At 42.0% G+C, this 72,089-nt stretch overlaps 1 pseudogene; it reads right to left on the reverse strand.

Annotated features, from left to right (window-relative positions):
- Positions 1-5,642: 5,642 nt before the first annotated feature.
- LOC112322148 (ribosomal L1 domain-containing protein 1-like) lies at positions 5,643-43,956 on the reverse strand (annotated as a pseudogene).
- Positions 43,957-72,089: the final 28,133 nt, after the last annotated feature.

The following is a 72,089-nucleotide window of genomic DNA, read 5'->3' on the forward strand; positions in this document are numbered from 1 at the left end:
TTCTTTTATTGTTTGTATAAACTAGTTATATGGATAATATACATTTTCTTTTGTATATGCTGTGTGTGTGTGTGAGTGTGTAAGTGAGGAAAACACTTCTTCGAGTTTTTACTTTTTTTAACTTTTGTGTCGTGTTATTCCTTTCTTTTATTTTGTGTAGTAAAAACTTTCAGGCTTTCTTTTCTTATTTTTTGTCTAAAAAGGCTACTCACAATCCAATATTATTTTTTTTAAACTCTAGATTTCCTAATGTGTTTAAGTTTTCACATTTAAATATTTAATCTTTCTGAAACTATTTTAGTATCGTGCAAGGTAAGTAGATACTTGTTTTCCATTAACCTACACAACACAAATATTTAACTTACCATAGCACACTTCCATTTTTAGATATTTTAGATTATAAATGTTTGTATAGTCTGATCATATAAAATTACCCAAGCTGATTTTAAGGATATTAAATCATGAAATATGGATCATTTTAGCTATTTTACTGTGACATTCAGGGAAAACCATTTAAATAAGAAAGGAATTTTAAAAAGTCCCCTCACTCTAAAATGTGTTCATTATATCTGGAACTTTGACACACACATAGTTTAGAGATCATTTAAATCCTCCAGATTTGGATTTTAGGGTTGCAAAATCAGAAGTATTACACTCTGCAGCCATCAATTCTTTGTAGTGCTAATGTGATTATTAATTTATTGTGATCCAGTTATGTTAATAAACTCTAAAAACAAGACATATGTGAACTGTTGCTGTAATTAAAAAGCAAAAACATATAGAAAATAATATACCCAATAATTATTTTGCTCCTTTAATTCTTTAGGTTAGACCAATGCTGCAAATCCTTTGCTTGTGATAAGGCAATGCAACCTTAGCAAGTCACTTAATTCTCTAGGTCTCAATTTCCTTCTCTCTAAATTAGGATAATAATATAGCTTTCAAAGTGTTGTTGCAAACAATTAGTAAAATAATACATGAAAAGTGCTTAGCAAAATGCCATATGCGAAGCCAGCACTCTCTGAATGATAGGTGTTTTCATTTTGTTACTATTGTCATCACCTAATATGTATTCTGGGATCTTCTCATTGTTTTCATAGGGAGGCTCAGCCTAGTCAGACTTTGTGCCCACCACTCCACTGATATTGCTTATGTCAACGCCACCAATGACATCCATGAAACCACACCCCATGTACCCCTTCCTAGCCTTGTCCTAAACTATGCTTCTGTCCTTTCACTACGTTTACTTCGTTCTTCAGCCTTATCTCATTTTTACCTCTTATCTCATTCTCTCCCCTGTCCTCTCACCACACTGTCTGTCTTTTTTGTGATTCTCCTCTGCTGAACCTCTAAGTCTTGAGGTGCTTCAAGGCTCTGTTTCATCACCTTCTCAATATTCTCACAAAGTAACATTTCTAGTTAATGTTATACAATCCATGGCTTTGCATCCCAACTAAATACCAATGGCCCCCAAATCCCTATCTTCAACCCTTTCTCTTTGGATCTCTAGAAATCAACTTTCTTCTACATCATATCTCTGCATGCATGTCAGACAAATATTTCAGACTTGTCCAAGAAAAATCAGAACTTCTGATACAGCGGTCTAACCACATCTCAGCCGCATCCTGGACAAATCCTCTCCACTCCATAATCTAGTATTACTACTTTTTTAAATGCAAATCGGATCTTGCTCCATCCTTTCTTAATACCTTCCAATTGTACTTTTTTAAAAATCCAAATCCTTTACCTTAGTTTGCAAAGGACATTCCATGGCCTGACTTCCTTCTCTCTTTGCCATTCTTTAATAATCCCCTTCTCTTACCACCTACGCTTCAGCAACATCGGTTTTCTTGGTATCTTTACATTCAACATACTTCTAAATTTTCCCAGACTGTCATCTGTCTTAGAGGATGATTCCAAAGTAGCCACAGAGTCTCTGTATTATGAGCTTCTTTTTATTCATTGGAATTATACATTGTTGGCTTAATTGCCTATCTGTTCATTTCCTTCCACTAATGTAAGTTTCATAAAAGTAAGGATCTTCTAACCTTGGTTCATATTTCAAAGAACAGAGCTTAGCATTCAATAAGAGTTTGTTGAATGTATAAGCAAACATTAATCCTTTTAAGGCAGAAAAATCAAAACTTAAAGAAGAGCTAGTGTAAAATATTTCTGGGGAAAAATTATGAGTAATCACTTTCCCTGAAACTTTGCATACTTTCTATAAATCAATTCTAAATAAATTTGTCAATCAATCAATGCTTATGAATTTGCTAATTAAGTGCTGTCCAGAAACAAACAACAAAACAGGAAGCATGATCCCTAACCTCATGAAGTTTTCCACTTAAATGCGGAAATAACTGTACACATGAAAAGTTTTAATACCAGACAGCAAATATTAAATGCTAGAAGAATGATACAAATATGAATAAGGAGAAATAGCCTAAGATTCAAATGTATTTATTTCCCAGGATTATTACCAGGAATAGTTATTTTTGTTTTTTTCTTCATTGTTGAAGTGTAATTATGTTTTTTGAAGATTTTGATGCCCAAATGAATATGTAATCTGATAACAAAATGTTGAGAAATCCTAAAAAACTATTTCAGACCATTCAATAAAAATAAAAACAAAATGTAAATGATGCTTACTAAGAAAATAAAATTAAATTGAAGCCATTTTCAGGAGAATTTTTCCTCTGAGACGGAAGGAAAAATACTTGCATTGTTTTCAACAGAAATTGACACGTTTTGGTAAAAGGCGAAAAATTTATACAATCTGAAGAGAAACCAGAGTATAGAAATTGACACATTTTGGGACTTATTTGAAAGCTAATTGCATGTTTTATATTTTTAAATCTAAAATAAAGAGCTCATTGTGTATTTCTAACTGCTGAGATTTCTATCACATGTGGGTGTTTCCAAAAATATATTTTTTTCTTCTATAGTAACTCTCTCCACAGTTTTAACTTGCGAGGTGAGTCTAAATAATGCAACTGAAATACAGTGATGTCATTTTTAAAAAAAATATCACAGTGTGGATAAGTTCATCAGAGGAGTTTACTTCCTGTTTGGAAGGCCTGAGATAACATAAGGTCCAGTGCCTAGATGGGAAAAAAAGGATGCTGTTTGGAAGGCAAAGGTCACAGAAGAGGAAGCTGCAAAGATAAATGCTACCAACTTCATGCTTTGGAAAACACAGAGTTTGGATATCCACCAGCAACAAACTTCTTTAATTACTCTGGGAAGAAATGGCAGGGAGGGTCAAGTTTAAGTAGAGCCTATCAGTAAAAGACAACAGTCTTCAATTCTCCCTGAAAACAACTCAGCAAGATGTAGTCTTGAAGTTATCCTGTATGACCACATCACCATGGTAACCTCCAGCTCAGGCTAGATGATATCTGCAGAGCAGTGAGAACATTCCTTTCACTCGAGAAGAATGTATGTAGGTCACACGCATGCACAAAAACCCAGTGCAAGAGAGTAAAAGATTCATTAACAGGGTAGTGCAACCATGCTGGAGGCATGCGACATTTGGACAGTGAAAACTATTTGTCTTTTCTTCCAGGAGACATGCAAAGACTTAACCCCAGTTACTGAAACTGGGAGCACCTTTGATCTGTAAAGAAGGAAAAAGCCATAAGATAAAATGTGCATAATAAGGGGATATTTTCCTGGTTATGTAATCCAGAAAATTAGTCTCCCCACCTAAAACCTCATTTCTCCTCCTCTGGAGATACCAAGTACCTCTTCAGAAGCTGTGCGCATCGACTCCCAGGTGGTATTGTGTAGGGCATGACTGAACCGCGCTCACACATAAGGAGGGCTACACCTCGCTCATTGTTAACAATAAGACGTGCATCTGTGTAAGAAGTAAGCAGAGACAAAAGTAGAAATAACAACATTTTTAATGCTTATTATTTGATAGACTTTAAATATATTCACTTTCTTAATTCTTCCATCAACCCTGTAGTATAGGTGCTATTATTTTCCTTCTTTTATGGATAAAGAACTAAAACACAAACAGGTTGAGTAATTTCCCCAAGGCGACACAGCTAACAAATGACTGATGCGGAATTGAAATTGCGATAGTCTTACCCCAGAATCTGTGTTTTTAACCACTATGATAAGACTATCTTATCAACACAGAATCCCTTTTTTTAAGGTACAAAGATAAAATTCCTCAAATCTACTGTTGTGTTAGTTATTACTGTATAACAAATGGCTTAAAACAATAACCATTTATTACTTCAAAGTTTCTGAGTCAGGAATTTGGGAGTAGCTGATTGCCAGCGGGGGACTGGCAATCATAGCTGTAATTTGGATTTCTTGGATTAATGTAAAGCAGGGCTGGGACTAAAGCGAGACAAGCGAGGCACCTAGGGAGCAAAACTTGAGGTGACACTGGTTCTAGGGTGCCAACACTGCATCCCTGACCCAGAGACTGAGTATCTTTTTATAGTTTGTTCCCTAGGTGTCTTGCTTGCTTTATCCTAGTACCAGCTTTGGTACAGAGGATAAACACTCTTCCATGTTTTAATTACTATCCTTCCTATTATTTATTACTATAGGTTTGCACCCTCAAGAGCTTCCCAGGGGAAATTCAAAACTGTCGCCCATACACAGAGGGCAAGGGCAGATGGAAGAGAGAGGCAGGCCACTCCATAGTAGTAGGTGGCAGGTTTAATAAACAGAGAACTTACACACCAGGCTTGTGTTGTGTGACCACAGGTGAGTAGATCTCCACACCACCTGCCAGAATCTTAAAGGTTTATAGAGGGGCTGTGACAGGATTCGGTTCTACACACCACCTACACGGTCTCAACAACGCACTGCTCCCTCAGGACTACATTCTTGAATATGACTGCTCCTGTGGGAACGGTGGGTGGTGAGGAACCACCACTTGCCATGTCCAGCTCATGGGCCACTGGGCGGTCACATCCTTTTGATTACTTTCTCCAACAATTACCAGTTCAAAGTCATCATTTATTCAACTAGTAGAGGTTTTGTCTTGTCATTTTGCTTATTTTAAATTTAAAAAATATTAAGCTCACTATGTTTTTGTCACAATTTGTTAGTGGTGCAGTTTGCCTCTAACACAAGAGGTTTCTGATTGTCATAGTTGTGTAACCTGACTTAGAGGGCTAGAACGGAAACGCTTTGTAAAAAGCACAGGTCCGTGAACATGTTCCATAAACACTCTAATACTGTGATATTTGAGTTATATTTATGCCAGTTTTTCTGGGGTAGTGGTTCACAATCTTAAAAAAAAAGAAAAAAGCTGAAATTCCTTCATCGTGAATTACAGCATCATTTTTTTCATATTTTGGGGTGTTTATTCTCATCTGTCCTACTAAAAAACTCAGTCGTCATTTTATTTCCTCAAAAGCAAATTATACACTTCAATAAAAGCACTGTATTTTCTATTACAATAGCAAATACACAGAAGAGCAATTTTAAAAAATGGATTCAAACTACTGGTTCTTCCACCCACAAACATGTATCAGAATTACTCGTGGAGGTTGTGAACATACTCAAGTCCAGGCCTCTCTCTTGGAGAAGGATGCCACAGGGTTCAGGACCCAGGTATTTTTCAAAAGGTCTCTGGGCAGCTCTGGTGTTGCCCCCTGGTTGAGTCACTGATTTTAGGTCAACTGGGACACTTTGGGGTTTGAGGGCCTTTGTCTGAAGGTGTGGGGAGCTTTATTTTGCAGCTTCATTAGCTGTAGTAAAGAACTTGGCCTCTGGCTTTGGGACATCTGTCTTGGGTCTTTTTTCCCCAGAGGAGAGTTTATTTCCTTCTCCACCTCTTGTTTGACTCCTGGCTTCTTCCCTGGGCACTTAACCTGGGATCCTGAGCTCTGCTGCTTTCGAGGTGTCCACAGTGGGAAGGCCTCCTTCCCGCAAGGTGTGTGGAGGCCAGGGCTCTTTTTTGGAGACTTCTTTCCTGTGGTATGTTTTTGCATCTCTACGTTTTCTTTGGCAGGAGTCTTTCCTATCGGGACCAGTAAAGGAATTCCATCTCCTGGTTCATCTTGCACTTTCTTTTTGGCTTTTACTCTGCAAGCCTCTTTCTTCTCAGGCTTGGGGGTGTCTGTCTTCTGGGGTCCAGGGTCCCTCACTGGAGGACCATTAGTTTTATGTGCTGCCTCCTCTGTAGTTAGAGCTGATGCAGCCTTTCTATCCTGTTTCATAAGTCTTCTATTTCTTTTCATCTCCTTTTGTGTTTCATCATATTCTTTTTGTCTTTGTATTTTCTTTGCTTTCTTTTCCCTTTGCTTCTTTTTTCCTCTGACGAGGAGTACACAGCTCTTTGACTTCATCCTGACTACTGTCAAATGAACAGAAGAGGGAAGGGTGACTGATCTCTCAGTTTTCACTCACAAGACTTTCACGCTCTCCCACTCCGGCAATTTCTGGGACAGCAAGAATGTTTCCGATGGAGTAGGGACCCTGCATTCCAGTGTGACCATGCCCACAGTGCTGCGGGAGCAACTTACAGAACGTTTAAGACAGTTCTGCCTACCGATCCATTGATCTCTCTGGAAAGATTCTTGGCTTGAAGGTCTACAGGTACTGGAACTTTCTCTCTCTTAACAGAAGTATCTCCCTGAGGTGTGAGGGTAATAGCTGCCTAAGTCTTGCATCAGTAAGAAAGAAATCGAAAATACCCAGAAGGCAGAGCTTGGCCTCATAGGCTTTGTACTCCTTTCTTTAAAGTTCAGAGGGGAATAATCTGAGAAATGGTTTTGGTTCCATGTTTGTTCAAAAGCTTCTTTTAAAAATGTTCTGTCTTTTCAGGAGTTACATTGTGTTCATCCTCAGTAAATAAACAGATATCTGCTAAGTCTGATTGAATACTGTGAATAATGGCATTTTCCATAATACCACCATTTAAAATTTTTTTCATTTTCATTCAAAAGCAAGCCATTCATCTTTCCCCTGGACCTGGAATGTGCCAGCAGCGCTTCCATGGCCTTCTGGCCTGCCCTTCACCCAGCTCTTTCAGGGGCAGCCCGGGTCGCTGAGATCCGAGCTGAGGCTGCGGCTGCGGGCGAGGCCTGCTCACTTGAGCAGACTCGTGTGCGGAGCCCCACTCAGTCTTCATTTTTAAATGCATGAGTGTGATTTTATTACTAGATGTTGTTTAGCAGTAAGAATGAGCACTGTTTTATTTCTTTAATTTTATACCATTAAGCAACATAAAAAAGAGACTTACATAAAATTTTTAAGTACACTTAAAATTAGTAATTATGATGTCTAAACAAAGAAAATACCAGTGAAAATAATTTATTTCTGCTCTAACATATCATCTTTTCTCCCCTATTTTTTCCTAGTCATGGCCTATTTGCACACAATAAATCCCAGTAGACATATACTTAATTATTTTTCACTTATATCCTAAAAGTTTCTCTATGTATTATACACTAAACCCCTCTTGATGCACCTCACCTTGCCACACAATCCTTATAAGTATCATTTCATACACTATTTCTAAAAGCTCTTTACTTCAGAAAGTTATAATCATATGCAAATATAGGGAGACTGTTACATTGTAGTAAGCCCTCTGTACCATCACCAGCTCTGACAAGTATTAATCCCCAATCAATTCTAAGTCAGAAATGATTTTGAAGAGATGACTTATTTCATGTTGTCAAATATCACTAAATTATAAGATTATATCTCTAGTTTGCCACCTAAGTTTTTAGGCTATGTCACAACTCCATAACAAACTTTTACTAGGTTCCTGGTACATAATGAGGTAGGTGGCGAAGGATAATTTTCATGGACAAGAGCTGACAGCAGAGACAGGAATGAACCAAATTTCTTTGAGCTGCCCAACAGACTAGACTGAACTAGAAAATTCCAGACTGTTATATATTTTTAATTGGATTTAAAACAAATTAGAAGAGATTGAAAATTATCTTAAATTGTTTTAAAATAGCAAAGCCTCAAGAATAATCAATTCATGGTGATTTATTTTTTCAATTGCTTCAATCATTGTAAAAAAAAAAGTAATTTTTAAAGAAAAAAGTTATAAGTTTGAAAAACAAGAATTCTGGAGAAAGTAATAAAAATTCAAAATGTATTTTGTTATCTGAAAACTAGAGAGAGGAGCTGTTGACCACTGAGTTCAATTACATTTCAGATAAGAAAATCAGAATTAGCCCTGGCTGGTATGGCTGAGTAGATTGAGTGCTGGCCTGTGACCCAAAGGGTCACTGGTTTGATTCCCAGTCAGAGCACATGCCTGGGTTGCAGGCCAGGTCCCCAGAAGGGACAGTGGGAGAGGCAACCACACACTGATATTTCTCTCCCTCTCTTCCCCTCTCTCTATAAATAAAATCTTTTTTAAAAAAGTCAGAATTAACAAATCCTTAACAAGCCACTCTGGCAGGAAGCTAACTTTTGATTAAATATAACAACACAATTATACAGTAAGGGAGTTTAATTCGTACAGAGGTACTGGATAACATCCAAATATATTTATTTCTAAGAATCAAAGAACAACTTAAATTGCATGAGATAATATTTTAAACAGCATAAAAATAGCAACTTGAAAACTGGTAGCAAATAGTGACCTTTGGTTGACGCTGAAGTATTAAATATCAGCATGAGCACGGCAATGTAATTCATTCTAATGTATTTTAAAATTTTGTTGGACGTATAGCAAAAATTTTCCACTGCTGATTTGAGTGCACAGAAATATAAGATAAGTAACATGAAACCCACAGTCCGGAGAGAGTTGATAGCAGTAACGACAAGAAAGCTAGACCAGGTATCAAAAGATTTAGATACCGGCTTCAACTTTTTCTGTAAGGGCGTATATCTTTGGACCTTAAAATCTTTCATGTAAACACTACTGAGCCAAACTAAGTTAAGAGATGATTAAGCTAAAATTTAAAGTAAGATTCTCTAATATATGTAGTATTAAAAGGTAATTATTAAATTTAAGTGGTAGTTCTTTTTAAGCCTCTATTTTAAAAACAGAATGTATAGAAAAGCTCCATAGTGACAAAAGCATTACCTCTCTGTCCTGAAGTGATATTCAGATTGGGGTCAGGGAGTGTGGTGGGGGAAGGTATATGTTAATGTATGATAATGTCACTATGTGGCATCATCCAAACAAGTTTATCCCAAAGAATAAAAATAAAAATATATACTCAACATAAGTCACTCTAGCATATTTTGCCAATTATTAAATTTGTATTAACATGTTACTATATATTTTTTTTGTAAATCCAATTAATATTCTCCATTTTGGAATCATCACTATATAATGAGTTCAATTAGTGAAATTTTGTGAAACAATTGTGACTGGCCTGAATTATTTGATATATTTGGGGACAAGGCCTACTTCATCACAGATGCTGATCAACGGTTCTCAAAGTACTTTCTCTGGTTCAGCTATCTGTGAACTTCTAGTTTTTTTAATTTAATCTTTATTGCATTTTTCTTTCATCACCATTTAGTCTCCGTATACCTCCCTCCCCTCAGTAGTCCCCACACTGTTGTCCATGTCCATGAGTCCTTTTTCCTTTTTGCTCAATCCCACTACTCCCTCCCCTCCTCCCCCCACCACTAGCTGTCACCTGCTCTCCATCTATGAGTCTGTCCCCGTTTTCCTTGTTAATTCAGTTCATCCATTAGATTCCACACATGAGTGAAATTATATGGCATTTGTCTTTCTCTGACTGGCTTATTTCACTTAGCATAATGTTCTCCATGTCCATTCATACTGTCACAAAGGGTAAATTTTTCTTCTTTTTTATGGACAAGTAGTGTTCCATTGTGTAAATGTCCCATAGTTGTTTTATCCACTCATCTACTGATGGACACTTGGGCTGCTTCCATAAATTGTCAATTGTAAATAATGCTGCAATGAACATAGGAGTGCTTATGTTCTTTTGAATTAGTATTGTGGGTTCTTTCAGATATATTCCCAGAAGTGAGACTGCTGGATCAAAATTATATATCAATATTCTTAGATCTTACTCCCATATCTAATAAATCAGAAATTCTGGTAATGGAACCGGTTATCTGTACTTTAACAAGTTCACTGGGTCATTCTGGGGCGCACAAAAGCTTGATAACCACTGCTGTAGATATTTTATGTAAGAATAAATTAAATACAGTTTAGGTGCTTAGAGAATCATTGAGAAGGCTGCAAGAGCAACCTCTGAACTGGGCCTCCAGAAATAAAGAACAGGATAGAAACAACCCACTAAGGAATTACTACCTCAGAGTCCACTACTGGAACAACAGATTTCTAGGTCCATCTTCTGTAACCGCAGAGGTTATCAGGATGGTGAAATTAAGACACTATTACTGCTGCTACGTATGTGCTTCTCAAAGCCAGGAGCTGGAGAGCAGATCCTGAGAAGCAGTTTCAGAAGTACCTCCATCTCCATGACATTGTTTCTTGCAGAATAATACCCAAAGGAGACAGAAAGATTGCTTCTGCCTCCCAATCTCACACCAGTGCACATGACTAATAAATCCCACTGTTTAATCAGAAACATAGCTGCACAGGTATAACCTAGTGCTAGCCTTGGCATTTAATGAACAACACAGTTAAATCACTACCTGGACATTATCCATAGTGTTCTGAAGTATGGACCTAAACTTATCATTTCCTTTAATCACTATATTGAAGCATAATGTAAGAAATACTGAGAAGGGACTTCCAGTCAAGATGGAGGTGCAGGTAGACATGCTTCGCCTCCCTGCACAACCACAAGAAGAATTACAACTAACCTCAAAACAAATAGCACTCAGAACCGCCAAAAAATCAAACTGTGTGGGAGTCCAACAACCAAGGATTTAAAGAAGCCACATTCATGCAGACAGTACAAGGGGCATAGATGCAGAGTTGGTATGGAGAGGGGAGGAGACCTGATGTAACACAGAGAGGCAGCAGCAGCAGTGGAATGGGTGGTCCCACATTCACATGTGGTGGCTAAAAATCAGGAGGGATACCCTGGAAGGGAGCAACCCCAGCCCCAGGCCAGGCCAGACCACACAGCCCAGGGTCCCAGTACCTGGAAGATAAAGCCCCATAATTTCTGGATATAAAAAACAGTGGGAGTTGGGACAATGGAAAAAACTGCTGGTTTCTCAGGAAACTCCATTTAAAGGGCCCACACAGAATGTATGCAAACACACCCACTCTGGGATTTACCACCAGGGCAACAGCTAGAAAGGTACCAGTCACATACGGCAAGTGGGTGAAGTGACTGGAAATGGAGCGAATGCAGAGCAAACCTCCAGAAGTCAGGCAGCATCACTGTCCAGTATCTGAGCCCTCCCCCCACACAGAGCCACAAAGCAGTAAAGCAGGTGCCCTTCCCTGACAATTATCTAAGGTTCCACCCCATACAACTTAACAGGTGTACTAAGACAGGGAGTCAAAGCAACTTTACCTAATACACAGAAACAAACACAGGGAGGCTGCCAAATTGATGAAACAAAGAAATATGGCTCAAATGAAAGAAGACAACAAAACCCCAGAAAAAGAACTAAACAAAAGAGAGATAGCCAACCTATCAGATGCAGAGTTCAAAACACTGGTGATCAGGATACTCAGAGAATTCATTGAATGTGGAAACAATATAAAGGAAGACATGAAGTTTACACTAAGTGAAATAAAGAAAAATCCACAGGGAAACAGTGAAGGAAAGGATGCTGGAATTCAAATAAACTATTTGGAAGTTAAGGAAGAAATAAACATTCAATCAGAACAGAAATAAAAAACAATAGTTCAAAAAAGTAAGGGTAGTATAAAACTTGGGGATATCTACAAAATACCCACATCTGAATTATAGGGTTGTCAGAAGAAGAAGAGCAAGAGCAAGCAATTGAAAACTTACTTGAAACAATAATGAAAGAAAACTTCCCTAACTTAGTGAAGGAAACATACATTCACGTCCAAGAAGCACAGAGAGTCAAAGAGGATCACACCAAGACACATCAGATAAAATGCCAAAGGTTAAAGATAAAAAGAGAATCTTAAAAGTAGAAGAGAAAAGCAGAGAATTACATACAAAGTCCTAGTTCCCATAGGACTATCAGCTGATTTCTCAAAAGAAGCTTTGCAGGTAAAAAGGGGCTGGAAGGATGTATTCCAAGTCATGAAAGGCAAGGACCTATGTCCAAGATTACTCTATCCAGCAAAGTTATCATTTAGAATGGAAGGAGAGATAAAGTGCTTCCCAGACCAGGTAAAGTTAAAGGAGTTCATCATCACCAAGCCATTATTACATTAAATGTTAAAGGTACTTATTTAAGAAAAAGAAGATCAAAACTATGAACAGTAAAATAGCAACAAACTCACAACTATCAACAATGGAATCTAAACAAAAACAAAAACAAAAACAAAAACCTAAGCAAACAACCAGAACAGGAACAGAATCATAAGTATGGAGATCACATGGAGGGTTATCAGCTGAGGTGGAGAAGGGGGAGAATGGGGAAAAAGGTGCAGAGATTAAGAAGCATAATTGGTAGGTACAAAATAGACAGGGGGATGTTATGAATAGTATAGGAAATGGAGAAGCCGAAGAAGTTATGTGCATGATCCTTGGACATGAACTAAGCTGGGGTGGGGGGTGGCAGATTGCTGGAGGGAAGAGGGCTACTGGGCAGAAGTGGGCAAAGGATAAAAACTGGGACAACTGTAATAGCATAATCAATAAAATATACACTTAAAAAAGAAATACTGAGGAAACAAATGTTTAGAGCAATTCAAATTTTTAAAAGAGATATTTATTAATTTTCACATGTCAATCATTGTTTTTGAATTTATACACTTGCGTATTTATTAGTTAAACTAAGCAAGTAAAACAATCCCCAGCTAAACCTTGGGAAAATATGCCTAAGCAATTTATATGAAGATGACAGATAGAGATAATAGATGAATAGATAGGTAGCAATAACTTAAATACGCATACTATAGTGCTTTAGTTTTTATACACTATAATTGAAATAGGTAGAGTGTAATATTGTAATGGGGTGCAGCCAGGACCCCCAAAGAGGGATTTGTAATGGGTTCCAGAACTTGAGGTGTCCAGGAACTATAAAAATACAGGATATCCCCACCCCCACAAGTCTAGACTTCAGGATGGGACACATTGAGCAGGGCCATTGAGAGTTATTTTGCATATCAACAGTTGGCCAGCTTCATACCTGATATGCAAAAATGGTTATTTTACATATCTATAACAGCTGACTAACTTCATGGATGTGTTAAGTAGCTGTGGCCATGCTTTGAGCCAGGGAGATGGGAATGACTTCAACCCATGATGTAACTGGGAGGCGGCTCCCCCTGGTTACAGGGCCTGTGTGAGAGCTTGGAGATGGTTCACTCCACACCACAGGGCCAAACCTGTCTGGACTAACTATGGCAGCAAAGAAAGGCTGGAAAAATACGGGAGTGCTGGCAGGTGTATCCGATTCTGGGATGAGTCAGAAATGGGATTGCAGAAGATTCATGCAGGGATTTAAACCCATCTGTGGCAGCCATGCAGGTCAAATCATGTGGTTTAGGGAGGCTAACCACATGGTTGAGGGTGTGGAGAGGCGTTCCCTTAACCACATGGCTTAGGAAGCAGAAAGCAAGATGTAGCAGCCATGCAGAGCTCTCTCTTAGCAGTTTAGAAGAATGCAGGAGAGAAGTTGAGAGAAGGAAAGGGGCGAAAGAATTCTTGCTAGTGTGCCATGAGAAGATCCCAGAGACATAGCTGATGGTGCTGGGAACCGCAGCAGGCCTGCCAGCCAAGCACAGATTACTGGGAAGAACCGGGAGCTAGCCGATCCACAGACTTCCTGAGATATGGTACCACTGACTGGTCGGACTGGGCAAAGAGGGGAAGGAAGGACTGTGTGTGTTGGTGGATGCTTTAAGGAACTTTGAGTATTTAACGGCAACATTCTGCCATTACCATAAACCTGTATGACTTTTGAATAAATAGTTCCTTTCCTTTTCACCAAACTCTGGCATTGAGAGCCGTAATTCCTAAGGGTGGCGGGCAAGGTGAACATGGTACAGAGGGACCCCAGGAGAGTGGGGGTCCCTTTGGTAACAGTATCTTGTCCCCCTCATGGGTCCTTTCTGGAACAATACGTTCATTTTCATGTGAAGAGATTGAGTTTCAAAATGATAAAGTGCTATAGATCCTAGCTGAATTAAGGGAAAGAATGCATGGATGTCTTCTAACTCTTAGCTAATGTTTATTCCCACACATTTTAGTGCACTGTCTATATGTTCTCTGCGAATTCTTACAACAGCAACACAGCATGTAGAAGAAAATGCGTACAGAGCTGGAAACAGGAAAATGGTGTGAGTGCAGGGCAGACAGGAACAAAGCAGTGGCCTCGAGCGGAGTTTTAAATGACAGATCAAATTCAAAGGAAAATGTGCAAATATAATACAATCCCAGGTATACTTATGTATTAGTCAAAATAAGCTTGGCTATGTGCTGAGATAACAAACAACCTTAACATCTCAGGTTTATTTCTTGCTCCATGGAGGAATGCCTGGGGACCCTAATCTGGCATACTTTCATTTAGGAATTCAAGCTGATGTAGTAGCCATTAACTGTAACATTGTTCCTCATCAAAGCAGAGGAAAAGTACACTCTAGAGAGTGTCTTACTGGTAGTCAAATGACACATCACAACTGCTCACACCTCATTGACCAGAATAAATCACATGGTCTCACGCGACTACAATGGGGCTAGGAAGTACAATCCTATCACATGCATGCAAGATGGAAAGAAAAAATGTTTGGTGAATAACATTAATAAACAGCATATTTTTGTCAAGGCCAAATTAATAAAGAAATCTTTATTAAAAACTTAAAATTGAAGGTCATAGACAGCCAATTAGGGTAGATGAAGCAATGTTGATATAAACTTGGTATTTTTGAGTAACCATTTTTCCATCATAGTCATGGAGAAGCAGAAAGAAAACAGTTTACAAAGAGAGACATAGTGAGACAGATACTCAGAGCAAAACAGAGAAAAGTGACAGATTATGGCTAGGAGTTCTGATGGCTTTCTTGACATTGGCTGTAGTCATCGGAGAGCCCTACCTGCCCTTGTGTTTCATTGGATAATTTTCTAGTTTTCGTAAACTCACTCTAGTTGGTTTCTGTAGTTTGCAATCAACAGAATTTTAATTAAAGCAATGATACTAATTATTTCCTTAATGTCATCTATCGAGTAAAATACAATGTACAGTCTCATACAATACAGTACTGAAATAGTTCCTCACATTAATGGGCCTTACTTATTCTCCCTGTACAAAACATGCCAATGCAAAAAATTATTTTGAATTTAGACTTATTAATACAATTTAGAGAAATAAATATATGGTATTAATTTGGATATTTTTCTCAATGTTAAAAAACTGAATCATATTCATCTAAGTGAATACCAATGAAAATAAATTGTCAATTTAAAGTGTTTTTCCAAGATAGAAACATATAAAAATATTGTAACAGATTTTTTAAGTGAGAAAGTGCCAAATGATCAAGCACCTCCATCTAATACTTAAAATATTAAAACAGAGTTCACATCAGCCAGAAAACAAATTATTAGAATGTATAATGATATTCAGACAGAGAAATGGAAGAAGAAAGCATTTTAAAGTGTTCACATCAAACAAAAAAAGTTCAAATTCAGAAAGAAATGTGTTATTTATAGAAAAATATAGAATATAAAACAAAAAGTTCCTCAAGTTCTTAACATAATTCATCCAGAACCACGTCATATTGACTATTCACGTCCTCGAGCGCAACTATAATGCTTCCATGCAGTCTCAAGTGCAAAGTGACAATCGCGGTGGACAACCCTTTCTCATTGTTCTTAACTTTATATGCAAGAAAATCCTTTGGTTCGCGTTGTGGAAAAGATAGACAATCATGGTAGTCCAAACTGTCAGTCTGGTTTAAACATTTCTGAAAAGATGAAGTAATTTGCTAAGACCTGCCAACAATATGCCAACTACTTCAGTGTATGCTTGAATAAACATGAAACAATATTTGGATATACTGATTAGTGGTAAGATTTTGTTGTATATTTATAAGATTCCATTCAAAAATGTTTCTGTTTGTATGAGAGCCAATAATGCTTTCAAATATCTAATGGATTCTGAAGTCTGTTTCTTAGTAAATGGAACATAAGAATATGATATGAATCACACAAAGGTTAAGTTTAATGATCTGAGGTAAAATATATTGCCTACCATAAAATTGTAATTTAATAATCAAATCTTGCTACATAATCCTCTAATTTTAATAGCAAAACATATTTGCTCACTCATAGTATTTAAAAATATTTTTATTTTCTATTTACATAGGATATGAAAACTGTGATTTTCTTATCATTCATATCTCTAGTCTCGAGTAGGTTAAAAAACACGGATCGGCATCAACACCGGCAGACAGAGACCGGTGGTGAGTGCACTCCGCCGTGTGGTGGCATTGATTTACTGTAAAAATAGCTGAGTGTCCACTGGGTGCCAGATGCCAGTTTAAGTGCTCAGGGTTCAGCTGGGTACATGACGAGCAAGGCATTTATTTTAATAAATGCTATTAATTGGTTATAAAAATATCTTAAAACAAACAAAAATATGTGATGTAAGTGCTATAAAGAAATTTAGCTCAGGTAAAATGACAGAAATATAATGTACCAGTATCCCTTGTTGGGGATCCCTCGTTGGGACCCCAATTGGATGTTCCAACAACCTCTTTTAACCTCTCCTCATAACCTCAAGGTTACAGTGTGCTGTTATCTATAAATACAGTTACCATGTGTACACAGTAATAACTTTTTCACATGAAACCACAGCTTAAAAATATATTTATGAACATTAGCCTGTTTTTTCCTCAAAATGGCAGATAGCAACTTTCTCACTTTACAAAATGGTGAAAATAAGCCCCAGGGACCTTACACGGCTGGCCCAGGTCTATGCAACCCAGGTAGGAATTGAACATAAGTGTACTGAAGAAAATTGTACTGAAATTCTTTGATATGCCAAGCCCATGATGAATATTATAAAAACAAACAAGGCATAGCCCTGACTTCAATGTCTTTCATCTAGGATATGTTTCACTGTTCTTAACCCCTGGGTAGAAGCAATCATGCTTCTAACTAAAATTAACCTAGAAAAAAAATCAAACCTTTTGGAAACACATGAGCCTGGAAATAAGTCAGAGGCTTAGTCCCAGTCATGCTTGCTTTTAGTAAATGACTGTCTCACTTCTACAAGCCACCAGATATTGCATGCAAAAAAATTAAATTATCTATCTTAAAATCTCACTTTCCCTTTTATAATTTACAAACATTATCTAAGATGAATGAAAAAAACAGAAGGAGCTCAAAAGAGCACATTAGCAGAGACTTCCTTGTGTCCTGCACATGGCTGACTGACATTTGAACACTAAGGCGTGGGTTCCATAGCCCCGGTGGTCACCAACAGGGACAGTATGAGGAAGTGGCTCTTTTTACCAGTTTAAATGTGATTTGCTACAAGTAGTTTCTTGGGATCATTGGTGTGTTAAATGGCTTCTGGAGAATTGGACTTATTGAAAGGTAATCAAATAGCTTTCCCTAGAGCTACACTAGATAGATGTTCAGAGTGACGAAAAGGGTTGCTAAATTCCTAGAGGTATCATCTTTTGAGTGAGATCCAAATGGAAGTGCTCATGTTGGTGCTAAAAAGCCTAATACTGGCTAATGTCCACAGCAGGACAGAACAATGAGCAAATTTAGGAAACTGCTTTCATTTATGCTTCCAAAAATATAGGTAAGGTCTGCAAGTCGAGTTCTTCCTCGCTTCAGTGAATTCATGTTTATTAATACATTCAAAAGCATCTTTTTAAAAGTTAATTTGACTTTACTGTACTTTATACCTCAGGGAAATCTCTGATGTATCACTAGTCAAAACATTATAAATTACATGAAACAGCATTTAACTATTAGAATTAAAATATTAAAGTGGAATAATTCCCTAATTATTTATTTTAATTCTCTATTTTACTTTCCTCCCAGAGTTATCTAATGGATATGATCAATTACTTTGGGAAATAAGTTTTTTTGCACATAGGTCCTCAGTTGTTGGAGGAGGTCATCAAGAGGATGTGACCACTGGTTGATTCTTCAGCTGGACACAGGAAATCGGAGGCTCCTTACCCCTCCCCTTTCTTTAGAATGTACATTTGCCAACTGTTTCCATAGTACGAGCCATATTCAACTGTATAGCCTTGAGAGAACAACGTGTAGTTAAGACGAGCTGGATGGTGTTTGTACCTAGTTAAGACCTTTATATAAACATTTAAGACTCTGGCAGGTGGGCGTGGGGATCTACTCGTTTTGTGATAAGCCTGGTACGTAAGTTCCTTGCTCATTAAACTTGTCACCTACCAATATGGAGTGGCCTGCCTCTTTCTTTGGTCTTTCCTGGACATCTATGCATGGGGGCCAGTCTCAGATTTCATCTGGGAAATTCCTGACATTGCAAACCTGAACCAACACCAGTCAATCAAGGGGCAAGTAAATAGGGAGAAGACACCAGAATCTCAGTAACAGTTAATTTCACAATTCCCTCCAAGGCTCCTGTCCAAACCTGGCAGAGTCTGGTCCCTGGCATGGAGCCAAGCTCAGAGGAAGTGGCCAAGTATGCGACATGGAGCTGGTATTCTGTACATAGGAGATACTGGTTCTTCAAGTAGCCCCAACACAAGTCCCCTGTGAAAGCATTTACTCCTAAATTCAGAACTGATATTCTCCCAAATTCAAACTCACTGGTTATAGTGCTTGGCACATAAGAAGCTCTCAATGAATACCCGTTTAATTAAATTAATCAATTATAAGGTAAAAATGGCAGGATTCCAAAAAGTGAGCATAAAAGCAAGCAAAACAGGAAGAGTCAAGAAAAGATAAGAACTTCCTATTAATTTGCCTTAGATAAATCAAAATGTTCGGTATGCTAAAACTGACAAAATTATAAGACTACAAGGGAGTCAAGGGTGCTTCAGTTCACTCTATTGTTCTCAGAAAGGTGGGTTTCTAACTTTCCCAGCAGAGGGACTCATCTTTTCTAGAACATCTCTAGGGACAAAGGTCTCCACACTCTCCTGAGCAAATTGACATATGAATTCCATGAGAATAAGCCAACCGGTGTAGATTAAAAAGGATGATTAACCACCGTGTCATTCTGAAACTTAATTTTTCCTGCCTTCCCATAAACCATTTATAGGGACTGTTTGAATTTAATTTTTATTATTTTCTCATAATATGAGAATTGTAAATATATAAATTAAAATCTATTTTCTTTGTATAAATTTTGGAAAACTCTGGAAATTTTGAAAATAAAGATAAAGCACTTGTATTCCTATCAACCAGTATCCCAGCATTAGATTTTTTTTAATATTTTTGTTTATTTTCCTCTGGTCACTTTGAACTTACAAATCTAAATAATATTGGGGTTATTTACTCTGTGTGTTGCACCATCATTTCTTAATTAGACATTACATCATGAACATTTCTCAAGACTTTAAACAATAACCAGACTAAGATTCTTGATAGCACTGTTGCAATATAACCTATTGCAGTGTGTTTAACGGCAATCCCTCTCCTCAGAGATATGTTTTTGAACCTGGGAAAAGCTTCTTTAAAAGACACAGTGAAGGGTTCTGAGATGAGAATCATCCTGGATCAGGGTGGGTCTTAAGTCCAGTGCTAAGTGTCTTTATGAGAGATTAGAAGGAGAGAAGACACAGAAAGCTAATATGAAGACAGAGGAATAGTGAGTGATGCACCAAGGATTGCCAGAAGGAAGCATGGAACGCACTCTCCCTCAAAGTCTGCAGGAGCCAGTCCCGACAACGCCTTGATTTCAGACTCCTGGCCTCTAGAACTGTAAGAGAATACATTTCCATCATTTTAAACCACCCAACTGCTGTCATTTGTCTCAACAGCCTGGGTAATTAATACATATGTGAAAGGACCATGGTTTATATAACAATTCCCAGAGACAAAAGAATTTTTACCATTTTTTTCTTTTGCTTTCATAAATAATGCTGGAATGAATATTCTTTTTATTTATTTTTGTATTGTTTATGCTATTATAGTTGTTCCCACTTTTTCTCCCTTTTCCCACTTCTACATAACCTCCTTCCCCTCCTTCAGGCAGTCACGAATGAATATTCTTGACATTCACTCAGTCATTCAACAAATATTAATCACCTCCTATACGCCAGATACTCCTTCATATAATTGAAGGAACAGGACACCAGAAAACAAGACAATGATTTCAGTCCTCATTGAGCTTCCAATGAACAATATATGTGATGAACACAGAAGTTGTAGAGTATGTTGGAAGATGTCTTGTGCTATGGAATAAAGAAAAAAGCAGAATAAAGGGGTTTGGGTTGAAATGGTGGAATTTGCAGTTTAAATAGGAAAGGCCTTATTGAGAAGCTGATGCTTGATTGAAGATGGATGCAGTAAGGGGGTTTACCTACGTAATTAACTCGGAAAGACCTTCCAGGCAAAGGGAAAAGTCAATGTAAAGTGCCAGTTTTCGAATATGTCTTCAGGACAAACTGCTAGAAATGGAAATACCAAGTCGAAATGCAGAGACATTTTTAACCCTTTTGATAAATATCTGCCTGAAAGACTGTATCAGATTACACACCACTGGAAAGGCATATGAGTCATAAATGACTTCCCCAAAGTTTAACACCCTGCATTACTGTTTTAATTGCAAATTTGGAAGGCAATTTGGAAAAACAAAACAAAAAATCCTTCATTGTTCAAATTTGCATTTCTGGTGAAAATGTATTTTTCTCGTGAATCTAGTAATGATTTGTATTTTTTCTTTTAAGAAATATCTATACTTTGAAATGTATGCTTTTAAAAGATATATTAAATGCAGAAAGTTTATTCTGTAATCTGTAACCTTTAATATATGGTACAAATGTGCTTTCCCCTTTGGAGCTTGCCTTTTAAGTTTGCATTTATTTTGACAAGCAGAAATATTTTTAAGTTCATGTAGTAAAATACATCTATTTCTTTCTTTGATGTAGTACTAATTCACTTTGAAGTAGTACTCAATTATTTTTATCTCCAGGAAAAGATGGATAACCCAGTATATTTTTCTTGTTTTATAAATCTATGTTCAATTGAGTATATTTTATAAGAATACTTATAACTTTTCATGAAAGATAACTAGAAACTTAATTAAAAGTACTTAAATTTGCATTTCTTGCAAAATTCAAAGCTCAAATGAAATGCTAACTAACCTTAGGCTAAAAATGAAAGCATGGAAAATTCAGCAGTAATAGTTAAAATATATCTCTCTGGATATTTATTTCAAAATTTAACTCTGGCTATACTAAAAAGTGCATATGTTTAAAAAATACTAGTCTTAAATTTTAAAATTATTCTAACATGTACTTCATAATATTTAATCTTATTTACAATTTATTGCTTTGTGTAAATACACACACACACACACACACATATATTACCACCAGATAATATATACTGAAAACAAACAGAACACAATGTGGAACAAAAATGAAATGGATATATCAAACTCAGAGTAATAGAATTACTTTGATGGAGTACTAAATTTAACACTACACTTCTCAGCTTAAAAATATTTGATACAATACAATCAGGTCTACCTCTGCTATCACATAACAGTGGCCCACAGGGCTTTTGTAACCTTTGCGTGATTGAATTACTGCTACTGAGAGGTTCAGGGAAGCATTTGCTACTTCACGGCAGTCTCCGTCATTCTGATATTTATAAATACCCGACAACAGCAGGCTGCAGAAAAAAACTGCCACTGGCATAATGTGGTTTTTTCAAAATATCCAATATAAATTAGCACATTTATAAGTTTCTACTAAATCGTCAACCACCTTTTAGCTTTTCATAGTTTCATTTTTTCCTAATTCCTTACATTTTAAACACATAAGTACTTCAAAGATGTTTAAAAGTGTTATATGTTAAATACCTTCATCTGTGTATATGTACTTCCCACCATTAGAACACTGTTCATATAATCAAAAATAAGTAACAAAATAATAAACATTTATTAATTATTCTACAGTCATTATTCTGAGTATTTCCTGAATTTGATTTTCAAAATAGGTCAGAATCACATTTATAATACACCATACATTACTTCAAGTTTATGTTATCTGCCTTCTATACATAAATTTATGTCAAAATTTTTCCTCATTAAAAAGGAAGTTTAGGTTATCTAAATTATGTTACTTACGAGGACCTACAAATATTTAGGCAATGTTTTTATTATGTAGCTACAAAATTTGATCAGCAAATATATTTGATGGAATAAATGTTTTGAATTCTTAATTTTGTTCCATATTACTAAAAGAACACATTTTTATTATAGATGGTTTTTAAGTCCTCACAAGTAAAACAGTGCCTTGCACTCCCTCTGCTGGCTTCCAAGAGAAGTTTAACTTTAAAAAGTTTCACTTATTTGTGTACTAATCCACACAGAAAAACAGAATTTAGAAACATTTTAAATGTCACATAATTATTTCAATTATAACAGTAATTGAATGAAGCATATTTATCTTCATTCACAATTAAAAATTATACTTCAGTGTTATAACAAGTGAATATTGAAAACCATTAACACAAAATCACATTAATCAAAACAGTTTTGAGATTTAAACACATTCAAAAAGATCAGTGTAGGAAATCATCTGGGACTTCTGGCCAAGACAGGGGTGTCAGTGGGTACATTGTGCCTCCTCGCACAACCAAAAGAAGGACAACAACAATTTAAAAACAAAAAACAACCAGAACTGACAGAAAATCAAACTGTATGGAAGTCCGACAACCAAGGAGATAAAGAGGAAACATTCATCCAGACCGGTGGGAGAGATGGTGATGGGCAGCAGGGCGGAGAGGACTCGCAGCAAGGTGGCAAGGTGGTGGCTGGTGGACCCAGCAAGGTAGCGGATTGTGGAGCGGGGTGGGCAAAGCTGCAGTGTCTGGTGAGGCAGCAGCTGGTGGACCAGGCAACAGACCGCACAACCCAGGGCTCCAGAGAACAGGAGAGTTTGTTGGAGAGACCCACGGGGTCCTGGAATGTACACAAACCCACCCACCTGGGAATTAGCACTGGACTGGCCCAGTTTGCTTATGGGTAGTAGAGAACATGACTGAAAGCTGACGGGGAGCCTAGGAAGTGGCATTGGTCCCTCTTGGACCCCTCCCCCACGTACAGCACCACATCACAGGGACATGGGTCACCCTGCCCTGGTGAATACCTAAGGCTCCACCCCTTTACAATATATTGGTGCACTAAGACAAAGAAATATGGCCCAAATGAAAGAACATATCAAAATTTCAGAAAAAAAGCTAAGCAACAAGGAGATAAACAACCTATCTGATGCAGAGTTCAAAACACTGGTAATCAGGATGCTCGCAGAACTGATTGAGCTCAGTCACAATATGAGGGAAGAAATGAAGGCTACCCAAAGTGAAATAAAGCAAAATATACAGGGAGTCAACAGTGAAGGGAAGGAAACTGGGATTCACGTCAACAATTTGGGACAAAAGGAAGAAATAAGCATCCATCCAGAACAGAATGAAGAAACAAGAATTCAAAAAAATGAGGAGAGTCTTAGGAACCTCTGGGACAACTTTTAGCACTCTAACATGCAAACCATAAGGGTGCCAGAAGAAGAAGACCAAGAGGAAGAAATTGAAAGCTTATTTGAACAAATAATGGGGGAATACTTCCCCAATCTGGTGAAAGATATAGACTCCCAGGAAGTCCAGAGAGTCCTAAAGAAATTGCACCAAAGGAGGAACACACCAAGGCACATCATAATTACATTACCCAAGATGAAAGATAAGGAGAGAATCTTAAAAGCAGCAAGAGGAAAGGAGACAGTTACCTACAAAGGAGTGCCCATAAGACTGTCAGCTGATTTCTCGAAAGAAACCTTACAGGGAAGAAGGGGCTGGAAAGAAGTATGTGAAGTCCTGAAAAGAAAGGACCTACACTGAAGATTACTCTATCCAGCAAAGCTCTCATTTGGAATGGAAGGGCAGATAAAGCGCTTCCCAGATAAGGTCAAGTTAAAGGAGTTCCTCATCACCAAGCCCTTATTATATGAAATGATAAAGGGACTTATCTAAGAAATAGATCAAAAACTATGAACAGTGAAATGACAACAAACTCACAATTATCAGCAACTGAACTTAAAAAACAAAAACTAAGCAAACAACTAGAATAGGAACAGAACCAGGGAAATGGACATCACATGGAGGGTTTTCAGTGGGAAGGGGGAGGGGAAGAACGGGGGGAGAAGTACAGGGAATAAGAAGTATAATTGGTAAGCACAAAATAGATGGGGGGAGGTTAAGAATGGTATAAGAAACAGAGAAGCCAAAGTTCGATGTACAATCCATGGACATGAACTAAGAGGGTGGAATGCTGGAGGCGGGGTAGTGCAGGGTGGTGTGGAGATAAAGGGGAGAAAAAAATTGAGACAACTACAATAGCATAATCAATAAAATATGCTTAAAAATAAAATGAAGTAAAAAATGATACTAGAAAAATAACTGTCCCTTGTTGCTTTTGGAGAATACTGGGAAATAATTCATTACTGTGAAAACTGATAAAGAAAAAGGATCCAGCATTTATCTTGCTTTTTCTATATGAGCTGTACCTCAACAGCAACCAAATAGTCTTTAAAGGTAACTTCTTTTTAGAGAAGAATTCCAGCTAAATACGAATAAAGAATGCTAGAATCACAATGTCATGGTTTCACAAAAAGAAACAGAGGTACATTCATTCCATAGGATACTATGTAGCAATAAAAAAGGAATGATTCAGTGCTGCATGTAACAACATAGATGAAGCTCAAAACTATATTGTTGAAGTAATACAGACACACAAAAAAATACATACGGTACACTTACATTTATGTGACATTGCCAGAACAAGCCACACTAATCTATGGCGATACCAGTCATAAGGGCAGTTATTGGCAGGGTTATGCACTGGGAGAGGGCACAGGGGGAACCTTTTGGGGAACTGGAAATATTCTATACGCTTACCTGACTGGTATTTTACACAAATGTATACATAAGTAAAAATGTATCTAAGTACACTCACCATTTATACACTTTATTGTAGCAAGTGATATTTTAAAAATAGGGTCTTTTAAAAGAGTATCACCAATTTTCTTTTTGTGTCCAGAGAGGGAAAAAAGCCTTCAGAAATAAAAATGAGATAAAGTCACTCTCAGGTGAAGGAAAACTAAGAGAATTCCTTGTCGACATATTTGCCCTAAAGAAGAAAGAGAAAAGAAATGATAACAAAAGTAAAGTTGGAACGTAAGGACTGAACACAAATGGTAAATATCTCAGTAAATATAAAAGACTACTCTTTTTTTTATCATCACCCTAGGACATGCTTATTGATTTTGGAGACAAGGGAAAGGAGAGGGAGAGAGAGGGAGAGAAACATCAATCAATTGCCTTTCCTACATGCCCCTAACCAGAGAGCTCTGGTTCACGTCCGGACCAGGGACCGAACCCCTACCTAGGCAGGTACCCTGACCGGAATCAAACCCACAACCTTTCAGTTTACAGGATGATGCTCCAACCAAGTGAGCCACACTGGCCAGGGCAACAGACCATTCTTCTGTTGAGATCTGAAACAGATGTTGGATGGCTGAAACCAGATACAAAATTGTCTCATGGGGTTTTTAATATATGTAAACATCATGTGAAGACAACTATAACACAAAGAGGGTGGAGAATAAAGAGGTCTATGTGATGATAAAGTGTCTACATTCCACCTGGATGGTAACATGATTCTAAGTATAATGGGCTGTGAACAGTGTATACATTGTAGTCCCTACAGCAACTGCTATAAAAACTATGCAAAGAGATATTTTCAAACCACGCTACATAAACTGAAACATACTATTAAAATGTGGAAATAAACCAGAGGAGGTAAAAAAAAAAAAAAAAGAGGAAACTGGGAAACAGAAATGAGAGGGAACAAACAGTACACACATAATAAAGTGGTAAACCTTTATTACTTTATTATATCAGTAATTGCATTAAATGTCAATGACCTAACAAAAACATGTTAGTGAGCCACCTCCTAATCTCAGTTGCTGGGGTGAGATGACCTGTGAAGTGAAATCCATAAACAAGCATTTGAGAGAAAAAGTAGAAACATCTAAAAATATAGACGTGTTGCAACTGACTCGGAAAGAGTTCAACTGCTGAATGTCTTGGTTCTAAAAGATGGAGGAGGAGAAAGAGGCTCTCATGGATGGTTCCCCTTTGATTTCTATCCCAAACTGCAAAAGATAATCAATGTGTTCGGCTGCCTACAGGAGCACCCACCCGCTGATAGCGGTTTCACAATAAGCAGTGTTTACACTCTCCTTTGGACACACTGTGAAAATGATGCCACAAGTGAAGCACTTCTGGTCAGCTACAAGCTCTCCTCAATCAGCTAGTGAGCCCTCCCCACACCTGTTTCTTCACCCTGGATTTTCAGAGCATTTCAAACACCCACTGTACACATCCATCCAATCTACTTTTTATATAGAAGAACAGTAACACATTACGTCCATCTCTCTGTGCTGTAACTCTGTAATAAAGTGCAAAGGCATGATACAAAGGTGCCTGGCAGCAGCTCCTAATAATTACTTATGCTATTGGAATGTTTTTCAGCTCATTAAACCTCTGTCCATTTCAGTTTGGTTTTCTCAGTTTGTATAATAGAAGCACATTCTCTTCCTCCCTTTCGTCGTCATCCCCCCTTTTGTGTTTCAACATCCTCTAGTTCTATATGAGAGGAGACTTAGCCTTGGTTGGGTACTTCTTGCTGAAGCTTTAATGCTTTGTAAATGAAATCAATGTTCATTTAGAAAACATGACTTGAACACACCAATTAAAAGACGAATCATCAGAAGGCATTTTTTTAAATGAGCCTACCAGTTAGATTTCTTAAATGACCAACTGTCTGCCAACTGCAAGAAATTCACTTCAAAAACCACAATATTGGTATGTCAAAGTAAAAGGGGGGTTAAAGAAATGTCATGCAAACACTAATTTTAAAAAGCTATGGTGAGTATAATAGAAAAATAAGACTTCAAAGCAAATTACTAGAGATAAACAGGGTATTTCACAAGGACAAAAAGAACAGTTTACGAAGAAGATATAAAAGTCTTAGCATGTATGCACTTAACAAAGCTTCAAAACATATGAAGGAAAAGCTGACAGAGTAAAAGGAAAAATAGGTAAATCCTTGGTAGACTTGGAGATCTCAACATTCCTCTCTCAGTGATCAATATAACCAGTAACTAGAAAATCAGCAGAGGATGCAGAACTGAACAACACCATCAGGTGGCATTTTAGCACCATGCATCCAGCAAAAGCAAATCGGCCATATCTTGCCTCATTGAATAAAAGCTTAACAAATTTAAAAAATTGAAATCATAAAAGGTGAGATAAAGGTACTCCCAGGTGAAGGAAAACTGACCATAATGGAATTGGAATAGAAATCAAAAACTAAAACAGAACTGAAAGAAAATTCTTCAAACTTCTAGAAATTAAACCACACACTTCTAAATAATTTATTGGCCAAAGAGAAAATTCAAGAGAAATTGAAATATATTTGGAACTGACTAAGGAAAATGCAGCATATCAACATGTATGGGATCAGCAAATGTGGTGCCTAAAGGGGAATTTATGGCACTAAATATTTATATTAGAAAAGGAGAAAGGTCTCAAGTCAATAATCTAAGTTTCCACTTAAGAAAAACTGGAAAAAGTAAAGTAAGTCCAAAGAAAGCAGAAGGAAGAAAATACTACAAATAATAGCAAAAATTGATAGAAGTTGAAAACAAAAACATAGAGAAAAATATGATGAGAATAAATAGAGAAAACAAACAAAAAGTTGGTTCTTTTAAAAGATCAATAAAATTAATACTTCTACGGCTCACTTCTACCTCTGTCATTTTCGAAGTAAACTTTCTCTTATAGTTTGAACAAAAAGACAAACTACAGATTGGATGAAAACGTGCAAATTATAGATCTGTAAAAGGACCTTTGACCATTAAGCTTAGTGAAAGAAGTCAGTCTCATAAAAGGTAACATAGTAGATGATTCCATGTATGTAACATCCTCGAAAGGACACAATTATAGAGACAGAGAACAGGTGGTGGCTGCCAGGGAATAGAGGCAAAGTGGGGAAGAACATGTGACTATAAAGCAGTAGCACAAGAGAATTCTCTTGGTGAGGGAACGTCCAAATCATAATGGTGGTGGGGGTGTGTACATAATTCTATTATATATATATATATATATATATAATTCTATTATATATATATATATATAATAGAATTATGCATGGGACACATACAAATGAGTGCATGTAAACATTGGTGGAAACTGAACAAAGCCTGTATTCTTACAATAGCAGGCCAACGTCAGTGCCCTGGTTTTGAGAGTGTACTATTCAAAGGCTCTATGTACTATAGTGTTTTTGCAACTCCCTGTGAATCTACAATCCTTTCAAATTTAAAAGTTCAGAAGAAAACTAGCAGCAAAATGATTGGAAACAGTCCGGTGTCCATCTATAGGGGACTGATGAAGAAACTATAAGACAAGTACACAATGTGTGAAACCATAAAAAAAAAGGAATATATTTGTGATCTGATACAGACAAATGAAAAAAGCAAGGTCTAGGGTACTAGAGAGAATGTGCTACCCGCAGCATAGAAAAGAAGGGAGATAAGAATATACCATAAACAGAGATTTGTTCATTTTTACTAAGTAAAACAGGAAGCACAAACCAGAACTGAATGAAAAGCTTATCTACACAGGGTGAGTGGTAACAAGGTTAAGAAGATGGATATGGGAGCAAGAATTCGCTGAGCAAAATGTTACATAGTTTTAAGTTTTTAATGATGTAAATCTCTACATAATCAAGCTCTTCAATTAAATAAAAGGAAGACACAAACAAATTAACACAAACAAATAAGTCTAAATTATATCAATTTGATCATATGACCACACAGAACAGAATTATTTTAAGTACGTAACTTTTGAATGCAATTCTCTGACTATAGTCCTCAGTGATCTACATTCTAACAGCAACAGGAACTGCAAAGAAATCTTAAACTTCCCACAGGAATCAGGGAATAGAATTTTCAGGAGAAGGCCAAAGTATCGTAATGACATTAATATAGAGTAAGTTGTCAATAAAAAAGCACACAATTTTCAAATGGGCAAATTATTTGAACCTGCACCTCAATTCTTTAAGCCAAGCACTGTATAAACATCTCATTCAATTATCAAAATGACGGTATTAACTAGATACTGTCATTCCATTTCCAGGGGAAAACTGAGGCAAAGACAAATGAAATAACTCCCCGAGACCACACAGCAAACAGCAGGGCCAGAATCTGGAACTGTAGTGGGTGGAAGTCCAGGGCCCCTGCTTTTAACTTGTAACTGCTATGAAGCAGCAGAAGGGCGCTGAGAGAGGAGGTGGTCACGGCGATGGCTGACAGGGAAGAAGCAAAGAGGACGTTTTCTTCTCTGAAGGCAAGACCTACGTTATTTGGATCCCAGCCCTTATTAATCTTTCCCTAAAAGCTCTGCACCCCACCTGCATCAGCAGTTCTTCTTCTTAGTTTGTCCCAGGACTGTTCTCCTCATCTGTTTCAAACTGTACTGAGTTGGTAGTGTCCCCCCAAATTTATGTCCACCCAGAACCTCAAACTGTGACCTTGTCTGGATATATAAGGTCTTTGTAGGTGATTCACGTTAAGGTGAGTGCATACTGGGTTCAGCTGGGTCCTGACCCAATGACCACTGTCCTAATTAAGAAGAGAAAACACACACACACACACACACACACACACACACACTCAGGATTGGGTAGCTAATCAGAGAGGAGATGGAAGAGAGGGAAGACACAGACGATACTCATATTTCTAGTTTATGAGGACAGAAGACAGCAGTAACTCTGACGGAAATAGGCAGGTGAAATGGGGAGCCTGTCTAGGTTGGAGAGGGAGGAAGAAGTGAGTCCCTGGATGTGTTGTATGGGAGGTGTGGCACAACAACCAAGTGGAAATGTTTTGCATGCCAGTGGATTTAAAAGTTGGAGCTAGAAGTGGATCTGGGAATCAACAACCTAGAGAGAGCCAAAAGCACTAGGGCTTGGGGACTATCTGGTTCCCACCAGGAAAAGCCATTAACTTGAATCCCTCTGTCTCATAACAGGCCCCTTTGACTGCAGTGTCAGCTGAGCTTCTCCCGAGAGCTTATTCAACCAGGATGCCTGGGCACAGAGCCAAAGAAACGCTCAACACAGACATGCAGGTGCCAGCTGTTTGCCAACTGGCTCATTCATACTGCAAGGGCCACCATTAAGTCTCTGCAGCAAAAGAAGGCAGAGTAGAGGACTTCGGGACACTGACAGGCTCCTGGATACAGATCCTCAAGAAGGGGTGAGATTTTAGTAGGACTTGTAGACTTTTGGACTCAAAGTGGATGAATGAAAATTTTTACCTCATTAGAAAGGAGGGACTAGTGGATTATCAGAAAGGGGTTCTACACATAGGCCTCGCAAAGCAACAGTGATCCTGAGACAGAAGAACAAAGTTGGAGGAATCACCCTACCTAATACTTAATACTTAAGGATGTCGTAGTAATCAAAACAGCATGGTACTGGCTTAAAAAGAGACACATAGATCAATGGAACAGAATACAGAGCCCAGAAATAAACCATACCTTTATAGTCAATTAATATTTGACAGAGGAAGTAAGCACATAGAATGGGCTAAAGGTAGTTCATGTAATAAATGGTGTTGGGAGAATTGGAAGATAAGTGCAGAAAAATGAAACTAGACCACCTTCTCACACCACACACAAGAAGAAATTGAAAATGGATTAAAGACTTTAACGTTAGACATCAAACCATAAAAATCCTAGAAGAAAACATAGGTAGCAAAATCTCAGATATAGCTTGTAGCAATGTTTTGTCATGTATATTCCCTCAGGCAAAGGACACAAAAGAAAAAATAAACAAATAGGACTACATCAAACTAACAAGTTTTTTTGCACACCAAAGGAAAACATCAACAAAATAAAAAGACAACTACAGAATTGGAGAATATATTTACCAATACGATAAGAGGTTATTATCCAAAATTTATAAAGAACTCAAAAAACTCCCAGCCAAGATGGAAGCATAGGCAGAAATACTTTGCTTCCTCGCACATCCAAAGGAAGGACAATAACCAATTTAAAAACAAAAAACAACCAGAACTACCAGAAAAGTAAACTGTATGGAATTCCAACAACCAAGGAGGTGAAGAACTATTCATCCAGACTGGTAGGAGGGGTGGAGGTGGGCAGCCTGGGTGGAGAGAACGCGCAGTAAGGCAACACACAGACCATGCAGGGTGGTCCCACATCACGTGCACGAGTAAGCCAGGAGGAACAACAGGGGGAGGGGTCAGGGAGACAGACCTTGAAACCCAGGGTTTCAGTGCAGGAAACTAAAGACTCAAAACCCCTGGCTGTACAAATCAGTGGGGGTTGCAGTGGTGGAAGAAACTCCCAGCCTCACAGGAGAGTTTGTTGGAGAGGCCCACAGGGTCTTAAAACATACACAAACTCACCCACCTGCGAATCAGTACCTGAAAGGGCCAAATCTACTTGCAGAAAGTGAAGGAAGTGACAGCAAGTGGCACGTGAGTGGAGCAAGGGGCATTGCTCCCTCTCAGAGCCCTCCCCCACAGAAAGCACCACAACAAAGCAAAAAAGATTGACCCACCCTGGCGAATACCTAAAACTCCACACCTTACCATGGAACAGATGCGCTAAGACAAAGAAATATGGCACAGATGAAAGAATAGATCAAAACTCCAGAAAAACAACCAAGTGACAAGGAGATAGACAACATATCTGATGCAGAGTTCAAAACACTAGTAATCAGAATGCTCACAGAATTAATTGAGTTTGATTGAAAAATGAAGTAAGAAATGAAGGCTACACAAAGTGAAATAAAGGAAAATATATAGGGAACCAACAGTGAAAGGAAGGAAATCGAGACTCACATGAACAATTTGGAACAAAAGGAAGAAATAAACATCCAACCAGAACAGAATAAAGAAACAAGAATGAAAAAAAATGAAAAGAGGCTTAGAAACCTCTGGGCAACTTAAATGTTCTAAAATCTGCAATATGGGGGTGCTGGAAAGAGAAGAACAGCAATATATTGAAAACTTATTTGAACAAATAACGAAGGAAAACTTCACCAGTATGGTGCAGAAAATAGACTTCCAGGAAGTCCAAGAACCCCAGAAAGTCCCAAAGAAAATGGACCAAGGATAAACACACCAAGACACATCATAATTAAGCTACCCAAGATTCAAGATAAGAGAATCTTAAAAGCAGCAAGAGAAAAGGAGACAGTTACCTACAAAGGAGTTCCCATAAAAACTGTCAGCTGATTTCTCAAAAGAAACCTGACAGGCAAGAAGGGACTGGCAAGAAGTATTCAAAGTCATGAAAGGCAAGGACCTACATCCAAGGTTACTCTATCCAGAAAAATTATCATTTAGAATGGAAGGGCAAATAAAGTGCTCCCCAGATAAGGTAAAGCTAAAGGAGTTCATCATCACCAAGCCCTTATTATATGAAATGTTAAAGAGACTTATCTAAGAAATAGAAGATCAAAAACTATTAACAGTAAAATGACAACAAACTCACAACTATCGATAACTGAACCTAAAAGAGAAAAACAAAAACTAAGAAAACAACTAGAATAGGAACAGAATCCAGAAGTGGAAATCACATGGAGGGTTACCAGTGGGGAGGAAGAGAGGGCAAATGGGGGAGAAAAGGTACATGAAACAAGAAGCATAATAGCTAGGCACAAAATAGACAGAGGAAGGTTAAGAATAGCATAGGAAATGGAGAAGCCAAAGAACTTATATGTATGAGCCATGGATGTGAACTAAATGAGGGGGATGCTGGAGCACCAGGGTGTGGTACAGTGCAGGGAGAAGGGGGATAAAGGGGAGAAAAAAATTGGGACAACTGTAATAGCATGTTCACTAAAATATACTTTAAAAAAACTGACAAAACTTAACACCAAAAAAATAAACAACCCAATTAAAAAATGGGCAAAGGACGTGAATAGATACTCTCCAAAGAGGACCTACAGATGGCCAATATACGTATGAAAAATGTTCAAGGTCACTAATCACCAGAAAAGTGTAAATTAAAATCACAATGAGATATCGTCTCACACCTGTCAGAATGGCTGTCATCAATAACCAAAAAACAACAAGTGCTGGTGAGGATTCGGAGAAAGGGGAACCCTTTTGCACTGTTGGTGGGAATGCAGACTGGTGCAGCCACTGTAGAAAGCAGTATGGAGATAACTCAAAAAATTAAAAATGAATCTGCCATTTGTCCAGTGATCCCATTCTGGGAATATATCCAAAGAAACACAAAACATTAATTCAATAGAATATAAGCACCCCTATGTTCATTGCAGCATTATTTACAATTGCCAAGATATGGGAGCAGACCATGTTCATCAGTAGATGAGTGGATAAAACAACTAGGGGACATTTACACAATGGAATACTACTCAGCTGTAAATAAGAAAAAAATTTTACCCTTTGAGGCAGTATGGATGGATCTTGAGAACATTATGCTAAGTGAAATAAGCCAGAGAAACACAAATACTATATGATTTCACTCATGTGGAATCTAATGAACAAAGTAAACTAACAAGCAAAATAGAGACAGACTCATAGATGGAAGCAGGCTGACAGCTATGGTGGGGGAAGGTTAATGGGTAGAGGGATGAGGAAAAAGGAAAAAGGACTCATGGACATTGACAAAAGTATGGTAATTGCAGGGCATGGTCTAAGGACACTAAATGGTAAAGGAAAAAATACAATAAAATAAATTAATTTTTAAAAATGAAGGCAGTTCTATTCTGTCCCTCTTCCTACATCCCCCCTTAGCCATGGCTTCCACTCATCCTGGTCATCATCATCATCATCATCATCCTAACTGACATCATCAGAGTATTAGTTTGCACCAGCCTTATACATGTCATTTCATTGATCCTCACACTAACGCTTTGAGGCACACCATTTTGCAGAGAGGTAAAACATGTTTCCCAAATCTAGACACCCAGCCCAGATCAGAGTTCCAAATCTACATGGCTACTGGACATCTCCACCTGGCACTCCCAACCCCCCCTGGTCAAAAACTGAATGCATCATCTTCCTTCCCCTTTTGTCCTGGGTTCCCAGTCTCAATGAAAGATACTCTTCTTTTCCCACCAAGAAGCCAGAAAACCAGGAACCATCCTGGATGTCCTCTCCCCTCTTGTCTTTCTCTTCTGTGTTCAGTCTGTCTCCAGGTGCTAGCGGAGTTCACTTTTACTTCCTTGTCAAAGAACTCCGCATTCCAGTACTGCTAGACCGTTGACTGTTCTCTAGATGGGCCCCCAAAAGCTCCTGATCTGCAGTCTTGACTCAGAATGTTATATTAAGTGGGGATGACTGTCTCCCTCCTTCTTTTAAATTGGCCTCAAGCAGCCCAAGTCCCAGGCAGCCCACATGGCCCATATGGCTCAGCGACAGTTCACGTAGCCTTTAGTAGGCCATTCTGTGTAGTTAGCTATCTCCTTCCTATACATGTCTTTCTCCCCATTGATACTGTTTGCACCTTGGGCTTGGTGAGTCACTGCTGCTGACCCTCATCGTGATGGGTGCTCTGAGAATCTGGCAGGGGAAGGGCCTTGGAAAGGGGAGGCCTCAGAGCATGGACACCAATGCACAACTCATCAACATGTGGACAGTGCTTGGGTGCCAGGCGTTCTTCCCAGTGCTTTTACATTTTATCCTCACAACCATCCTATAACACATATCACTTCTGTGGGATCCACCAAAAATGCACAATCTGAATCCAATCATGAGGAAATTAGAAACAAACCCAAACCTAGGCACATTCTGCAAAATTAATGGTCTGTACACTTTTAAAATGTCAAGATCATGGCCGTGACTGGTGTGGCTCCATGGGTTGGGTGTGTCCCACCAAGCTAAAGGTCCCAGGTTCGATTCCAATCAGGGTACATGACTGGGTGGCAGGTTCACTCCCCTGTCAGGACTCGTGCAAGAGGCAACCGATCAATGTTTCTCTCACACGTCAATGTTTCTCTCCCTTTCTTTCTCCCTCCCTTCCCCTCTCTCTCCCTGAAAATAAATAAAAAGATCTTTAAAATATCAAGGTCATGAAAGATAAAGATGAGGAACTTATTCCAGATTAAAGAACAATAAAGGAAATGACAACTGAATGCACTGTTTGATTCTGAATTAGACTCTGGACCACACAGAAAAGAATGTTTTTCTTTTGCTCTAAAACACGTTGTTGGGACAATTGATGATTTTCAAATTGGTCTATAAATTAGATGGCAGTGCTGTAGCAACATTAATTTCCTGATATTAGTAATTGTACCATGTTTATGTAAGAGAATATCTTTATTTTTAGATAATACACACTAAAGTATTTAGGGGTAAATGAGCATCATGCCTGCAGCAGCCATTTCAGGTTCAGAAAATACAATAATAATAATTTAATAAATAAATAAATAAATTATATACTTCACATGGGAGATGATGAAGCAAACATGGAAAAACATGAAGATTTTGCAGAGAGAATTTCTTGGGAGAAGAATACACAGAAGTCCCTTGGGATATTTTTGTTTGCAACTTTTCTTTAGGCATAAACTCATTTCAAAATTTAAAAAAAAAACATTTTAGGAAATATGCTGTAAGTACCATAACCTCATCCTACAGAGGAGGAAAGTGAGGCACAGAGAGGTTCAGTAACATGCTCAAGGGCACACAGCTAATAGGTGACAGAGCTGGGATTCCAACCCAGGTGGTATGGTTTGCCAGGTTCGGACATCTAGCCACCTTGCCAGCCTGCTTCTCAAACTGAAAATGCTCCCCCTTTGCCAGTGCGCGCTGCTTCACCTCCCTCTCCTGCAGCTCCTCATGGGAAGTTTGGAGGATGGAGGAGAGCATCATCTCGATCAGTTTGATCACTTCATGAAGGTGGTGTCCATCAGCTCTTTCCATGCAAAAGCACCTTTGTTTTCCTTTTGCAGTTAATAAGTCATATGTATAGTGATAGGTATGGTGAGGCCATGTGAATCTCTTGTTTCATTGATGCTTCTTGCCGGCATCAGTTATTTCATTTGTAGTTGTAATTCTGTCATTTCTTCTACATTTATTAGCTGACATTTTTTGAAGTGGAATCCCCCACCTCAACCATCATGCATTTTTTTATATAATTTGGACTCATAGGTGGGTTTTTAATTCAATTGTCCTTCATCCATTACCCTCATTATTGTTTTTGATGTTCAAATTGTTCCCCACTTGGCCAGTGAGAGAACGTTTTGAGCTGGACCCTCTGTTCCTTTAATGTATACCCATTAGTTTGTGAGCACTTCCTGTTTCTGGCATAAAAAGATGCTCACATTGAACTTTTCCTACACCCAACCTGTAATCAGCTCCAAGGAGCCCTTTCTTTTTAAAGACTGTGGCATGAATGATACACTGAAGAAAGTGGGATTTGGGTAGTAGGTGTGCTCTTTGCTACTGGAGTGTCATTGCTTCCAGGCCTTTTCTTTGAACCTTAAATGATGAATTCTTATTTATACTTAAAATTAAAATTGGAACATCATAGGGCTCCCATTACATATTTGCATTCCCCATCTTCCAAAGTAAGAATCTTCTTTCTTGAAAAGCATTGCTGTATTTAGGACAATATACACAATAGTTGTAGTATTCCTACTCCAATAATACTTCTAATAACCAACTCATTAAGTAAAGTCCAGGGCTTCTTGGCAGGTATTTTTACCCTTAGAAACATCACTCTGACTTCTGTTCACGATGGCGGCATAGGTCAATGCAGCTCAGGGCCTTGCCCAACTACATCAAAATTACAACTAAAATATAGAACAACCATCACTCAGAACCATCAGAAGTCAAGTTGGCTGGAACTCTGACAACTATGGAAATCAAGAAACCAATTCCATCCAGACTGGTAGGAGGGACAGAGACACAAAAGGGGGTGGCCCCACATCCACATGTGGTGGATAAAACTTGGGAGGGATACCTCGGAAGTGTGGAGTCCCAGTCCCACACCAGGCTACCCAGGCCAGGGTTCCAGTGCCAGGAAGATAAGTCTCCATAACTTCCAGCTGCAAAAGACAGTGGGCATTGAGTTGGTGGAAGAAACTTCTTGAGTCCCAAGTGATTCACTTTAAAGAACCCATATACAGGCTTCCTGAGACTTACTCCCTCTGAGCTCCAGCACCAGGGTAGCAGCTTGAAAGGCATGAGTAGCATACAGGGAGAGACTGAAGGGTCTGGCATCAAGGTGAGCACTAGGGGACAGCTTTCTCCCAGACAGAGAGGCGGGCAGAGGCCATTTCTCCTTTTCTGATCCCTCCCCCAACAGAGCCACAGAGGCAGCAGGCAGGTCCTATATCTGAGACTCCCTCAACTTGGCTCACACTGTTGGCCCCACCCTGATATCACTGTCTCTCACCCAACTTATGGACCCAACCATACTGTTAACTGTGACTTTTCCATACAAATGGCTGGTCTTGGCTCCTAATTCATAATTTCCTAAATCCTATCAAACAAGCAAAAGCTGGCTTCAGTAAGCCCCCGGCCCCTGTACCACTTGCTCAGTGGCCTCAGGCCTGGTACTACCAGCAGCCAGCCTAGATTCATAGCTTGGCTTCATGTGGCATCTCCAAGACCAGCACAAGTAGCAGCCATCTTAGATTGCTTTATACCTCAGGCAGGGTGACTCCAGGCAGAACACAGATCGGGGCTGACCTTGGCCTGCACCACCCAGGAAACCACAGAGCCCATGCACCCAGTGGACAGCAACAGACCATGTCAGAGCACAATCACCCTGCCTCTGCACTGCTCATCCGCCACAGAGGGCAGAGGTTTGTGGTCAGTGGTCACAGCCAGTCCTTGCTGCAGACTGGCCTGAGTAAATCCCTCCCATTGACCTGCCAACAGCAATCAAGGCTCAACTACAAGAGGAGAGTGTACCCAGCCCACATGGAAGGCACACCCCAAGTACTCAGCTTGGGTGATAGCTGAGGCTGTACCACTGGGCCCTACAGGACACCTACTGCATTAGGCCATGCTACAAAGACAGGGAGGCTGCCAAAATGAGCACACAAGGAAACATGGCCTAAATGAAAGAACAGATCAAAACTCCAGAAAAACAACTAAACAAAATGCAGATAAGCAATCTATCAGATGCAGACTTAAAAAATACAGGTTATAAGGATGCTCAAGGAACTTAGTGAGCACCTCAACAGCATAAAAAAGATCCAGTCAGAAATGAAGGGTACACTAACTGAAATAAAGAACAACTTACAGGGAAACATAAGTAGATTGGATGAAACCGAGAATAAAGTCAATGATTTGGAACATAAGGGAACAAAAAGCAACCAGATCAGAACAAGAAATAGAAGAATCCGAAAAATGAGGGTAGTGGAAACAGCCTCTGGGACAACTTAAGAGGCCCAACATTTGCATCATAAGGATGCCAGAAGGAAAAGAGAAAGAGCAAGAAATTGTAAATCTCTTTGAAAAAATAATGAAAGAAAACTTCCTTGATTTGGTGAAAGAAATAGACATGCAAGTCCAAGAAGCACAGAGATTCCCAAAAAGGACAGATGCAAAGAGGCCCACACCAAGACACATCATAATTAAATTACCGGAGGTTAAAGATAAAGAGAGAATCTTCAAAGCAGCAAGAGAAAAGCAGTTAGTTACCTACAGGGAGGTCCCAGAGGACTGTCAGCTGATTTCTGAAAAGAAACTTTGCAGACTAGAAGGGATTAACAAGAAATATACAAAGTCATGAAAAGCAGGGACCTCCCACCAAGATTGCTCCATCCAGCAAAGCTATCCTTTAGAATAGAAAGTCAGATAAAGAGCTTCCCAGACAAGAAAAAACTAAAGGAGTTCATCATGACTGAACCATTATTACATGGAATGTTAAAGGGACTCTTTTAAGAAAAAGAAGATCAAAACTATGAGCAATAAAATGGCAAAAATATATATCTATCAACAATTGAATCTAAAAAACAAGCTAAGGAAACTAGAAGAACAGAGACACAATCATGGATATGGAGAGGGTATTGATGGTTGCCAGATGAGAGAGGGGTGTAAGGGAATGGATGAAAGTGTGAGGGAATTAAGAAGGACAAGTAGGCAGTAACAGAATTGCCAGGGGGATGTAAAGTACAGTATAGGAAATGGAGTAGCCAAAGAAGTTTTACTCGTGACCCATGGACGTGAGCAATGGTGTGCTGATTGCCTGAGGGAGTGGGGGGTGCTGTGTGGAGGGCGCTAAGGGGGAGATATTGTGACAACTGTAATAGAATACTCAATCAAATAGAATTAAAATTTCTTAAAGAATACATTACAGTAATGGTATATGGTTAGAATGTCCTGTTTTAAATTACTTGAATTAATTTTTTCTACCTAGCTATATAATCAGGTTTGTTTGCAGTAAGATTCATTTATATGTGTTGTATTTAGTTTTAGGGTTTACTCTTTTTAATCCTCTTGGATTTTGTTTATATTTGAATATGTGAAGCATTTTTGTGGTTGAAAAGTCAAAACTTTATGATGAGGTAAAGCCAGAGGAGTCTTAATCCTATCATTTATCTCTTCTTTTTTCTTCCCCCACACCACAATATTAATCATTTTCATTAGTTTCTGGGTTATCCTTTCTATGTTTTTTTTTCTCCAAAATTAAACAAAACTATACATCTCAAAAGGAATATATATGTACACCCAAATGTACACTTATTTTTGTTTTATGTATTGCTCAAAAGGTAGCATAATTCCTTGTCTTTTCATAGTTATCTTTCCTATACTTTAGCTGCATAATACCCCACTGGGGATTGTCCCATCGCTCATTCATGCAGGCTCCAATTCATAGGCATTAAGTTGTTTCTAGTATTTTGCTGTTACAAATAATATTATGAGTAACTTCTTTGTCCACGTATCATTTCATATTTGTGGAGGAGAATTTTCAGGGTAAATTCTAGAAGTGAAAGTTTGCTAAAGAAAGAGTGAGTGTACATGTGACGCTGTTAGATGTTAGGACACTTCACTCCAGGGGGTCATGCCTTTCTGCACTCTTACCAAGCATGCGTAGCACAGCTGCTTTTCCCCAGGCTTTCACGCTTTTTAAATTTCGTCAGTCAGGAAAGTAGACCTGGAATCTTCGTGTGGTTAAATAGTTTTTTTTTTGTAGAACTTGTAATGAATTATTATTTTTTGTTGCTGGATTTAGGTTTGTTTGTGTGGTTGGTTTTTAGAGGGGAAGGGAGGAAAAAAGAGAGGGAGAAACAACGATGTGAGAGAGAAACATTGGTCCATGGCCTCTTGAACATGACCGACCAGGGACCCAATTTACAACCAGGCACGTGCCATGACCAGGAATTGAATCAGCCACCTTTTGCTTCGTGGGATGAAGCCCAACCAACTGAGCCTCACCAGTCAGGGCTTTAGTTTTTTATTTTTTAAAAAGATTTTCACATCTACAGTCATAAGAAAGATTGGCCTTAACTTCCTTTCTTGAACTATCTTTTTAAAGTTTTAGTATAAAGATTATGCTAAGTGTGGGGGAGCTCCACCAGCAGACCCCTCTTCAGGCCTCTCCCCCACCCCACTGGCCACTGTGGATGAGAATAATTCTACCAAGACATGATCTGCTTGGGAAGGAAAGCTGACCAGTCTACCAGAGCAGAAAGGTGTTTAGCCCCTCTCTATATGGGCTTTTATTGGGTTTAGCTTGCATAGGGATGCATAGCAAAGAAAGGAGGTATGGTTCACAGATAACATTTCTGGGATCACAGGGGTCCTTTTACTCAGGGTCTGATAGACAGGGTGATGCCGATTGGCTGCAAAATCTTGGCAAACAAACCTATTTTGAGCTTGGACCCTTAACATTTAAATCGAGGACATTCTTAGCAAAGCAGATTTCACAGGACTTTATGCATTCTTCTTAGGCCTGATCACCCCCTTCCAGGAACCGCTAGTCCAGCACAGGGCTGCACCCCCTTTGGCATTGTTTCAGGCCTGAATCAGGCAGGGGAAGCAAGGCAAAAAAGAGATTAGGAGACTTTTTACAGATAGAATAAGGACTCAGGCTGTGATAAAGACAAAGGGTGAGGGTTTTTTGTCCCTTCTCCATAGTCCCCTAAGTCCTTCCCTGATGGCTCCTTTGTGACTGTGTCTGTCTTAGGTTGTTCCTTTCTTACAGAACCTTAGTAAGCTGAGTACTTGGGGTGCGATGAGTTACCACTTCACACCAGTCAGAATGGTCATCATAAACAAAGCAACAAACAACAAGTGTTGGTGAAGCTGTGGAGAAAAGGGAACCCTAGTACAGTGTTGGTGGGAATGCAGACTGGTGCAGTCACTGTGGAAAACAGTATGGAATTTCCTCAAAAATTAAAAATGGAACAGCCTTTTGACCTGGCAATCCCACTGCTGGGATTACACCCTAAAAATCCTGAAACAGCAATCCAAAAGAACCTATGCACCCCAATGTTCACAGCAGCACAACTTAGGTAGGTTAGTTTCTGCCCTCTAGGTAGAGTTACTTGTCGACCAAAGCCGATTCTCATAAACTGAGGGACTCATATTGGACATTAAACTTGGAACAGTTAAGTTTTTATTTTTCCAGGAGCCAGGAGGTAAATTAGAGAAGTTGTGCACTACTGCCTTAAGGGCTCTCGGTTCAAGTACCTACAAATGATCTTCAGCAAGCTATGAGAGAGAAAGTATGATCACTCTCTGCCCCCAAGGAGACTCCTGATTGCTGTGGGGAAGCTCAGCTGCTCCCGAGGTATTGGCACTGTGGTGCAAGAGTTGCTCTGAGAAGAGATCAGGGGGAACAGGCAGTCAGGGTGCTGTACAGAGTTTAGAGTATAGCCTTAGTCTTCAGGCATGTGTGTATGCATAGAGGGGCAAAGGGCAAACTAGGATCCCTGTAGGGCTGATGGGAACTCAGGAGGGAGTTCCTGGAGACTAGGAATGGCGCAGGAGGGCATATTAGGGCATGTTAGAGACTGTGGGGCTAGAGATTAGACTTGGGAACAATGTTGGAGGGAGAAGGCTAAGTTGAAAGCCCCCATTCGAGACTGGTGGGTAGGGGCAAAAGAGAAGTGAGGAGTGCTTTTCCTGGGGGGTAGTGGAGTTTTGAATTTGATTATAGGTTTGGGAAGTAATAGTGTAGTAGGATGAGACAGAGAATCACCATACAATCTCCACCTGGTGGCTGTTGGTGACAGCATTGTCTCTCTTACACTTTCCACTCCCCTCCCTCAGTCACAAAGTGTGAAAAAAAATCAACTTGCCAGGCAAATGACACTACCTCTCCTTTCTTTACCACTTGGAATTGCATCCAGAGAGAGGTTGGGAGAAGTCAGCTGGCCTGGGAGGCATTAGGTTCAAAATGACAAGGTTTATGGATTGGGCTGCACAGCAAGCTTAGAGGACACAGTGACAGAAACTGGAAATGTGTCTCTCAACCTAACCAGACCAAGTGTTCTCACTTCAGGACAGTGAGCAGAGCTTCAGGCAGCACAGCTCTTTGTTCCCTTAAGGGTCCTTGGAAGGGAGTGTGCCTGTGTAGGGTGTGTCACTACCTTGCATTTCTATGCTGTGCTAACATCCGTTATTGACCTTGATTTTCCCAGCAGCTCTCTGAGGCGGCTGTTAGGAAGTGTAATCCTTTTTAGCAGCTGAGGAAGCTGAGATGAGGATAAATTCAGTAACTTGCTCCGGGTTGTCCAGACTCTCTGGAGGTAGAGCTAGGATCAGAATCCAAGCCTCCTGGCTAGTCATCGATAAGATTTTTTACAGTAAGACTGGAGTCTCTCCCTGGGATAGGGACTTTTTTTTTATAGTCTCCCTCCCAGGTTCTGCTCTCTTAATTGGGTGCATATGGCAATGTATCATGTTCCTTCTGAGGATGGCCCAAGAGGAGGATGACCGGTTGGCAATGAGCCATGGTGAGGACCTGAGGGCTTGGGGAAGGCTTTGTTAGAATCAGGGAGGAAGGAGAGAAGGTCAGGATGGTCTGGGCCCCTCTGCATGTGGATTCTAGAAGGCTATGGAAGGGGCAGGTGATGGCCCAGAGCAGGCCTGGTGAGAGTAGATGCTCTTCTCTACCTGACCTTTCTCGGCTTGCTACGGGCAGGGGCAAGCTTGATAGAGATGCTGTCGGTGTTGACAGCTTTTCTCTTTCACCCTCCCTGTCCATGCTGGGTGGACTAAGCATAATCATAAAGGAAAGATAGTTGGGGAGGTGGTGGATGGGTTGATCTTTCTCAGCACAGCACCCTGGAAACCCTGTTAGGGTTGAGAAGGAGAGGACGGTACTTACAAGTGTATATGCTTCCCCTTGTGGGATGGGAAAGGTATGGGGCTCTAACTCCCTGATCCCCTCACAGCACTCTGGATTGGTGACTAAATCCCAGGAATATCATTTGACTATGCCTGAGCAAGTAATGGCCATCTTTGAAAATGAATTGTCCTTCAGGGCCGACCTTAGTTTCTGGATTATCTTGAACTGATAGTCTTTGAAGAACAAGAACAAGGTGGGAGTGGGAGATAGCAGGGGTTGGGCGGATGGGCTGAAGGAGTAAGGCTTGAGCCAAAGTTGGAGCAGGACAGTGTTTTTCCACTCGCCGGTGGAAGGCTGACTCACCAGGCTCTTCCAGGAGAACAGGGTGATTCTCCTCCGGCTCCTTTTCCATTCTCCAGGAAAAGGTAATGTCAAAAAACACTTCATTGACCATTCACTTATTTATTAAGTGTGCAGTTTACATCTCCTTATTTGCCAGGCCCTGTGTAGGCCCTGGTAACACAAAGATGAATAAGGCAAAACCCCTGTGGGCTTGTCCTGCCTTCATCCCTTTGCTGAGGCAAATCTGTTGTGTGTTTGCGCACAGGTGACATAGCAAGTTCTGGTGATATTTGTCAGTGTGTTCTCTCTCATGTCACCATCCACACTCAAGAATGGAATGAACCGGTTAACCTGATGGTTAATGACTTTGATGTCCACAAAAATGATGCCTTCCTACATTTCCCAGGTGACTGGGGTGGGGGTAAGAAGGAAGTTTAATTAGTTTATGCTTTTCCTATTTATTGAGTAGTTAATACTGGAGTTGGCAATGCATGGCCCACAGGCCAAAGCCAGCCTGAAGCTTGTTTTTTAACTAAGGTTTTAGTGGAACACAGCTATGCCCATTTGTTGAATTCACCTCATTCTTTGAAACTCTCTGACTTCCCTGTCTCTGACCTCTAGACTCAAATTTCAAGGGCTCATGAGATTAGACCAAACCACCTGGATAATCTCCTTATTTTGGAGTCATCTGGTACGGGACCTTCCTTACATCTGCAAAAATCCCTTCCCATTGGCACTTAGATTAGTGCTTGATAGAAAAACCAGAAGAAGGTGGGTGTACACCAGGGGCCTGGAATTTTGAGGGCCATATCAGAATTCTGCTTGTGATGAAAATGGTATACACACATTAGATATTTTTATGAGCAGAGGACCAAGAACTAGAACCCAAATTCTCTGGTTGTTGTTTCAGCCCTCCTTCCAATTCAGTGGCGTTTCTCAAACCAAGTTCCCCCAACTTCTAATGGTTATTCCATAGAAAGATGGTGTGTTATTCAGTAAAATCTATGGAGAGTGCTTATTTTAAAGATTTTATTTATTTATATTTAGAGAGAGGGAAAGCGGGGGAGAAAGAGAGGGAGGGAAACATTAACGTGTGTTTGCCTCTTGTGGGCCCAACCGGGGACCGGGCCAGCAACCCAGGCGTGTATCCTGACTGGAAATTGAACCGTGACCCTATCCTTCACAGTCTGCTGCTCAATACATTGAGCCACACCAGCCAAGGATCCTATTAGTTTTTATTATACTAATTTTGCATATGAAGAAATAGACTCTCCAGGAGTTAAGTGAATTGCCAAAGGATATATTGCTAATGAGAGGCAAAAAAATAGCCAGGAGGCAAAATTGTCTCTTCTGATTTTTCACTATGTTTTGCACGTTTTCATCATTCCATGTTACCCACTTTTGAAGCAATGCATAACCACCCCCAGCAAGAGAGAAATAGCTTCCCCCTGAGCACCCTCTTTATTCCTCACAGAGATGTTTAGAGGTATGGCACGTTCCTCAAATACTACCAACTGGAAGCCAAAAAAGTATACCTCAGCTACAAACATCAGGGACTTGATAGAAGCAGTCCAACATGCTGATCAGGTTGTCACACCTCAGGCATCTTCCTGGCTCTAGCCAAGGTAGAACCACCTCCATGGAGGTAGCTGGTTGGGTGTATAGCCATTGTGTCTGGAGAGTGGGAAGAATTTTCAGTCAGCAGAGCACTACAGCTCCAGGTTAGGTTTCCCTGACTGGGAAACAAACCTGCAACCCTTTTGTTTGCAGGCCAGCACCCAATCCACTGAGCCACACCAGCCAGGGCCCTTTGCCCATTTTTTTAAATTTGGTTGTTTGTTGACTTTTGTGAGTTCTCTATAAATTTTGGGTTGTTGGGGGCCGTCCTTCCCATTTCAGGGACTGTAGCCTCATTAATGGACATTAAGGTTCCCACAGCTAGAGCTGAGTGAAAAGGCCTTGGGGACATGAGCCACTCAGGAGACAGAACATTTCCTCCAGGCAGGAGTGCAACCCCTGCCTCACTCACTTACCCCTGCTTGGCCCTGGTCAGATGGCTTGGCCTTGGCCCCAGAAGGTGGGTTAGCCAATGATGGGTAAAATCCCTCAAGGAAGGGGTGACCTAAGACAGGCACAGTCATGAAGGGTCATCAGGGAAGGACTTAGGGGTCTTCAGAGAAGGGGCAGAAAGACCCTCACCCTTTGGCTTTGTCATAGCCTCAGTCCTCAGTCTTTCTGTAAATTTTCCTAGTCTTTTGGCTGCTTTGCTCTCCCCTCCTGACTCAGCCTGGGAACTATGCCAGAGGCAACTGTGGCCTTATACTGGAACAGAAAGCTCCCCGGGAGAGAATCTGGCCAGAGAAAGAATATACATTGTTTCCTTTGAGGTTTGTTCTATTCTGTTGCTATGAAGCAGACACTTGAGCTAAATCCAACCCTGACCGGAGACAATCCCTGTGTTTCTTCAACTATTATCTGTAAATGATGCCAGTTTTTCATGACGGCAGCTTTTTAGACACTGGTTGATGAGCTTTGTATGTATCTCTCTGTGTGAGCTGAACCCAGTAAAAACACAAGGAAGAAGGTGTTGAGGACTTCTCTCCTTTGAGGGACTGGTCATCTTTCCTCCCCAAGCAGATCACGTGTTGGTCATTTTTATTCTCATCCACGACAACCCGGGAAAGTTCCACCAGCGGAGCCCCCCATCATTGGATGCTAACCTCTTATCAGATGTATTGGTGAATATGTTCTTCCATTCTGTAGGTTGCCTTTTTATTTTGTTGATGTTTTCCCAAGATAATTTTATCCTTGGCAAACTTGCTGGCCATGTGCTGCCAGGACCAAGTGGAAGACATCTGCTCTCTGTCATCCAAGGCTGACTACAACCTCTATTGTATCCTCTCAGGGGAAAAGTGTATGGGGAATCTTTTCTTTTCTCCCCCTCTGGATTCCCCCCGACTCTGTCCAGGAAGAGCGAGTGCCAAGAAGTTAATCGAGCACTTCATTTTCATTTGGGAATCTGCCCCCAATCATCTACCGATAATCTCTTGGACCAAAATACCCACAGGAAATAGTTCTTTTGAATTAGTTTCTCCTCCACTGACTGAGCCCCATACTGTTACCCAATTCTACCTCTGCTCTGAGACAGGCAGCACAGGGGCTCCTTTGAACTCAGCTCCCACCATTCCTTTTCTTAATGTCCATTCTTCCACTCCCCGCCCTATAAGTTTGGCCCATAAGGTGGGAAAGTGAGGGGCTGAAAATGGCTTCTGAGTGCCTGAGGGGTGTGGTCGGGTGTCTTGTTGCAGACATGGGAAAGCAAACACAGGCCTTGCAGCATGAAGAGGACAAGAGTGAATGGCACTTGCTCTATAGAAACACCATCAAGACTGGCAAGGGAGAGGCAGGACCAGAGACAAAGTGGGGAGAGCCTGAGGCTCTCGTTGACCTGATATTAGAGACTCCTGGGTGGGACTTTTGATTCCATCTTGTTTCCCATTCCATTACTACATGGGAACTTTTCCTTTTGGGAAAATTTTCCTACCACATGCTACCATTTGTTCCCCTTGGGCATCATGGGTCCTAACCTTTTGGCTCGTCTCCTCAGAAGCCTTTGCTTCATGCTAATGATGCTTTATCAGCAATGACTAGATACCACCCATGCTTCAAAGAGATGTGACTGAGCCTCTGAGCCCCAGCCCTCCTCTCCCCATGCTCTGCCTCTGCAGCCACTGACCTCTGAGCCCCACACTGCATCTGAGGTCAGTGTTTTCTCTCTTCCATTCCCAAAGACTCTGTCCCCAGTGAAAGAGTCTTCTGGCTCTAGGAAGACAGCACAAACCTAGGACAAAAGCAAATCATCTTCCTAAGAGAAGCCCTCCCTGACCAGGAGGAATGGCACAGGCTGTCTCAGACAGGGGACCCCTGCATCCAGCCTGATCCCAACCTGTTGCAGGCATTTGCACGGTTCTTCACCCAGCCCCAGCTCACCGAACTGGTACTGACAACTGTGGAGGAACTGAGCAGCAGCAGGGCCCCGTTGTCTCTGGCTTCAGCCCAGTTGATGAGCACTGTCATCCAAGAGAGAGGCATAGACGTGGAGAAGGAAGCATGGTGCTGCAGCAAGAGCTCTTCCCTGAAAGTCAGAAGCCCTGGGCTCTTCCCCTGGCTCTGTCACCCACCAGCAGGAAAGCCTTGGCCAAGTCCCTCTCCCAAGCTGGCTTTAATTCATTCACCCCTAAAATCTAAGCTTATGCTAAATTTTCTCTGTGGTCACAGGGAGCCTTAGCACTGTAATTCTGAGCTTGTAATGGCAGTGTCTCCCATCTGGGGGGCTGATTCCTCAGGTGATGACAACCATGTGGAGGACGGTAGGCATTGCTGGGGGATTCATTCTGATTCCCTGGGGTGTCAGGGGGCCTAGACCTCTGTGAAAGGTAAGGCTGTGGACTGCAAACAAAGAAGCTCATGGAATATCTGATCTTTGCATACTTTTTTTAAAGCTAATATATAAAAATGAGAAGGTTTAGCATTTTAAAATCTACATTTTCTACTTCACTGAAAAAAATACCCTTCAAAGTGGGGTCACATAGTGCAATTCTCTTGAGTGGCCACGATTCCACTTATATGTGACTTGCCTGGCCTAGGTACCAGAAATAGAAAGATACCACAAGGGTGTGCTTGAGGAATTAGAATGCAATGGGCTTCCCAGAGGTCCATATACTAAAGATGGGAGGGCCAGGTGAGAGCCCTGTGGTCCTTCCACATCCAGCACCACTGTGCCTGCAGTCTCAGGAGCGGACATTGATCTCAGCTGGGAGGGAAGCTCTGAGATGTCTCCAGAGCTTTTGCCTTCCCTCTGGAGGGTTCTTGTGTCTCCTGAGACACCTGGGAGCTTCTCTCTGGACTTCAGGGCTGTGGGCAGGCATTGGCTACAGTGGGCCTTGGCAGGAGCGTCTGGAATCGTTTTTGTGGCCTCTGTTGGTCTGGCCTCTGACATCCTAAAATTCTGCCTTGAGAAGAGAGTCACTGACAGGATTGTAAATAGGTCCCCCGGAGCTTGAGGAGATGGTAGACAGGGAGGAGGATGGAAGAAAGTAAAGAAGGAACAACTGAGGTTCTTCTGGCTCTACCCTGTAGGTTGAGGAGACTGTGGAGGGCATCCTGGAATAGCTCAAATCCCAGCTGGAGCCCAGCACAGAGGAGACCCTTCGGGCCATGTGCTTGCTGGTGGGCAACCACACCCACACTGTGGTGCCCCCGTTGCTCAACAAGTCCCCCCTTGGGACAGGTACCTCTCCCATGGCCCAGAAGCACAACCTCCATCCCTGTGAACCCTCCTTTTCTCCACCCCAAGCCCATGACAAAGATCTCTGTACAAGCATGCTTTCTCCTGATGCCAGTCAAACTTCATGTTCCCTGAACAAGTCCTCTTGGGTCCCTCTCCCTCTAGCACCTGAGAACTGGCCTTTCATAGGCCTGAGACCAGACTAGTCCTAGGGACATGGTCCCCAGGGCCCATGACCTAGCTGTCTCTGGGTCCTGCAGAACCATTCTGGCCCCGTGGAAGATGTTTGTCACCCAGTGAGAGTCCACCATCAATATCCTGCAGCTGCTCACAGGCATTCTGGAGAAGCACCACACAGGAGAAATGAGAGAGATGGCCCCCCAATGTGTGTTGGTCAGCAGGAGGTAGGAGAGGGGGCTGAGGAATCACTGGGATTTAGGATCAGATCTGAAAATCAAAGGGCACCTGCAGGGTGGGGGCAGGTGTCAGGGAGGAGTGAAGAGGAGAGGGTTAACACTGGTCTCCCTAATAGTGCACATACGTGGACGTGGACAACCAGGAACTGCATGATGTAGAAAGGGCAGAGAGCAGCCCTATTTCATGGACAGGGAAACTGATGTTCGGAGTTGATCAGCTTTTTAATCTCTTGGTTTGGGGGGCAGGCGCTCATTTTCCTGGAGCCTGGCTGGGGACGTGGGGTGTGGCAGAGGAGGAGGTTTGGTTACCTGAGATTGGGTTGGATTCACTATGCCCCAAATCATTTTCTGTTGAAAATTTAGACTTGTTTCCCTTTTTGTTTGTATGTTGGGGAATGAAGAGAGAGCTGATTACATGTGCATGGCTCCTCATTTTCCCAGGGATGAGCTATGGGCTTTCAGTGTTTGGGTGCCCTTTGGGCAATAAGAAGGGAGGGCAGGGCTGGGTCAGTGTATGAGATCCTAGGACCGTTTTGTCTGCATCAGGCCTAGTCAGTTGTGCTTCCCTCCTTCCCATGTGTCTTACCCCAGACGGCATGTGTCTTATATGAGATGCTGTCTGGGACCCTGTGCCAGGACTCCATTCATGAACTCTTCCCACGGCTCTTGCTGGCTGTGCTGTGTCATCTCCACTGGATGATTGACAATGACAATGATCCTTCCCTGGAGGTTGTCCACAGGAAGAATGGGAGCCCAGGGAAGGAGAGCAAGGTCTTTAACCCAGCTGGGTAAGCCTAACCCCATGTGATGGAGGGATGAGACTAGTCAACTCCAGAGGGCCCTGGACAACTGGAAACTGATCCCTTTGGGATGCTGAGGAGGAGATGCTGTGGCACCCACATGGATATTCTTTTTAAAAAAAAATTAGCTTTATTTCTAATGAAAGCTAAATAAGTGATGTGCAAACAAGTGGACTTGCTAATGGTTACTGAAGTATTCAGACTTACCTGCCCAGTCATAGGCAGTAAAAAGCAGTTGCAGACCTCAGCCACAAGTACAGAACATATTCTACCAAGGCCATGGCTTGGCAGAGGCTGAAAAGCAAACATCCCACACTGATATTCTATCTCTGTTTATCGGTGTGGGTGCTGCAGCATCACACTCTGCAATGTTCTCACAGATTTTCGAGTTTCTCATTACTTCTTTTCTTTCGTGCGCTGTTCACCTGATTCACTCAGCACTTCATATCTTTGTTCTTAACTCTGCATGTGAAAAGTTTCAATTAGATGGTGAATGACCGGACAAGACTACCCCTGTGTCATTCTCTCCATGCAGATGTGTCCGTTTGAATCTGAGTGATCTCTGGCTGAGCTTTGTCACTAGCTGTGCCACCTTGTGCAAGTCACTACCGCAGTTTTCTGCAGTAAAGTGGGGGTTGGGCTGCTAAGTAAGTGGTTGTCATACCTCTTTCTAAAACTTCAGGGTATTTGATTCAAGTGCAACCTTACATAAAGAATAAAAACAAATAAAGCAAGTAAGCAGAGACATTCTGAATGGGTAGCTGTGGAGGTGAAGACGTATCCTAACCTTTCCATGCCACGGAGAGCAGAATGCAAACAGCATGGCTCTCGAACACCTCTGTTGCCTCTTCTGTAAGACTCTGGTTGCATGAGCAGCAAGGTTGAAGGACTGAGTAGGCCAGTTATTGGAGATGGGTTTCAGAGAGCTGTGGATTTTTGGAGCTGGGAAGCAGAACCCACCTAGCTACCAAGTTAGGGAACTGTCTCCTGGCTTGCCAGCATAAGGATGCAAACTAGGGCATAACACCTTCTCCATCCATCTGTCCCTTTCTTTTCCCAAACCCTGTGATGACTGACCTTCAGTTATGCCTTGGAGGTGGTGAAATTGCTGCTGACAGCTGCATGTGATAGAGTGTTGGTCTATGAAGATCAGCATAAGTGTTGGAAACTTCTATTCTGCCCCGAATTTTACTACTTAGGGATCATGGAACTGACAAGGTGGGACCATTTCCCCCAGCAAGCCTCATACCACTCTCACCCCCTACCCCAATTGTCCAGGGCCCAGCACTCAAACACAGCAGCCTTTAACCTTCCCTTCCTCATCCCCAGGCCTCATCGCTCACGTTCTCCCTGTTCTGTGCACTCTGTACCCTTTCCCCCTCTCCAAGCCCCCACTGCTCCCCATCCCCCATCAGGCAACTCTTGAATTCCCCTCTCCCACCCCAGTGACATTTGGTCCAGCCATTCTGCACCAAATTCTCAACCTTGACAAGAACCTCCTCTACACCCTGAATAATCATCAGAAGATTCTGGCCAGGAGCTTCTATGCAGAGGTGAAAGCCTAGGGAGAGAACCCCAGCCCTTGCCATTCATTTCCTGCAGCTGAGGAACATTTAACAGAAGTGTTAAATAGCTTGCCCCAGAAAGTAGAAAGAATAGAATTGAGCCCTGTAAAGTGGGGTTTCCTTGTCTGTCATTCCAGGAGCCTGGTTAAAAAAGGCAGGGAAAGCCTGGGGAGGGGAGATCAGCATCTCTAGTTCCCCCAGAGTGATCCTTGGATCCCAGTGTCTGGCCTGAAGTGCAGATTTTATGAGCTTCACCTGCCATGGCCTTAGTCTCCACCCTATGTGTACAGATCTGCCACTGCTCTCGACTGGTTGCAGCCTTACCTGCGTGTGGGGCCCGAGGGAGGGCTGAGAGGGGCTTAGGGCACCATAAGTTTTTCTCTCCATGCTACCTCAGCTCCTCTGGCACTGATCAGTGGCTAAGGCTCCAGGGCAAGACTTTCTGGGTAATCTAACCAGCTGGATCAAGGAGCCTGACCTTGTCATCAAGGAAAACGGGCTCTGTGGGATCAGTAACCTGGCTCTGCACCCAGGAAAAGTAAGAATGGGGGGACCCAGTGGGAATCAAGTGTCAGTCTCCGAACCAGTCTTAACTCCCTTGGGTCTCTCAGTTACTCAGGGTTTAGGTCACTCCCCACCCCCTCACTCTAGGGCAGCACAGAAACCAGTCTGTAGACACAGCCTGGCCATCAGGCCTCCCACACGCCCTGAGCACCAACCGTCCTCATGCTCAGCACCTCCAGCTCTGTGTCTGTTTTTCTTAGGCACCATCTCTTTTCTCACATAAATCCCTGTCCCCAAAGTTTTGCATGATCCACAGGTGATAAATGATCTGTGCCTTCTTCCAAATAGTCAGAGACTTTGAACAGCCTGGTTCCCTTCTTGGTCAGACCTCCTGAAGGATGAGTGGCGAGTGAGAGTCAGGTGGTAAAGGCCTTACAAAATATCATCTACCATGGGAACAGAGAGGATATCAAGCTGGTCTTTGGTGGCATCGCCAAGCAACTGCGTGCACTCAACAATGACATATGGGCCTATGTCCCTGGGAGTAGCTAGGGAACAGTATGGGCTGGACCTGCAGATGAACCCTTAAAGCTGAATTAAGGATTCTGGGACACAGCAACGGGACTGTGATGGAAGGCTGAAATCACTGAGGGGCAGAAAGAAGGAGATATGGCTACATGAAGCAGTGCATTGGACAGGCCCCAAATTCATCCTCTATTACATACTGATGTGCCTAGCACACACTCATCCACTCCTCTCTTGCCCCAGTTCCCTGAGGGAGCCACTGAAGGAAAGAAAGTGATACCGATATGAAATTGGTTCTGACTCCCAGGATCATCTCCTGCAGACTTGAAGAGTGTGGAGAGAGCTCCTGACTTCTAGGCTCCTTCCACACAACACAGGGACTCTAGAATTCTAGGAGCCTGGCCACAAAAACCCAAAGGCTCAGAAACCTGAACTTCCCAGAATAGTACCTATTCTCTCCACATCATGTCCTCCTTACAAAACATGGAATTTTTAAGCTGAAGGGACTTGACATCAGAAATGCTTGCTCACAGTGCTCATGCTGGCATCTATAACTGTTTAGTTTTTGAACCTTGGATTTGAATTATTTTTGTGTCACTCTCCTCATCTCTAAGAACCTGGACACTCACTCCATGATGACAGGGTCGACATCTGATCCATATGCCTCTCAGTCACAAGGACATGAATACTGGGGCACCAAATACCCTAGGACTAAAACCCATGGTAATGGTAGGTGCCCGGCTAGCTCAGTTGGTAGAGCAGGAGACTCTAAAATACTTGTCAATGGCAAATATATCTCAATAGAACCCAGCCCATCCTGCTGACAGAATACATACTTTCTGCAGAAATCCACCACTCTACGCGTGCATATTGGATTTGTGGAGCACAAGCTTATTTGGACCCTGCCCCTCAATTGGACAGGGATCTGCTCCCTGAGATAGATTCTTCCTGATATATCAGTCACATGGGAAAACTCCTTACTCCCTTTCCCCTTAGGGGACAGGGACGCTTAATTCAAAAGGGGCAGCCCATTGATCCCCACAATAGTATTGTTAGGAGTTCTCTCTGTGGCTAGGACTGCAGTGGGTGGCACCTTCCTAGGTATTCATCACCAATTATCTCTAGAAACATTGGAGGCACTGACCAAGATGGAGGAAACCCTAGCTGCATGCCGGGAATGGTTAGAAACCCTAGTAGGGGTAGCCCTTCAAACCCAAAGAGCCCTAGACCTACTTACAACATCAGAGGAGGGGGCATGTCTGTAACTCAAACAAGAGCACTGTTTCTCAGTGTTAACAAATCAGGCCAGGTCCAACAAAACACTCAGGGTATACTGGAGTCTGCATATAAAATAAAAAATCTGAGCCCCTCAATAAATCCTAGTTCCTGGCTCTTGGGCATAACCTGGCTACTGCCTTTCCTGGGACCACTCCTCTTAATACTCCTGGCTCCTTATGCTCAGACCATCTATCTTTAACCTGCTTGTAAAGTTTATACCTTCCAGGCTGGAGAGTTCAAAAAACAAATTGGGGTAGTACTTGTCTTGCACCATTTTCAACCAGAGCAAGCACAAGCACAAGCACAGCTCATAGATATGGCTTAGGGACAGCTCTAGGACCCTTCCCAGCTGGAGGCAGTTCCAGAAGACAGACCTTCACCCATTTACCCCCAGCCTCGTAGAAATAATAAAAAGCAGTCTGGGAAGAAAGGGTCAAGCTAGTTTCCCAACCCGCCAGCATCTGAAAGTAGTCCTGGGAGTACTGGAAGTATATAGTACTGTCCTCACTGACAAGGACTCATTACCCATCCTGAAACTGATGAAGGTGATACCATTCACAGAGGGCTCTGCCAACCTCCCACACGGAGCCCTCCAAGGCATCCCCATCACCTTAGCTTCCCACTTCTCTGAGGCTTTGTGATGCACCTATAAGGGCTTCTCTTTCCCTCTGACCAAATGTGGGAAAGATTTCCCTGCCCTTCCCTTTCTCTCGCTCCCTCCTGTCTACACTTTAGGCCCTGGTATCAGTAGCTGCACGCCCTCTTTCCCCAACTTCTCACCACTCCACCACCCCATCTTGCCTCCCACACCCTCTGGGCCACCTTTTCCGCACTGAACCTCCATTTCCCCATCAGGCAAGGAGGGTAAGGCAGGGAGGAGCCAAGTTTTCCCCTTCCCCTACAGGAACATCAGTGAAGGGAATGAGGGATCAGTCTGTAATACCACCTATTTAAGTTATAATAACTTTATTCTATAGAGCAAGGGAGCCATCTTCATGCTTTTAGATGGCATCCTGGCCTTGGTCCTGCAGCACTACCACAACTGCATTGAGGAGAAGGTACTTCTTGCTTACTCTTCTTCTCCAGTAATCTTCTCTTTCATCTCTTCTCCTCCACTCCCAGAAAAATGCCTGGCCTTGAATGGGAATCAGGGGTTGGGGCTAATACAGTTACTTCTCCCACATTTCAATTCTTTCACTTAATCCTGCTGGAGACTCTAACTGGACAGGAATTTTGAGTCTATTAAAAAGTGTCCCCTTCCTGGCTATCATGCTACATAACATGACTTTGGGCTCTGCACTGCCTTCTCTGATGAAGGGATGAGAGCAGGAGTGTTCTCAGCATCCCCAGGTTGGAACCTGTTAAATGAAACCTGTTTCCTTCAACACTAACTGTTGACTCATGTAGATCCAAGGTGCCAAGTGATCAAGCCCCAGTTTGCACGGTTAAGTGAACTGTAACTGAGCAATAAAACACAAGTTTAAAAAATGGGTAAGTTTGACTTCATCAAACTGAATAATTTCCTTTTTAGTTTTTAAATTTATTTTTAATTTAATTTTTTCCCTTTCTATTGAATTTATTGAGATGACACTGGGTAGCAAAATTAAACAGGTTTCAGGTGCACAGTTCTACAATACATCACCTGTACACTGTAATCTGTGTTCACCCCAAGTCAAGTCTCCATCCCTCACCATTTATCCGCCCATCCCCTTCTTCACCTCTCCGTCCACCCCGTGGCAACCACAAAGCAAAAAATCACTACAGCAAAACGTGTTTGAAATGTATGCAAAGTGAAGTGGATCAATATTGTGTAAAACTGAGTTCTTACAAATGCGGGGTGTTTGGAGACTTCCATTTCGGGGGCTCAGAAGTGTTGCCCACTTGCTGCCACTTCCTTGGCTGTCTTCTAATGGTCAAGTCTTTGGATATAAGTGTGTCCCAGACAAGGAGAGTATGAATATATAGAATTGTTTGCTTGCATTTTGCAGTATATTTTTACAAATCCTTTCATAGCTATTTTCTGTTTTGAGCCCTGTGGCTGTACCAAAGAATTGGTATACACTGTGTGAGAAAGAGAGGAATAGCCCCTGACCTTCAGGAACAGACCTGATGCTCACGACCAGGCCTCAGCTGTCAGGACCTGGCTTGGGCACCGGGTCATGGTGTTCTGTTGGACATAATCTCACAGGACAGCAACATCGGACAGTCACTCTGTGACCACAAGGGAGACAAACTACTTCATAATCAGACAAAAATAAGATCACTGTGCAAATCACAAAAATATCAAGCCTCTCCACATCCTGGCTAATACAAATGACCGCTGCTTCATTACCAATCACAGCTTGAGCCCTATTCCATTCTCCCCACCTTCTAAATAACTATTAAGATGCACAGTCATAGACTTACACCTACTTACTGATAATATCCCATGCAGAGAAAGTCCTTGCCTTCCTAAACCCTCTCCCAAATCACCAGACATGAGCTCAAATTCCTCATGTTCTTTCTAACACCCTCTTTACTGGCATGTGTATTCTTCCTTCTTGCAAGAAATTCATGATCTCAACTTTGTTCGACTACAGGTGTGTGTTCTTATTGGTTTTTAACTGGAGGATGTTGGCAGAAGTGAAGTTTCCACCGAGAGTCAGCAAAAACCCAATCATCCTTGAGCCGAAAGACCCTCACCTCCATTATGGTTTACACATTTGAAATTTTTAAAAAACATTTTATTCATTTATTCATAGAGAGAGGAGAAGGGAGGGAGAAGAGAGAGAAAGAAACATCAATGTGGGGTTGCCTCTTATGCACCCCCTCCTGGGGACCCAGCCCGAAACCCAGACATGCGCCTTGACTGGGAATCAAGCCACAGCCCTTTGATTTGCAGGTCGGCACTCAATCCACTGAGCCACACCAGCCGGGGCACATCTGAAGCCTTTTGAATCACTACTCTGTGCTCCATAGCTAGGAGGTAAGCTCAGGATGAATTGAGTTCCAGTATTTCCTCGAGGCCCTTTGGCTTTGAGCTTATTTTGTCTTCCTAGGAATGGTGTGCTATGGGACACTTCATGGGTATCTGCTCAGATTTGGATTGCTCCCTAATAAAATTATTGGCCACCCCTCTAATAACTGCCCTTATGTCTGTCTGTCTGTCTAACGTCTTAAGCATTGTGTTTAGGTGGAGAAGTTGACAGGAACAGCACAAACACAGGCCCAAGAAGTCCATCCGAGATCTGGTCTCTGGGGTGGAGGAGTTCAGGGGATCTCCTCAGGTCAATGTCCTTTGGAACCATTTACCCCAGGTCACCATTTCAAACCTCGTAAAGCCTCCTTCCCCAATCTTCTATTTGTGTGGTTCCAGGGAACTGCTTTCTCTAAGTTCTAGCTGCGGGGAACCTGGAGGGTTTTAGCCAGCCCTGTTGGTGACATTCAGCCTTTGACCACGCCCCAGGGACACAGTCTCCTTACTGACTGTTCTCGTTCTCCTGGGGTCTTCTTAATCTAAAAGGACACTCTTCTGGGTCAAACATGGGCTGCTATCATGCTAACTCATCTCCTTGTTTCTCAAACCCAATTTAAGAGACAGTTTGGAATTGCAACGGCCACTTGGCGGAGTTTTGACATGAACATGATTGTTCATTTCAGAGGTGCAGTGCAGAAAACAGAGAAATCCTCATGAAGAGCTTGTCCTGCTGAAAAGAGAGATTCTTTCACTTAATGTAAGAGACACAAGCCCCTTCTCCTTTGTGTCCACACTGTGGGGATTAGTAAGTGCTGGCTTTTCGTCGCTCAGCTTGATGAAAGTGTCAAGGGCCCAAGCTGCCGTCTAAAACAGTATGATGTCACTCTCCTTCAAGTGTGTATGTCAGAATCTGTTTTTTATATCTAACCTTTTTTTAGCCTCGCCTTGCAGAAGGAACCTCATTAAACTTATAGTGACAATTTCATACTTATTGGAAGCCAGCACCCTCTCATTTTTTGTTGTTTTTATCCCTCTTATTTTTCCGTCTCTTAGAAAACTGTAAAGGTAACCAATCGAAAACATCATTCAGTTGTCTGGGTGTGCATTCTCGGAATATCTAGCGTCTGGGTAAACTGTCAGAAATGTCTGAAAAGTTACTCACTTGTGTTTCTTTCTGTGAGCCAAAATTATTTTTTAGTATATTTCTGAGGTAAGAAAAGGTTTTAGCTCTGAGATAGAATCCTGGGCTTGACTCTGCCTTTAAAATTTACTATATACAAACAACGTCGGTACAGTTTTGCTTTGAACAAGGCCATGGTTAAAGTTCTCATCATTCAGACTCTCTAAGTTTTCTATTATTGGTTTTATGATATAGGTTATGCTGTTTCCATACCATATTTAAATATTAAAATTACATATGAAAATATATTAAGGTAAATACAACCATGATAATGGCTCATTTGGGGGTATGCACAGGGCCTCGAGATTTTGCTTCATTTGCATATCATCTACTCCTTTTTTTTCTTTTTCTTTTTTTTATTGTTGTTCAAGTACAGTTGTCTCCATTTCCACCCCACAACACCCCCCCACCCCACCCATCCCTGCCTCCCACCCTTGAACCCACCCCCATTGGCTTTCTCCATGTGTCCTTTATACATGTTCCTTGATGACCCTTCCCCTTCTTTCCCCCATTGTCCCTCTCCCCCATCCCTCTGGTTGCTGTCAGTTTGTTCTTTATTTCCATGTCTCTGGTTCTGTTTTGCTTGCTTGTTTGTTTTGTTGATTGGGTTCCACTTAGAGGTGAGATCGCATGGTGTTTGTCTTTACTACTGATTATTGCCAGGGCTCTTCTCAGCATGGCCTCCCTTACCTTTCTGTTTTGACGCCCTATGGTCTTCTACCACTTAAGAAAAAAAAAACCAAAACTCTTGTGTTTTTGTTCCGCCTTAACTGCTGCTGTAAATTTAACTGATTCTTAACAAAATAACACTTCTTTGATCACTTAAGAAGATAGATTTCCTTCTATAGGTCCCTTCTGGGTCTTAAGCTTCCCTCACATAATTCCAAACTTGAGTCACTAAAAAGTGAGCCTAGACCCCACCTTCAGCAAGATGTTTCTGCTGAGGTTGTTATAACCCTATCAGCAGAACCTAGCCCACTGCGAGTGCGAGCCAACATTGGGGCTCTTCTAGCCACAAGAGTCAGTCTCTTCTTGCTTTGCAGAAACCATTTGACTCCCCTTCATGGAAAGTGCCCAGCTCAAGGGACAAAACATTGGCTCACTCCTATTGAGCTAAACAGTACCTCTTCTCCCAGTGCAGCCTGTGCCCCACTAGGGGGTTATTCTTATGTGGCTAGCAGGCTTACACCCACCTGCTAACACACTAACTGCCCCCCTGTGTATTCAGGACAGCTGTTAGAGACTTTCAGATGCTTCAAATTACCACCCCTGCACAGGGCCCCGTTTCCCTGAAGGCATAGTCAGAAACCTCCTGAAGATGCAAGCGTCCATGCCTGCTCAGAGCGACGGTTCCCACAGTAGGGATCAATACAACTGAGAAAGGTAAACCAAACTGGTCTCTGCCCTGGCAAATGTCTAGAGCTACTTCTGCTCTAGAAATCCAGCAGATTAGCTTAAACTTCATCAGCCAGGGTTGGCTAATCATGGATAATCACATAGCCCTGAATTTCTTCTTGGGTCATCAAAAAGAAAGTTGTATTATAGCAAGCATGTCTTGCTCTCCCTGTGTCAATACTACAGGGCAAGTGGGACAGTGTGTGAATAGGTAAAAGAGAAAGCTACTTGGATTCAGGGACATGTTTTTATTGTCTGAGTTTTATATCTGGGTCCCTTGGCTTTGAGACCTGTTGGAAGAACTAGTTATCCTTCTGTTTTTAGAGACTGCCTGTGTTGCAGTTGGTGGATACATTCTTCCCAGAGTCTTCGGTGCTACTGTGCAGCCATTATCAAGTTGCAGGGGCCAACAGTTCATCTCCCAACAAAGCAAGCAAAGACCGACCCCTAGTCCAACTACACACTGCATTCTCTGGACACCCTCCTAATCCTGATCAGCAAAAATTCAGCAATGAGCAAGATCTGGATGTCAAAGATTAAAGTCCGACAGCTCCGTCTCACTTGGCCAAAAGAGAGAGTCTTTGACTGGAGAGCATTGGCATGTTAATTTACATGTTTTCTCAAAAAGGAAGCAAAGACTCATAGAGGACAAGTAACTTGCCCAAGTTCACACTGCTAACCAGTGCAAGGCCAGAACTGAAATTCAGGTTGTAAGACCTGGCCCGGGATCTGACAAAACAGCATCCTATGGAGTTGCCTTTCTCCACACCAGTGAGAGGGAAGACAAACTTGGGGATCAGCAGACTTGCTATGCCAGAGTTCCCTGCAGCCTGGCTCAGTCCCAGAAACCCAAGAAAGTGAGAGAAAGGATCTTCAGGAACTTTCCAGTCTAATTTCACAGGTGACAGATAAAAAAACTCTGTCCCAGAGAAGAAAAGTGACTTGTTCACGGTCGCACAGCAAATCAGTGGCAACATCCAGACGAGCTGGGATCACCAGAGCTTGGGGCGCTGCAGCCTCCTACCCTCCCCAGCAGCAGATGCAGTCCTCCTTCCTGGCCACCAGGGCATGTCTCTGTGCTCTGCCTGCGGCCCTTTCTTTTAGGAAAGACACTTCTGCTGACTGGGTGGCTAGTTTCCCCCTTTCAGCCACGTGGAATTTCTCTCATGGCATTTTATTAGGAGCATCCTCAAGTTTCCTTAAGGAATAAGGCTATCTCAGCCACAAAGAAGAGTTACGATATAATTCAACTCTTCCATGGGTATAGTTCTCATGCTAAAGGGAGATGAGAAAGCAGCAAATACAACATTTGCAGGAGGGCAAGCCAAGACTGCTGTCCCCTTTTGATCCACCTCATGTCATCCTGAGAAGTGAAATTCCAAGTTTCAGGGTCTATTTATAGCCGGATCTTCATGCTACTCCCCTGCTCAAACCCTTCGCTTATTCCCTATGCCTTCAAAATAAAGTCACAAACCCTAACTGATTATCCCAGGCTCCCTGTGCTCCTGTTTAAATCTACCTCTGGTGCTAATGCCCACTCTTTCCCCTTCAGGCACTCAGTCTACCTCCAGCCGCTCAGATCCCGCAGAAATAACTGTCCCCCTTTCTGACCCCAAACATTTTATTTCTCTCTTGACAAACCACTTTCAACCCAAATACAGATACTGGGTCTTCTCTTCCCTCAGGGGCAAGCCGTCTATTTTTCTTATCCTTATCTAGCAGAGAGCCCAACATACGATAGGTCTTAATACAGGTTGAATAAATGAGTTAGTGTTTGCTTGGAAAGGTTACATGTATCCTCGCCCTCCACGTCTGGGTAGACTTGACTACCACTGAAGAGAAAGGAGATAATGTCTTGAGATTTTCTCAACAGAAAGTCAGCATGAAGCCCAAATGAGATGGCAAGTTGAAGAAAGTGTGACACTGCCTTGTTTGTAGATTTTTTTCTCCCAAAGAAGCACACTAAGGAATAAGAAACACATTACATTAGGAGTAGAGGAGACGCTGTCGACTGTCTTCAAGGTCTGTGTGTGCTCTTTAACCAGGATTCATGGCCGGGGGGAAAAAAGACCCTCTTTGCCTGCACAATTTTACTCCCTTCCTTTATTGCTTTAAATAGGCAAGGTGTGGTTTGCTTTCCTTTCACCACTAATGTTTGTTTCCTGTTCCTGAACAAAAATAACTTGCCCTCAAAGGTGCTCCTAAAGGCTGTTAATATTGCTGTCAAAGGTTGTTAAAGATCCCCTCCCCCTTATGCATTCCACTTATTTGTAGTCAGGGTCTTGAGTGTGGCTAATGGAGGCTCCCTGCACGCCCTGTCTTCTGTGATGAATATTCTTAGGTGGAGCTTCTACTTATGTTAAACACCAGTAGTATCGGTGTCCTTCAGCCTTGCTGTGAGGACCCTAAAGCTGGAAGGATCATCTGTGCGTACAACTGCTCTAGACAAGGATGTGCAGCAACATCCCACGGGCGTAAAGATCACTCGTCACCATCACCACTGGAGCGTAAGAATCGCTCTAACAGTTCACATGTCTTTTTATTCTCCCTCTTAATCAGTAACAGCATCCTGCAGGAGAGGTTACCCCCTAGAGCACAGCCAGAAATGTTAAATGGCTCCTCCTAGAGCACACAGGCTTGGCAGGGCCGAGATTAAAATGTAAATCCAATGTCTTTGCCTCTACTCTGGTAAACGTCCACTAGCATTTTATGGAAGTCCCACTTCTTGGCAATGTGGAGAAAAAGCAACTATAACCTTCCTGACACTCTAACGTAGCTATCAACCTTCTGCCCAGAGGAAATCTTCCAACAGTCCCAGACAGATAGGTACACATGCACACCTGTAAATGTACACGTTCACCGATCAACCATAACCTGAAATCTGCGGCCAGAGACCAGAAAGAAATTCCCAGGGTAACATTGTTACGGTCTGGGTTTGTCTCCATCTTCCCAGTGTCTCTGATTTTACCATAACCAAACCCTGAGTCCCAGGGCCTTCCTTCTGCTAATTTCACTCTTTGCATTCAGAGCCTCCAGGAACTTCCACCACTCACCACCCTCTGATGGGTACTGATCTCTCAACTTGTGCAGCGATTCGTGCTTTCCCTGTCTCTTCCACTTGCGCTGGCTGGGTCTGTCTAACAAATACATTTCTGTGACTTCACTGGCTTCTACCGTTTCAGCCCCAAAAGTCACAGTACTTTTTAATTCTGGTTGCGGCCAGGGGACTGTTGACCCTCCCCAAGGGTTTTAATTCCTTTGCACGCCCTCTTCTCGGCTTCTTTCTGACCCTGCCAGCAGCTCCTCACAGACACTCATATTGAAGCACATAGTGGGATGAAATTGAGGGAAAGGCCTCAACTGCCTTCTCGGTTTGAAACTTAGGCTGCACGTGAGAGGCTTCCTGCTCCAAGACAGGAGGGAGGAGGTGTCAGAGGACAGAGGTTCTGCCCAATGAGGTCAGGGCGGGGCAGTTGGCAGCTTCCGTTAGTTCCGCTGGGGCAGGCCAGTGGCAGTTGGCAGTTAGTTCTGAAGCTGAGCTGAGGATGCTGGGATGGATTTTCAAGTGGCCCTTACATCATGAGCCTAGTTTGTGTTCAGGGGAGCAGAAGAGCAGGGAGAAGAGATATTCAGAAGTAATTCCAAAACCTCTTGTTAATTTTGGGCTTCCATATGCTTCCCAAATACTTTAGCCAAAGTGCTAAGCAACCCAACTTTCCATCTCTTCCCCATTTCTTCACAGTAGAGGTTCTTGCTGGTAAAGCAGTAGCTGAAAAGTGGGAAAGATAAAGGGGTATAAAAACTGTCCTAGCTATTCCACAAAAAGCTCTGTTGGAATTAGGTTATGATCTCTGAATCTCAGCTAAGTTTATTGGGTCAGGGACCTTCCTAACTCATTGGCTCAAGAATTGGTGGAGGAGATGTTTTATAAATGCTTGATACTTTTTGGATGGATAAACAAAGAGCTAAATGAAATTTTATCTGACTGAAATAAATGTCTTTACCAACACAAAAGTTAAGAAAGCCCCAGCATCCTCAAGCCACACATGCTGGGAAAATGCCGGCCTGTCGGCCCAGGGAAAGGTGGGCGAGATGAAGCAAGTCCTAAACAAGTGCTCGGCAGGGAACTTCCCTCCTCCTTTTGTTGCTCTCACTTCCACTGTGGCGCTAAAAATCCCATCATGGCCAGTCATCAAAAGAGCAACAGCAGGGGATAGAAGAATCTTCTTTGCGGTGGCCACTTAGAGGTTTCCTGGAAACCTGGCTGATTGTCCCAACACCATTATTCCATGAATGTAGTGGAGACAAGCTTGGGCTCTGAAATCAGTGAACCCCAAACTTGAATCCAGGGTCCTCTTACTAGATGTGAGACTTTGAGCCAATTACTTAACCTCACTGAACCTTAATTTCCTCAATCTGTAAAATGGGGTAATGCTGGGTGTCACTGAGCACGATGTCGGGAATATTGGTAGCACTCAAGGATTGGTTTTATTACCCCCATTCTGTTATTCCTTTCTTTCTCTTCTTTGCCATAACTTATCACGTCTTTGCCTGTGAATAGTCAGAGAGGAGAGTGATCAGAAAAACTAGGTTTTTAGACAGCGAAGGACTTAGTCTGAGGGCAACCACTGCAGCCCGCCCAAAGGCCTAGTCTTTTGAAAAGCACAGTTAGAAGCCGGTGAGATCCCTAAGCCAACACAGGTTCCTAAGAATGACAGAGGAGTGTGTGTGTATTCATAGAGAACTCATGACCCTTTAAAAGAAAGCAAGTTTGTTTGCTTTGTTTTTTGTTTCCAGGACATCTCACGTGGCACCTAGATTGTCACGAGCCTGCTGCTGTTGACTCAGTAATGTCGCCTGGAGAGCTGTGTGCCAGACTGTGTCTAGGTCTGTGAAGCAGGACTTTACTCATTAGTGTCTCAGTCCCCTCATGTGTAAAACAAAGGGGTTGCGCGAGATGCCCCCTAAAGCACCTTCACATTTGTTTGTTTCTTGCATTAGGCAGGACTTGGTTAGATAGATGGGGGCTTCTTGATATTCAGAAAGTATGACTTGTAATCAGCTTCACTGGGGAACCTTCCAGGTACAGACACATGCTGATGGTCAGGAGGCAGAGCCTACTGGGAGGGAGAGTAAATCTTATGTTCTTTTCTTCCCATAGCCCTTTACTCAGCTCTGATACAAATCAGCTCACGTGAGCCTCCAAGCATCCCTAGAAGTTGCTAATTACAGGCAGGGAATATGATCACCCCCCTCTTTTACAAAAGAAGAAACTGAAGCTAAGGCAACAAAATACTCAAGATTTTACAGCTAGAAACTGGCTGAGCAGGACTGAAGCTCAGGCTTCCAGATCCACCACCTGGTGGCTCTCTTTTGTTGCACTGACTACTTCTCATAGGAGCCCAGGCACTTGAGTGGAACCGAATGGATGTGGAAGAGACAGCACAAGAGATTAGATGGAGGACGCGGGGGTCATGTAGATTGTGGTCTGAGGGCCAGGAGAGTGATCTGGGGGGCCCGGGAAGGAGGAAATGGAGAGGCCAGTTTGACCCCATTTGTAGGATTTTCAAACACATTTTTCAAATGTCCTCTTCGTTTGGGAAGTCAGACACTCTGAGCTTTACGAAGTAATCGATGATCACCTGGGGCAGGGAGAGGTAGTTATTCTGGCTCAGTAGCTCAGTAAATCCCAAGAGAACCTTTGGCACCTAAGTTGTGGGCTCAGTCCCCAATCTGGACACATATGGGAGGCAACCAATCAATGCTTCTCTCTCTCCCTTCTTCTCTCCTTTCCTTTCTCTGGTCAACATTTATAAATACTCACCTCTTGGGTCCAAGGGAAACCCAAGCTACCACTGACATCCCACTACACAGCTCCGAGTAAACCATGCGGTGGGCTGCAATGCATGGGGCGGATCTGGTTTGCCAGGCAAGTTACTGGAGTGATGTATGGGCATCAAGAAGGATCTGGGAGAATCCAGTTAGCCTGGGAAGTGGGAGAGGGAGGGCCTGGGAGACCGTGGTGCAGGGTGGGGGGCAGCCCCCAGAGTCCGAGGCTCCCAGGAGTAGGGGGAGGAGGGCCAGGCAGCCAGCAGGAGGAATGAAGCAGAAATAGAAGGCTTCACATTAGCGTGCATAGCACTACAGCCCCAACTGGCTTAACTGCCGCCATCTGTAGCAGCCTTCAAGTTTTAAGACTTAAGGTTTAAATGATTCTATGATAGAGAGGGATCATAGAAAAGTAAAATATGCAAAGCTGAATCTCCCAGAGGGACAATAAAAGTATTTTCATTTGAAGTTAACTACAAAGTGGCGTAGTTTCATGTGGTAATGGCACGGGGAGGTCACAGGGCTCAGACCCCCCAAACTCTTCCTCAGCAGCAGAAGTGGCATCTGGACAGTCCAAGGGGGCGCCAGTATGTTCTATCCCTATCTAAGCTCTGAAGATGCCTCCCTAGTGAGGCACCTTCCCTGGCCACTCCACAGTTAGAAGGCAGGGGAGAAGGGAGATCCTGAGGTCTTCCATCTCTGCTGCAGACACCAATCAAGTCCCTTCCTCCCCTCCTCAGTTTAGGCTGTCACAGCGCAACCTGCTGTTAGGTACTAGCTGTTGGCTGCACTTCACCTACAAAAGGTCTTAGACTAATTTTAGTCACAGACTTTTGCACATTGTTTGCATACATTTGCAGGCAGAGTTCAAGAGGCCCTGATTCCAATTACGCAAGCGAAACATGAGGATGGCGTTTGCAGGCACAAAGGGCTTTCAGGAGGGCACGCCTGATTGCTGTGGAGTGCTGGGAAAGGCACAGCGCCCCTGTGAGGCTGGGTGCCCATACAGCAGTCCCTGCGCCCCCTGCCCTACCTCGCAACCCCAGGTCCAGGAAGTCGGAGCTCTTTCACTGTTGGCTTGAAGTCATGTCTAGTGGGCAGAAAAAAGCTTTGCCCACCCATGGGGAAAGAAGAAGAGGTAGAACGGGGTACCAGGCTTCCTCTTTGATAGTCCATTGAAGAGGAAGCAATGAAGGAGAGTTGAGAGCCCAAGTCCAGAGCTGTTTACTCCAAATTGTGAATGTTTGGTAACTCTACCCAGAAGTTCTTATATTTCTAGTCAAACCAGGCTCTGAGTTTCAAAATAGCTGTCCCCAGAACAGTTCAGGGAATGAAGGTATCTGACTGCAATATGAAAGCTGGAACAGTAATGCTGCCATCAGCTCTCAGGCCACCTTAATAAAGATAGATTACTAATGCCCACTCACACTATGCACACATTGTAAGACAAAATTCCCAACTAGAAAAGCAAGTGGATAAGTTACCAACCCAATAAGGTCAGTCATGTTAGAGACCCTCTGAGCAAGTTGGCAAATACACACGGCCTTGACCTTCTCCCAGGAGGCTGAGGCAACCCTCCTATGATGAGCACACACATAAAGAGGAGTTCAGATTACACCGTGGAAAGGGTTTTCCACGGTCAGTTTTCCACTGACCACAGGGATAAGCAGAGTAAGACCCACAGCAAGGGAAAGGCCCACAAAGACCAGGAAGGCAGTCTAAAGCAGACATTGAGTTTATTATTTGCCAAGCAAGGAGGGAGTCTCATTTCATTAAAAAGATCAGGAGGATTGTCTGAACTGAAGGGCAGTGAGACAGACATGGTGTAGAAAAAGCAAGCTTTGTCTGAACTCCTGATTAGCTCAAAAAGCAAACTGTAAACTCTCTCTCAGGTTGTAGTTCCAATTTTTTGTGACAGAGGCATAGTCTGGACAGATCATGGATGGATCTGTCGTGTGTGGCTGGTGTACATGTCCGATCTCATGTCAGTAAAACTTTTCTTTGACACCTACTTTAGTGAAGAGGAGACTTAGGGGTTCCACCAGTTGCTACGTGACTTTGTACCCCTTACCCCAGCTCTCTTATCCTCCCCGTCTCCATTGGATGGACATACCTCTCTCCCGGCTAAATAGATGGGAAAACCACATGAAAGAAGTTGGATCATTCTGTCAGCAGGTAGCTGTATTTTCTAAAGAAGAAAAATGAGGCACAGAACCCTACGCCCCAGTAAGTCGGGGTATATATATGGTTAAAATGCTGCAGAATTATGGGGAAAAGGCCAAATGGAATTATATAACCAAAGGGTAATCTAGATAGTGGGATTGCAGATGATTGCTATTTTCTTCTTTTCTGTATTGGCTTTCTATGTTATTATTTCCTGTAACAGTATTCTATACACATGAGGTCTGTCCAGAAAGTATCCAGCCACATACTATGAAAAATAGAGCTGTTTATCGAAGAAGTTACAAGATACAAGCAACATTGTACATAGGACAATGATGCCTCAATCTCCTTAAAAGTGGGCACCTCAGGACCTCCCACAGCTCTCCCAGTGTCTCTTCCTCTGTTCAAAACACTCTTCAAAACCCTTTATTGAAATTTCCACCAGCTACCCTGTCATATTTTCCTGAATCTCACTGATGGTCTGAAATCTCTTCCATTTCAAAAGTGATTTTAGTTTCAGGAAAAACCAGAAGTCACAGGGTGCTAAATCTGATGAGTCACCTGGGTAATTTGATGTTTCACCAAAAAACTCTGCACAAGACATGATGCATGAGCAGGCACGTTTTCATGATACAATCACCAGTTGCCCATGGCTGCAGTTGTTTTTGTTGTATTGCATCTCAGCCGATGACGAACATTGAGGTAGTACTCCTTACTAATTGTTTGTCCTGGGGGGTGTCCATCCTGTGATGGACAACAACCTTCCCAATCAAGAAACACAGTTAATGTGGTCTTAAACTGTGACATTGTCAGTCACGGATCATTGTTGGCTGCAGCCCGTACACGTTCAACATTCTCAGGTGTTCTGCTTGTTGCAGGCCTTCCAGGACATGGATCACTTTCACCGGGTTCTCGACCATCTTTGAAGCATTTGTGCCACACTATCATTTGCACTGCACTCATTGCATTGTCCCCAAAAGCCTCTGAATCATCTGAATAGTTCCTGTGGAGGAATGTTCAAGGTTAATACAAAATGAGATGCAGATTCATGGCTCTACTCGCTCAGCATTTTTAATGTGAAGGCCACACAGCACACATGCTCACTCATACAGTGTCTACCGTCCCCACTGACTATACAGGGAAGAGGCCACTGATCATGCATGTGCATTTCAGCCTACTCTCCTCGGCTGCCAGGTTACATTGATGTTATGGGAACTGTTCTCATTATATTAACAATGGCTGGACTTTTTCCAGACAGGTCTCATATTCTCCAATTCTACTATGTGTGGTTTTGAAATATTTTTGAAAAAAAATTTGATGCAGCAAGGATGAACTCAAGATCAAGGTGGCTGTAGAGAGCCAAAGGGTGTGTGCTTAGCAAAATCAGGACATTCTCCCAGAACAGGAGTTGAGCATTCAGGGCTTTCACCTCAGTCCGGTGCCCCCATGGGGGCCAGAGCCAGGGGCTCCATCAAAGCCAGGTAGGCCTGTCTCTGCTCCCCACAGCTCCAGAACCATGGCAGTGCTCAGGGCCCCAGCCTGCCCCTGCAGAATGCACTCAAATTCTGTCCAAATGGTTTCTCATCTACTTGAGCAACCTCCTCTGCAAAACAAAAGCTTAGAGAGGGCTCCTTTGTTCTCTAACACTGGTGGTGGCATAGTCCCACCTGGGCTCTATTTCTCTGGCCTCAGTGTTCCCTGGCAGGTATGGTTGGCAAGGCCAGTTCCCCCACCTCATGCCTCTAGGACCTGAGCTGCACCAAGAGAACATGTCTGTCCTACTTTTTTTTTTCAAGCCTTTGAGTTAAGAGAGCCTACAGTTTCCATCCTGTTGTTCACCTGCTTTCCCTGTTGAAGGAAATTGATTAACAACCACATATCTACCCATGATATTCTGTCTGATAATATTCCTTAATATATTTTTTTCTCTCCTTAGTTGATCCTTAATCAAGGGGGGAGAGATTATGGCTACTATAAGTTTTTCAGCCCTTTCTCATCTGATCCTCACTGTTTTCTCTCTTGCAGGCCAAGTCAACTCAACCTTATAACCCTCCCTCCAGGGTCATCTTCTCAACCTACCCCATTGGAAAAATTCAGAAGGATCATCTTGGCCATTTCACAAAGGAAAGACTATTTGTGAATTGGGGAACAATTGGACTATCCAACAAAACATTCATTGTGCTGAATTCATGCTTGCATGTCCTGATTTTCCATCTGGGGAGAAGTTTGCACATGGCCTCAGAGATTCTGGGGGTCCCCTGAAATTCTATAGAATTATCATGGGTAGATACATGGCTGTTAATTGTTTGTTCTTGGGAGAGGGACCCATAGCATTCATTAGGTTCTCAAAGAGAATGTCAAGGATATGTCTGGAGAATGCCTCCCAGAAAAATGTCAAGGACACTTCATGAGATGGCTCTGCCTCCTAAGATAGACAGTGATTAGTTTCCAGGAGAAAGTATATTGTGGGCCAGAGAGAATGGTGCAGCTAGAGGCAAGACAGTCAAGGGGAGGTTGTGGGACGACTTCAGGCCAAGATGGAGGTGTAGGTAGACACCCTGTGCCTCCTCGCACAACCAAAAGAAGGACAACAACAAATTTAAAAACAAAAAATAACCAGAACTGCCATAAAATCAAACTGTATAGAAGTCCAACAACCAAGGAGTTAAAGAAGAAATATTCATTAAGACTGGTAGGAGGGATAAAGACAGGCAGCCAGGGCGGAGAGGGTGCATGGCAAGGCAGGACCTGGGGGGTGGGAGGAGGGTGAGGTGTCAGCTGGGGGACTGCAGTGGGCAAGGCCGTGGCTGGCAGACCAGGCAGTGTCATATTTGTGTGCAGATAACTGGGAGGAACAACTGAGGAGCAAGACAGACCACGCAACCCAGGGTTCCAGCCTGGGAACATAAAGCCTCAAAATGACTGACTGTAAAAACCTGTGGGGGCTGTTGCAGCAGTGGGAGAAACTCCCAGCCTCACAGGAGAATTCGTTGGAGAGACCCATGGGGTCCTAGAATGTACACAAACCCACCCACCTGGGAATGAGCACCAAAAGGGCCCAATTTGCTTGTGGGTAGCGGGGGATGTGACTGAAAGCTGCCAAGAGCTGAGCAAGTAGCATTGTTCCCTTTTAGAACCCTCCTCCACAGCCCACAATGCAGCGACATGGGTTGCCCTGCCCTGGCAAATACCTAAGGCTTCACCCCTTACAACATAACAGCTGTACCAAGACAAAAAAAAAAAAAAACATGGCCCTAATGAAAGAACAGATCAAAACTCCAAAAATAGAACTAAGCAATGAAGAAATAGCCAACCTATCAGATGCAGAGTTCAAAACACTGGTAATCAGGATGCTCACAGAACTGGTTGAGTATGGTTGCAAAATGGAAGAAAAAGTGAAGGCTACGCAAAGTGAAATGAAGAGAAATGTCCAGGGAACCAACAGTGAAAGGAAGGAAACCAGGACTCAGATCATCGGTCTGGAGCAGAAGGAAAAAATAAACATTCAACCAGGACAGAATGAAGAAACAAGAATTCAATAAAATGAGGAGAGGCTTAGGAACTGAGGGATAACTTTAAGCTCTCTAACATGCAGATCATAGGGATGCTAGAAGGAGAAGAGTGAGAGCAAGAAATTGAAAACTTATTTGAAAAAAAATAATGGAGAACTTCCTCAATCTGGCAAAGGAAATAGATTTCCAGGAAGTTCAGGAAGCTCAGAGAGTCCCAAAGAAGTTGGACCCAAGGAAGTACACACCAAGACACATCATAATTAAAATGCCAAAGGTTAAAGATAAAGAGAGAATCTTAAAAGCAGCAAGAGGAGGAAACAGTTACCTACAAAGGAGGTCCCATAAGACTGTCAGCTGATTTCTCAAAAGAAACCTTGCAGGCAAGAAGGGGCTGGAAAGAAGTATTCCAAGTCATGAAAGGCAAGGACCTACACCCAAGATTACTCTATCCAGCAAAGCTTTCACTGTGAATATAGGGAACGTATTCGTGTGGAATGGCAAATGTAGCCCAGCCCTATTGGGAAGCCCATAGGCATGTGGCAGCACACAGGATGCCAAACCCACGGATCAGCTCTCCCATGGGAGACCAGGCCTGCATTATACCTAGGCTGCTTTGAGACTTGCTCTTGCTAAAACTCCCTCACCATGAATTGAAGCAGCAAATGCTTACTGCATATCTTTAAAGTAAATTCCTGAAATCTATGCTAATTCACCCAAGGACTGAAGTGTAACCAGATCAATCACTCTTATCGTTCACTTACATTTGCAACATTTTTTCCTTGTTAATCTGTAG

This window comes from Desmodus rotundus, chromosome 3 (assembly GCF_022682495.2).
Source record: "Desmodus rotundus isolate HL8 chromosome 3, HLdesRot8A.1, whole genome shotgun sequence".
NCBI lineage: Eukaryota > Metazoa > Chordata > Mammalia > Chiroptera > Phyllostomidae > Desmodus > Desmodus rotundus.